General features: G+C 43.5%; 2 protein-coding genes across 13 annotated transcripts; both read right to left on the reverse strand.

The window, feature by feature from the left end:
- Positions 1 to 41,591: 41,591 nt before the first annotated feature.
- Positions 41,592 to 44,493, reverse strand: LOC311150401 (putative E3 ubiquitin-protein ligase DTX3). The gene is made up of 3 exons (XM_084187865.1): positions 43,983 to 44,493; positions 43,273 to 43,490; positions 41,592 to 42,867 (listed from the first exon to the last, which is right to left on the reverse strand). Exons 1-3 carry the CDS (start codon positions 44,319 to 44,321, stop codon positions 42,789 to 42,791), a joined length of 636 nt encoding a protein of 211 aa, XP_084043991.1. The 5' UTR covers positions 44,322 to 44,493; the 3' UTR covers positions 41,592 to 42,788.
- A 263-nt stretch (positions 44,494 to 44,756) lies between these two features.
- Positions 44,757 to 55,977, reverse strand: LOC311150394 (E3 ubiquitin-protein ligase DTX3L-like). Of its 12 annotated transcripts, XM_084187847.1 has the most exons (7): positions 55,617 to 55,960; positions 55,391 to 55,432; positions 53,454 to 53,568; positions 51,955 to 52,612; positions 50,646 to 50,859; positions 47,726 to 47,943; positions 44,757 to 47,400 (listed from the first exon to the last, which is right to left on the reverse strand). In XM_084187847.1, the coding sequence occupies exons 3-7, from the start codon at positions 53,503 to 53,505 to the stop codon at positions 47,325 to 47,327; spliced, it is 1,218 nt and encodes a 405-aa protein (XP_084043973.1). In that variant the 5' UTR covers positions 53,506 to 53,568; positions 55,391 to 55,432; positions 55,617 to 55,960; the 3' UTR covers positions 44,757 to 47,324. The 12 variants fall into 12 exon arrangements, 11 of the variants coding, with proteins under 11 accessions (XP_084043973.1, XP_084043980.1, XP_084043979.1 ...); XM_084187854.1 differs by lacking the exon at positions 55,391 to 55,432 and having other exon boundaries at positions 55,904 to 55,977; XM_084187853.1 differs by lacking the exon at positions 55,391 to 55,432 and having other exon boundaries at positions 55,876 to 55,960.
- Positions 55,978 to 72,089: the final 16,112 nt, after the last annotated feature.

The following is a 72,089-nucleotide window of genomic DNA, read 5'->3' on the forward strand; positions in this document are numbered from 1 at the left end:
AAGCCACTCCTCAGTAAAAGGCACATGACAGCCCGCTTGGAGTTTGCCAAAAGGCACCTAAAGGACTCTCAGACCATGAGAAACAAGATTATCTGGTCTGATGAAACCAAGATAGAACCCTTTGGCCTGAATGCCAAACGTCACGTCTGGAGGAAACCTGGCACCATTCCTACGGTGAAGCATGGTGGTGGCAGCATCATGCTGTGGGGATGTTTTTCAGTGGCAGGGACTGGGAGACTAGTCAGGATCGAGGGAAAGATGAAAGGAGCAAAGTACAGAGAGATCCTTGATGAAAACCTGCTCCAGAGCGCTCAGGACCTCAGACTGGGGCGACGCTTCACCTTCCAACAGGACAACGACCCTAAGCAAACAGTCAAGACAACACAGGAGTGACTTCGGGACATGTCTCTGAATGTCCTTGAGTGGCCCAGCCAAAGCCCGGACTTGAACCTGATCAAACATCTCTGGAGAGACCTGAAAATAGCTGTGCAGCGACGCTCCCCATCCAAACGGATCTGCAGTGAAGAATGGGAGAAACTCCCCAAATACAGGTGTGCCAAGCTTGTAGCGTCATACCAAAGAAGACCAGAGGCTGTAATCGCTGCCAATGGTGCTTCAACAAAGTACTCAGTAAAGTGTCTGAATACTTATGTAAATGTGAATTTCCGTTTCTATAAACTGTTTTTGCTTTGTCATTATGGGGTATTGTGTGTAGATTGATAAGGGAAAATAACAATTTAATCCATTTTAGAATAAGGCTGTAATGTAACAAAATGTGGAAAAAGTCAAGGGGTTTGAATACTTTCTGAATGCACTGTACATCACAACCCAGTGTATTGCATTTGCACTTCAGACATCTCTCGGGTATGAATCTTAGTTCAAAGTCCTCTTCATGTTAGTGTAAAAAACTAAAGTCCATGTACAGTGAGGGAAAAAAGTATTTGATCCCCTGCTGATTTTGTACGTTTGCCCATTGACAAAGACATGATCAGTCTATAATTTTAATGGTAGGTTTATTTGAACAGTGAGAGACAGAATAACAACAACAAAATCCAGAAAAACGCATTTAAAAAATGTTATAAATTGATTTGCATTTTAATGAGGGAAATAAGTATTTGACCCCTCTGCAAAACATGACTTAGTACTTGGTGGCAAAACCCTTGATGGCAATCACAGAAGTCAGACATTTATTGTAGTTGGCCACCAGGTTTGCACACATCTCAAGAGGGATTTTGTCCCACTCCTCTTTACAGATCTTCTCCAAATCATTAAGGTTTCGAGCCTGATGTTTGGCAACTCGAGCCTTCAGCTCCCTCCACAGATATTCTATGGGATTAAGGTCTGGAGACTGGCTAGGCCACTCCAGGACCTTAATGTGCTTCTTCTTGTGCCCCTCCTTTGTTGCCTTGGCCGTGTGTTTTGGGTCATTGTCATGCTGGAATACCCATCCACGACCCATTTTTAATGCCCTGGCTGAGGGAAGGAGGTTCTCACCCAAGATTTGACGGTACATGGCCCCATCCATCGTCCCTTTGATGCGGTGAAGTTGTCCTGTCCCCTTAGCAGAAAACACCCCCAAAGCATAATGTTTCCACCTCCATGTTTGATGGTGGGGCTGGTGTTCTTGGGGTCATAGGCAGCATTCCTCCTCCTCCAAACACGGCGAGTTGAGTTGATGCCAAAGAGCTCGATTTTGGTCTCATCTGACCACAACACTTTCATCCAGTTCTCCTCTGAATCAATTAGATGTTCATTGGCAAACTTCAGACGGCCCTGTATATGTGCTTTCTTGAGCAGGGGGACCTTGCGGGCGCTGCAGGATTTCAGTCCTTCACGGCGTAGTGTGTTACCAATTGTTTTCTTGATGACTATGGTCCCAGCTGCCTTGAGATCATTGACAAGATCCTTCCGTGTAGTTCTGGGCTGATTCCTCACCGTTCTCATGATCATTGTAACCCCACATGGTGAGATCTTGCATGGAGCCCCAGGCCGAGGGAGATTGACAGTTCTTTTGTGTTTCTTCCATTTGCGAATAATCGCACCAACTGTTGTCACCTTCTCACCAAGCTGCTTGGCGATGGCCTTGTAGCCCATTCCAGCCTTGTGTAGGTCTACAATCTTGTCCCTGACATCCTTGGAGAGCTCTTTGGTCTTGGCCATGGTGGAGAGTTTGGAATCTGATTGATTGATTGCTTCTGTGGACAGGTGTCTTTTATACAGGTAACAAACTGAGATTAGGAGCACTCCCTTTAAGAGTGTGCTCATAATATCAGCTCGTTACCTGTATAAAAGACACCTGGGAGCCAGAAATCTTTCTGATTGAGAGGGGGTCAAATACTTATTTCCCTCATTAAAATGCAAATCAATTTATAACATTTTTGACATGCGTTTTTCTGGATTTTTTTGTTGTTATTCTGTCTCTCACTGTTCAAATAAACCTACCATTAAAATTATAGACTGATCATGTCTTTGTCAATGGGCAAACGTACAAAATCAGCAGGGGATCAAATACTTTTTTCCCTCACTGTACATGGACTTTAGTTTTTTACACTAACATGAAGAGGACTTTGAACTAAGATTCATACCCGAGAGATGTCTGAAGTGCAAATGCAATACACTGGGTTGTGATGTACAGTGCATTCAGAAAGTATTCAAACCCCTTGACTTTTTCCACATTTTGTTACATTACAGCCTTGTTCTAAAATGGATTAAATTGTTATTTTCCCTTATCAATCTACACACAATAACCCATAATGACAAAGCAAAAACAGTTTATAGAAACGGAAATAAACATTTACATAAGTATTCAGACACTTTACTCAGTACTTTGTTGAAGCACCTTTGGCAGCGATTACAGCCTCTGGTCTTCTTGGGTATGACGCTACAAGCTTGGCACACCTGTATTTGGGGAGTTTCTCCCATTCTTCACTGCAGATCCGTTTGGATGGGGAGCGTCGCTGCACAGCTATTTTCAGGTCTCTCCAGAGATGTTTGATCAGGTTCAAGTCCGGGCTTTGGCTGGGCCACTCAAGGACATTCAGAGACATGTCCCGAAGTCACTCCTGTGTTGTCTTGACTGTTTGCTTAGGGTCGTTGTCCTGTTGGAAGGTGAAGCGTCGCCCCAGTCTGAGGTCCTGAGCGCTCTGGAGCAGGTTTTCATCAAGGATCTCTCTGTACTTTGCTCCTTTCATCTTTCCCTCGATCCTGACTAGTCTCCCAGTCCCTACCACTGAAAAACATCCCCACAGCATGATGCTGCCACCACCATGCTTCACCGTAGGGATGGTGCCAGGTTTCCTCCAGACGTGACGCTTGGCATTCAGGCCAAAGGGTTCTATCTTCTATCAATTTATAACATTTTTGACATGCGTTTTTCTGGATTTTTTTGTTGTTATTCTGTCTCTCACTGTTCAAATAAACCTACCATTAAAATTATAGACTGATAATTTCTTTGTCAGTGGGCAAACGTACAAAATCAGCAGGGGATCAAATACTTTTTTCCCTCACTGTACATTGTGAAAGCAGAATTACATTTTGATGGTCTACATGTTCATGGTTAAAAAACAAATAATAATAATTGCATTTCAAATAATGAAACTCAGATATATGCTATGCTTTGTTGACTTGTGTGTCCCCCTGGGGGCAGAGGTGCTGGTTCCCCCTTTCGGTCAGTTGGTCCCTCTTCCCACTGATCCCCCTCCAATCCAGACAGGACTTCATGCTGTCTTCCAAACCATTGTGGTAACATTTTTTATTTAAACACCAATGCCTGCTTGTCTTCTGTACTCTATTATTACAGGTTGCATACACTGTGGTATTCTAGTAGGAGAGTGTATGCAAGTGTAGTGCTCTGAATGTAGTTATTTCTGATTAAATGTGTTATCCAACTGCCCCACAGTCCAAAATAATAAGGTTGATATAGTAGTCTATCAAATTAATCAGACCAATTATTTTACTAAATTGAACTTTGATAATATTTAACTGCTTCGCTTATGTAAAATGTTTAAAACTTCTTCCAATACCACAAAAATACTTTTAAAGACTTAAAGCAAGTCCCACAATGTTTCTTCATGGAAAATTACCATCTAGTTATGGAAACTTATTTTAGTCTTTCAAATATAATATTTTGTGTTAAAATATAGATTGGCTGCCACTGCAATGGAAATGTTTTTCAGATAGTCATGTTATGTTTACATTGTTTCTATGGTTACCACTATGTGTGTGACTGACTGATCAAATGCAGTCTGCATGGATAACGTGAAATCATCCTTACCCATTCTGTCTATATTTCAGCCACTTTATTCTTTATATGTAACATTATAGTGAGAGAAGTCAGAGGAATAGGAGAGGGATGCTATGAGGTAGGTGGCGAGTGATAGATAGAAGGATTAAGGGAGAGATTAATGAAGAGAGAGAATAACAGATTAGATGGATAGATAGATTGAGGGATTGAGGGAGGGAGGGAGGGAAGGAAGGGGGGAGGGAGGAATAGACAGAAGGATGGAGGGATGAATCAAGAGAGGGAATGAGCAATGGATTGACGGATGAATAGATAAATTGAGAAAGGGAGAGGAGAAAAGAAAGGCTTGACCAGAACAGATGGGCATTGCCCCGCTCTGAGAGAGCAGCAGATGCCACATAAATGCCCCCAGAACCTCAGTGCCAGCCAGGCCACTAAACAACAGTAAAGAGACAGACAGAGACACAGGGCACACGGGCTCTACAATGCCACTACCCCCTCACACACACACACTCTTGCATGCACGCATGAACACACACACACACACACACACACACACACACACACACACAGAGGTCAGTGAGCCTTAGTGGTTGGGTTGTGTAGTGGATATAGGGTCAATGAGCTCAGTGACCAATCTCTTCAGAGCATATGGCAGTCCTATGCTGAGGCTATAGACTTCTATACCTCATATGGCATGCATGCCAGGTCAAATGAGAAGAGGTCTGAGTAGATGGATATAGGGGGTGATGTCATAATTTTTTCACTCACTGGATTTCATAGCACTCCGCTGTTTCTATTGGTTTCAGTTGGACATTTAAATATTTGTTACATTTCCGCTATTTGCCACAATCTCTGGTTATGAATATTATCAGTCATTACCGAGACATGAAGTCACTCATAAGAACTGTAAAAGTATAGAAATCCGGTATTAATATTCAATTTGAAAATCCAGAAATTGTATCAACTACTGTACTATGACATTAGAAGGTGTCAATAGAGATACATTGCATTTAATTAATGTTCTATTTAATTGTATGGGGGTCTCTGTGTTGGTCTCATAATACAGATGCAAATGCCAACGCTGCCCTGAGCCCCATAAAAACACATGACTCATACAGTACTCTATGGCAGATGCTGTGCTCGTCTCTGTGACTGTGGGCTATGGAGACTGCCCAGAACACCAAAATTGGTCCTGTGAAAGTTCCCAGAACATTCGTTAGGTTGCGGCAAATGTTCTCATAACAGAAAAACTGTCCAGTTGTGCTGATGATTTCTATTAGGTTGAAAAAACATTTGTCTGATGTTGTAAGAACGTTCCCAGAATACATTTTACATGTTATTTAAAAGTTCCCAAAACACTAAAACTGTCCAGTTGTGCTGACATTCAGATAATGTTTGTATCAGGGTGAGCAAAACATTTGTTTGATGTTGCAAGAATGATGACAGAACAGCTGTTCTGAGTTCTTTAAAGGTTCCCAGAACACAAAATCTGTCCAGTTGTGATGACATTCTTACAATGTTTCTATTAGGGTGCACAAAACATTCCTTCAATGTTACCCTATGTCCCAGAATGATACCATTTTGTTTGGAACAGTCCATGGAGGTTTCTTTCATGTGTTAGTGTTATCTTACTGTTGAGGAAGTTGGTTATACAACAATCCATGTAAAAACACATACGGCAATTTATTAGACATGTATTGTAAACATAGTTTTACCGTATTTTGTAGATAGTCACATGCAGGGATCGAACCTGGGAGCTTTGCAGTGTTATCCATGGAATTAATCCACTGTGCCACTGGGATGGGACTAACACAACTATAAAGCTGTTTACACTTTTCTTCTTTTTTTTTTTTTTTTTTTTTTTTTTTTTTTCGGGGGGAAGGATCAGCTTAATATTGCAGATAGATTGTATCTTCTATCTGTTTACACTTTTACTCTGACTTCCAGGTTGTGGTGTTTGTCTTTGCAAAAGAGAGGATAACTACATCTAGAAAAATAAGTATCCTCTATTATTTCTTACTCTACCAATCTAATTTATATACTGAAAGTTGGGATGTTTTTACTTTTATTTTTCCTTCAAACTTGATTTCAGAAATCACTGGCAGATTGCATACACAGTGCCTTCAGAAAGTATTCATACCCCTTGACTTATTCCACATTTTGTTGTGTTACTGGATTAAATATATATTTTTCTCACCCATCTACACACAATCCCCCATATTGACAAAGTGAAAACATGCTTTTAAAAATGTTAGTCAATTTATTGAATATTAAATGCAGAAATATTTCATTTACATAAGTACTGTATTCCCACCCTGAGTCAATACTTTGTAGAAGCACCTTTCGCAGCAATTACAGCTGTGAGTCTTTCTGGATAAGTCTCTAAGAGCTTTCCACACCTGGATTGTGCAACATTTGCCCATTATTATTTTCAAAATTCTCTGTCAAATTGGTTGTTGATCATTGCTAGACAACTATTTTCAGGTCTTGCCATAGATCTTGAAGTAGATTTAAGTCAAAACTGTAACTCAGCCACTCAGGAACATTCAGTGTCTTCTTGGTAAGCAACTCCAGTGTAGATTTGGCCTTGTGTTTTAGGTTAATGTCCTGCTGAAAAGTGAATTCATCTCCCAGTGTCTGGTGGAAAGTAGACTGAAGCAGGTTTTCCTCTAGGAATTTGCCTGTACTTAGCTCCATTCCATGTATTTTTTATCCTGAAAAACTCCTTAATGATTATAAGCATACCCATAACATGATGCAGCCACCACTACGCTTGAAAATATGGAGAGTGGTACTCATTAATGTGTTGTATTGGATTTGCCCCAAATATAACACTTTGTATTCAGAACAAAAAGTGAATTGATTTGCCAAATGTTTTGCAGTATTACTGTAGTGCCTTGTTGCAAACAGGATGCATGTTTTAAAATATTTGTGTTTTGTACAGGCTTCCTTCTTTTCACTCTATCAATTAGGTTAGTATTGTGAAGTAACTACAATGTTGTTGATCCATCCTCAGTTTTCTCCTACCACAGGCATTCAACTATTTTAAAGTCACCACTGGCCTCATGATGAAATCCCTGAGCGGTTTCCTTCCTCTCGAGCAACTGGTGCAGCAACTCTAGTGACTGTGTGTATTGATACACCATCCAAAGTGTAATTAATAACTTCAACATGCTCAAGGGGATATTCAATGTCTGCCTTTTTGTACCCATCTTCTAATAGGTGCCCTTTGCGAGGCATTGGTAAACCTCCCTGGTCTTTGTGGTTGAATCTGTGGTTGAAATTCACTGCTCGACTGAGGAACCTTACAGATTACATTTACATTTTAGTCATTTAGCAGATGCTCTTATCCAGAGCGACTTCCAGTTAGTGAGTGCATACATTTTCATACTGGCCCCCCGTGGGAAACGAACCCACAACCCTGGCGTTGCAAGCGCCATGCTCTACCAACTGAGCTACAGGGGATAATTGTGTGGGGCACAGAGATGAGGTAGTCATTCAAAAATCATGTTAAACACTATTACTGCACACAGAGTGAGTCCCTGCAACTTAAAATGGGACTTGATAAGCACATTTTTGCTCCTGAACTTATTTAGGCTTGCCATAACAAAGGGGTTAAATACTTATTGACTCAAGACATTTCAGCTTATCATTTTTAATTAAGTTGTAAAAATGTCGACTTTTACATTATGGGGTATTGTGTGTAGGCCAGTGACAACAAATCTAAATTGAATCCATTTTAAATTCAGGCTGTAACACAACAAAATGTGGAAAAAGTAAAGGGGTACTTTCTGAAGGCACTGTATGTGCATATCTACTAAGACTTATAGATGGGTTAGCTGACAACGTCTGTGACTTATTGTGATCTTGATGGCCAGATAGCTACCAATAATGACAAGAAACTGCCATGTGGGGAATCGTAAGTGACTCGTTTCAGCTAGTTTCATCTTGTTCTTGATACTATTGAAATGCCTTTTGTTTAAAAGTTTGGCAACTTCATATAATAATGTTACATTACACATCAATATTAGCAGAACATTGCGGCAATGTTTTCAGAACTATTTCCATTATGGTTGAAATATTTTGTCATAATGTCATAACCTTACAGGATAACTTTATAAGCATCTCGCAGGAATGTTTATTGTTTGTTGTTAAAGGTGTTAGTTGTAATATCTCCATCAACATTAGCTGAATATTCCAGGAATGTTTTTTTAGAACAACTTCTATTGCTCCAACATTTTATTGATGAAGTATGTTCAGGGAACGTTATGAGAACCATCATGTCATAATGTCACACTATAACTTTGAGACCATTGTAGGAATATTCCCTGCTTGTTGTTATGGGTGTTTTGAATAACATATCCATCAACATTAGCAGAATGTTCCTGAACCACTATTGCTCCCACATTTTGTTGCGGCAGTGTGTTCTAAGAACATTACTGGAACATTGTGTTATTACATTCCTTGGGAACCTAATAAGAACCTTAGGGGAATGTTCTGGGGTAGTTTTGACAGATGTTGTGAACAACAGTTTAGTGAATGTTAGGAGAACATTCCAAGGATATTTCATTTCAAATATTTTCTAGTGTCATGGAATCAGCCAAGGCTGCCCCTTCTCCTTGCTCGGGCAGGCTTCGGTGTCCTGCACTTGACTTCGTTTCCCGCATACACGTCACCTTGACAGAATCACACACCCCTCATGGAGTCAGCAGGAGCGGCGGTGCCAGCTGGATCAATGGAGGAACGCATTGAACACCAAGCGGCCATGATCCAGGCTCTCGGCACCGCCATGGAACAGGTGGTGAGCACTATTGGGCGATGGGAAAGAAAGGGTCTGCCTACGCCTTCTCCAACGATACCACCACCATCGGTGATGCCCATCGCTTCACCTCCAGGGTCCAGTGGGATTCGGCTCTCGCTCCCGAGGGCTTATGATGGCACAGCGGCCCGGTGTCAGGGTTTCCTGCTCCAGGTTGAACTCTACCTAGCAACCATCCACCCGGTGCCCTCGGGATACGAGAGCGTGTCCGCCCTCATCTCCTGTCTGTCCGGCAAGGCGCTGGAGTGGGCCAATGCCGAGTGGGGGGGAATAGACGCCGCTACTGTCAACTATGCGGAGTTCACCCGCCACTTCAGGGCAGTATTCGATCATCCACCAGAGGGTAAAGCGGCGGGTGAGCGTCTATTCCACCTTAGACAGGGGAGGAGGAGCGCACAGGAGGAGCGCTGGACTTCCGGACGCTGGCTGCCAACGCGGGATGGAATGAGAGGGCCCTCATCGACCACTACAGATGCAGCCTGAGGGAGGACGTGCGTCGGGAATTGGCCTGCAGGGACACCAACCTCAGCTTCGACCAACTGGTGGACATGTCAATTCGCCTGGATACCCTGTTGGCTACCCGCGGACGTCCGGATTCAGGGCCGTCCATTCCATCCCCCAGCACTTCCGAGCCGACCCCTATGGAGCTCGGAGGTGCTGGTGCTAGGGAGACCAGGAGAGAGACCAGGAGGGAGGTCGTCCCCTGCACCAACTGTGGCCGCAGAGGACACACTGCTGGATGGTGCTGGGGAGGGTCTCCTAGGAATCGAGGCGGTAGGCAGCGCACTGATGAGTCATTCCAGGTGAGAAGGCACCCAACTCACCCAGAGCTCTCTGTTGCGCATATGTGTATTAAAGTAGTGTTTCCCGAGGTTTCTCCTCACTCCCAGCATAAGGCGCTAGTAGATTCAGGCGCAGCTGGGAATTTTATCGATCGCCAATTCACCTATAAGTTAGAGATTCCTATTGTACCTGTTGATGTGCCCTTCCCCATCCATGCCCTAGATAGCCGCCCTTTGTGGTCAGGATTGAGTAGGGAGGTCACAGCGCCGCTCAGGATGAAAACGCAGGAGGGTCATGAGGAGATACTACGTTTGTATTTGATTGATTCTCCTGTGTTTCCCGTGGTGTTGGGGCTTCCCTGGTTAACATCTCATGACCCCAACATTTCATGGCAACAGAGGGCTCTCAAGGGATGGTCTGATCAGTGTATCGGGCGGTGTGTAGATGTTTCCGTAGGGGCAACGACGGTGGAAAGCCCGAACCAAGTTCCCACCATGCACATTCCACCTGAGTATGCCGATTTGGCACTCGCCTTCTGTAAAAAGAAGGCGACTCAATTACCACCTCATCGACAGGGGGATTGTGCGATAGACCTCCGAGTAGGCCCTGCGCTTCCGCGTAGTCATGTGTATCCTCTGTCTCAGGAGGAGACGGCGGCTATGGAGACATACATCACCGAATCTCTGAGACAGGGATACATACGGCCGTCCACTTCCCCTGCGTCCTCGAGTTTCTTTTTTGTGAAGAACAAGGATGGGGGTTTACGCCCGTGTATTGATTACCGTGGTCTCAATCAGATCACAATCAAATACAGCTATCCTCTCCCTCTGATTGCTAGTATGACGGAGTCATTACACAGGGCGTGATTCTTCACAAAATTGGATCTCAGGAGCGCGTACAACCTGGTGCGCATTAGGGAGGGAGATGAGTGGAAGACAGCATTCAGTACCACCTCGGGTCACTATGCGTACCTCGTCATGCCATACGGTTTAATGAATGCTCCTTCAGTCTTCCAATCATTTGTGGACAAGATTTTCCGGGACTTGCATGGACAGGGTGTAGTGGTGTATATTGATGACATTCTAATATACTCCGCTACACGAGCCGAGCATGTGTCCCTGGTGCGTCGAGTGCTTGGTAGACTGTTAGAGCATGACCTGTATGTGAAGGCGGAGAAATGTCTGTTCTTCCAGGAGTCCATCTCCTTCCTGGGACATCGGTTGTCCGCGTCAGGGGTGGAGATGGAGATTGACCGCGTTTCTGCCGTGCGTAATTGGCAGACTCCCACCACGGTGAAGGAAGTGCAGCGGTTCTTGGGTTTTGCCAATTACTACCGGAGGTTTATCCGGGGCTTTGGACAGGTAGCAGCTCCCATTACCTCCCTACTAAAGGGGGGTCCGGTGCGTCTGCAGTGGTCGGCTGAGGCGGACAGGGCGTTTAGACATCTGAAGGACCTGTTTACCTCGGCTCCGGTGCTGGCACATCCGGATCCCTCTTTGGTGTTCCAAGTTGAGGTGGATGCGTCCGAGGCTGGGATCGGCGCTGTGCTGTCTCAGCGCTCGGGTACGCCACCAAAACTCCGCCCCTGTGCTTTCTATTCTAAGAAGCTCAGTCCGGCATAGCGCAATTATGACGTGGGGGACAGGGAGCTGTTGGCTGTGATTCAGGCCCTGAAGGTGTGGAGGCATTGGCTTGAGTGGGCTAAACACCCTTTTCTCATTCTGACTGACCATCGTAACCTGGAGTACATCCGAGCAGCGAGGAGGCTGAACCCTCGCCAGGCAAGGTGGTCTATGTTTCTCTCCCGATTTGTATTTAAGCTCACCTATAGACCAGGGTCACAGAACGCTAAGGCAGACGCCCTGTCCCGACTATATTACACAGAGGAGAGGTCCATTGCGCCCACTCCCATACTCCCGGAGTCTTGTCTGGTTGCACCGGTGGTGTGGGAGGTTGATGCAGACATCGAGCGGGCGTTACGTACCGATCCTACTCCCCCACAGTGTCCAGAGGGTCGGAGGTATGTGCCGCTCGAGGTTCGCGATCGATTGATATATTGGGCTCACATGTCACCATCCTGGTATTGGTCGGACAGTGCACTGCCTTAGTGGGAAGTACTGGTGGCCCACTTTAGCTAAGGACGTGAGGGTTTATGTTTCCTCCTGCTCGGTGTGCGCCCAGTGTAAGGCACCTAGACACCTGCCCAGAGAGAAGTTACAACCCCTACCCGTTCCACAACGGCCGTGGTCTCACCTATCGGTGGATTTTGTCATGGACCTTCCCCCTTCCCAGGGGAACACGACGATCTTGGTCGTTGTGGATCGGTTTTCGAAGGCCTGCCGTCTCATTCCTATGCCAGGTCTCCCTACTGCCCTACAAACTGCTGACGCCCTGTTCACACACGTTTTCCGGCACTACGGGGTGCCTGAGGATATACTGTCTGATCGGGGTCCCCAGTTCACCTCTAGAGTCTGGAGGGCGTTTATGGAACGTCTGGGGGTCTCGATTAGCCTTACCTCAGGTTTTCACCCCGAGAGTAACGGGCAGATGGAGAGAGTGAACCAGGATGTGGGTAGGTTTCTGAGGTCCTATTGCCAGGTCCTGGCAGGAGGAGTGGTCAGGATATATTCCCTGGGCAGAGATAGCCCAAAACTCACTCTGCCACTCCTCCACTAACCTTACGCCTTTCCAGTGTGTGCTAGGTTATCAGCCGGTCCTTGCACCTTGGCATCAGAGCCAGATCGAAGCCCCTGCGGTGGACGAGTGGTTTCGGCACTCGGAAGAAACCTGGAACACTGCGCATGTCCATCTGCAGCGGGCTATCAGGCGGCAAAAGGCGAGCGCCGATCGCCACCGCAGTGAGGCTCCGGTGTATACACCGGGAGATCGGGTCTGGCTCTCGACCCGAAACCTGCCCCTTCGCCTGCCCTGCCGGAGGCTGGGTCGGCGGTTTGTGGGGCCATTTAAAGTCCTGAGGAGATTGAACGAGGTATGCTATAGGTTACAACTGCCCATTAATTACCGCATTGACCCCTCGTTCCATGTGTCTCTCCTCAGGCCGGTGGTGGCTGGTCCACTCCAGGAGAATGAGATACGAGAGGCTCCTCCGCCCCCGTTGGACATCGAGGGGGCTCAGGCGTACTCAGTCCGTTCCATCTTGGATTTGAGGCGTCGGGTGGGGGGCCTGCAGTACTCCACGAGGTACGGTCCGGAGGAACGGTGCTGGGTCCCTAGGAGGGACATCCTAGATCCCTCCATGTTGAGGGACTTCCACCGGAGTCATCCGACTCGCCCTGCTCCGCGTCCTCCAGGCCGTCCCCGAGGCCGGGGTCGGTGCACGGCTGGAGCCGCGCATCAAGGGGGGGGGGGGGGGGGGTACTGTCACGGAATCAGCCGAGGCTGCCCCTCCTCCTTGCTCGGGCAGGCTTTGGCGTTCGTCGTCCCCAGAGTACTAGCTGCCACCAATCTATGTTTCAGTGTTTGTCTAGTTTGTCCTGATTGTTTGCACCTGTTTCCCATTATGTTATATTGTATTCCCTTTATAAACCCCTGTCTCTCATTGGTTATTGTGTGTGATTGTTTTCCGTTAGGTCGGTAGTGCTGGTTGTATGCATTATTTGTTCCTCCCTGTTTGGAGGTTTGTTTTGTACTTTCTTTACTGTGTTAAGTAAAGTATGTTCTGCCAGTAGTTCGGTGTCCTGCGCTTGACTTCGTTTCCCGCATACACGTCACCTTGACATCTAGAGAAATTATTTGATCAAAAACTTTGTTTACATCCCTGTTAGCGAGCATTTCTCCTTTTCCTAGATAATCCATCCACCTGACAGGTGTGGCATATCAAGAAGCTGATTAAACAGCATGATCATTACACAGGTGCACCTTGTGCTGGGGACAATAAAAGGCCACTCTAAAATGTGCAGTTTTATCACACAACACAATGCCACAGATGTGCAATTGCCATGCTGACTGTAGGAATGTCTACCAGAGCTGTTGCCAGATAATTTAAGGTTCATTTCGCTACCATAAGCCGCCTCCAACGAAACTTTAGAGAATTTGGAAGTACATCCTGCCGGTCTCACAACCTCAGACCAAGTGTATGGCGTTGTGTGGGCGAGCAGTTTGCTGATGTCAACGTTGTGAACAGAGTGCCCCATGGTGGCGGTGGGGTTATGGTATGGACAGTTATAAGGGCAGCATTCCAGGGTAGGCAACTTTGGGGCTTCACCATGTACCATGTACAGCTGTGTGTCATCTGCATAGCAGTGAAAGTTGACATTGTGTTTCCTAATGACATCACCAAGAGGTAGCATATAATGAAAACAATAGTGGTCCTAAAACAGAACCTTGAGGAACACCGAGACTTACCATTGATTTGTCAGAGGACAAACCATCCACAGAGACGAACTGATATCTTTCTGACAGATAAGATCTAAACCAGGCAAGAACTTGTCCACATAGACCAATTTGGGTTTCCAATCTCACCAAAAGAATGTGGCGATTGATGGTGTCAGAATCGGCAATAAGGTCTAGGAGCACAAGAACAGATACAGAGCCTTGGTCTGACGCCATTAAAAGGTAATTTACCACCTTCACAAGTGCTGTCTCAATACTATGATGTGGTTTAAAACCAGACTGGAGCATTTCGTATACATTATTTGTCTTCAGGAAGGCAGTGAGTTGCTGAGCAAAAGCTTTTTCTAAAATTTGGCGAGAAATGGGAATGGGAGATTCGATATAGGCAGATAGTTTTTCAATTTTACAGGTCAAGGTTTGGCTTTTCAGGAGAGGCTTTAGTACTGCCACTTTTAGTGAGTTTGGTACACATCCAGAGGATAGGGAGCCGTTTATTATGTTCAACACAGGATGGCCAAGCACAGGAAGTAGCTATTTCAGTAGTTAAGCTGGAATAGGGTCCAGTAGGTAGCTGGAAGGTTTAGAGACCATTACTATTTTTGTGAATGTGTCGAGGGATACAGGATTTAAAAAACACGAGTGTCTCCTTTGGTCCGAGGTCCTGGCAGTACCGTGCAGACTCATGACAACTGAGTTTTGGAGAAATACGCCTATTCAGAGGAGTCTGTAATTTGCTTTCTAATGATCATGATCTTTTCGTCGAAGAAGTTCATGAATTCATTACTGCTGAAGTGAAGAACATCATCTCTTGGGGAATGCTGCTTTTTAGTTAGCTTTGCGACAGTATCAAAAATACATTTTGGATTGTTTTTATTCTCCTCAATCAGGTTGGAAAAGTTGGCTGATCAAGCAGCAGTGAGGGCTTTTCGATATTGCACAGTACTGTCTTTCCAAGTTCGTCGGAAGACTTCCAATTTGGTGTAGCGCTATTTCGTTCCAATTTTCTGGAAACTTCTTTCAGGGCTCGGGTATTTTCTGTATACCAGGGAGCTAGTTTCTTGTGACAAATGTTGACAGTGTGACTGAATCTAGGGTATTATGCAAAGTTAAGTTTAGATCCTTGGTTAGGTGGTTAACTGATTTTTGTACTCCGTCATCCTTGGGTAGGTGGAGGGAGTCTGGAAGGGCATCTGGGAATCTTTGCGTTGTCCGAAAATCTATAGTACGGCTCTTGATAATCCTTTGTTGGGTTCTGAGTTAATTATTTGTTGTGATTGCAAACGTAATAAATTTGTGCTCCGATAGTCCAGGATTATGAGGAACAACCTTTAGATCCACAGTATCTATTCCACGGGACAAAACTAGATCCAGGGTCTGATTGTGGCACTGCGTAGGTCCCGAGACATGTTGGACAAATCCCACTGAGTCGATGATTGCTCCGAATGCCTTTTGGAGTGGATCTGTGGACTTCTCCATGTGAATATTGAAGTCACCAAAAATGAGAATATTATCTGCCATGACAACGTCCGATAGGAATTCAGGGAACTCAGTGAGGAACACTGTATACGGCCCAGGAGGCCTGTAAACTGTAGCTATAAAAAGTGATTGAGTAGGCTGCATAGATTTCATGACTAGAACCTCAAGACGAAAATGCAGTCTTTGTTTTTGTAAATGTCATAAATGTTAGCAACTAGCATAACCAGGAGAAGAGACCTCATTGAACACAGTAAATTCATCAGGCTTGAACCATCTTTCAGTCAGGCCAATTACATTTAAGTCGTTTAGCAGATGCTCTTACCCAGAGCGATTTACAGTTGTGAGTGGACATATTTTTGTACTTGTTCACCGTGGGAATCGAACCCACAACCCTGGCGTTGCAAGCACCATGCTCTAACAACTGAGCCACACAGGACTTAAGTTCATGATCAGTGATTAGTTCATTGACTATGACTGCCTTGGAAGTGAGGGCTCTAACATTAAGTAGTCCTATTTTGAGAGGTATTATCACAATCTCTTTCAATAATGACAGGAATGGAGGAGGTCTTTATTTCTGTGAGATTGCGAAGGCGAACACTGCCATGTTAACTTTCGCCAGACACAGACATGGTCTCAATGGGGAAAACTGAGCTGACTACACTGACTCTGCTAGGGGCAGTCTCCACTACACTGGCAGGCTGGCTAACAGCCTGCTGCCTGGCCTGCACCCTATCTCACTGTGGAGCTAGAGTAGTCAGAGCCCTGGCTATGTTGATAGACAAGATGAGAGAACCCCTCCAGCTAGCATGGAGTCCATCACTCCTCAGCAGGCCAGGCTTGGTCCTGTTTGTAGTCCCAGAAAGAGGGCCAGTTATCTACAAATTCTATGTTTTGGGAAGGGCAGAAAACAGTTTTCAACCAGTGATTGAGTTGTGCGAGTCTGCTGCAGAGCTCATCACTCCCCATAACTGGGAGGGGGCCAGAGACAATTACTCAATGCCAACACATCTTTCTAGCTAAAGCATCTACAAGCTGAAGCTATGTTGCACCTGGTGACCTCTGATTGTTTCATCCTAACATTGTTGGTGCCGACATGGATAATATCCCTATACCATCTACACTCACCAGTTTTAGCCTCAGCCAGCATCATCTTCAGATTAGCCTTTACGTCGGTAGCCCTGCCCCCTGGTAAACAATGTATGATCGCTGGAGGATTATTTTTAAGTCTAATATTGTGGGTAATGGAGTCGCCAATGACTAGGGTGTTCAACTTGTCAGCGCTAATGGAGTCAGCGCTTCAGCGGCTCAGACCCTGTAACGGGTGGAGGAGAGACCTGGGAAGGCTCTAAATCTGACTCCTCTGGAAAACTGGTTGAAAGTTTATATCGGCTGAATGAGCGACACTGGTTGAGCATGTGGACAGCAGTTCTTTCCAAAAGCCGTGAGAAAATTGTCCGGCCATCCTTTGCTACACTTAAATTGCCCTTGCCTAATGACTGCGTCTGAAGCCGGGCTTGCAACTCAGCTATCCTCACCATAAGGCGATAGTTCTCCTGTATATTATGAGAACAGTGACTGCAAAGCGAAGGCATAATGTTACTTAGCTTTTTCAGCTGGAGGAAGTCCTGCAGATCCATGCCAGATAAAATGTCAGGGGTGAAAATGTTTAATGAATAAAAGTAGAGTGAGGACAAACCTAAGACTTTGGTAAACTTGTTAAATACAGAGTTTGCTTAAACAGTTATTAAAAGGAAAAAGCGAGAAAGTTTGGCAGGTAGCCAAGTAGGAACAAACAGCACAGCAGCACGGAGACATAACGAAAGTGTGACGGAAGTGATGCATGTAGATCACGCATGTACAGTACCAGTCAAAGGTTTGGACACACCTATTCATTCGTTTTTCTTTATTTTTACTATTTTCCACATTGTAGAATAATAGTGAAGACATCAAAACTATGAAATAACACATATGGAATCATGTAGTAACCACAAAAGTTTTGAACAAATCAAAATATATTTCAGATTTTAGATTCTTCAAAGTAGCCACCATTTTCCTTGATGACAGCTTTGCACACTCTTGGCATTCTCTCAACCAGCTTCATGAGGAATGTTTTTCCAACAGTCTTGAAGGAGTTCCCACATATGCGGAGCACTTGTTGGCTGCTTTTCCTTCACTCTGCGGTCCAACTCATCCCAAACCATCTCAATTGGGTTGAGGTCAGGTGATTGTGGAGGCCAGGTCATCTGATGCAGCACTCCATCACTCTCCTTGGTCAAATAGCCCTTACACAGCCTGGAGGTGTGTTTTGGGTCATTGTCCTGTTGAAAAACAAATGATAGTCCCACTAAGCACAAACCAGATGGGATGGCATATCACTGCAGAATGCTGTGGTAGCCATGCTGGTTAAGTGTGCCTTGAAATCTAAACACATCACAGAGAGTGTCACCAGCAGCAAAGCACCATCACACCTCCTCCATGCTTCACGGTGGGAACAACACATGCAGAGATCATCCGTTCACCTACTCTGCGTCTCACAAAGACACAGCGGTTGGAACACAAAATCTCACATTTGGACTCATCAGACCAAAGGACAGATTTCCACCGATCTAATGTTTCTTGGCCCAAGCAAGTCTCTTCTTCTTATTGGTGTCCTTTAGTAGTTGTTTCTTTGCAGCAATTTGACCATGAAGGCCTGATTCAATAGTTGATGTTGAGATGTGTCTGTTACTTGAACTCTGTGAAGCATTTATTTGGGCTGCAATCTGAGGTGCAGTTAACTCTAATGAATTTATCTTCTGCAGCAGAGGTAACTCTGGGTCTTCCTTTCCTGTGGCTGTCCTCATGAGAGCCAGTTTCATCATAGCACTTGATGGTTTTTGCGAATGCACTTGAAGAAACGTTCAAAGTTCTTGACATATTCCGGATTGACTGACCTTCATGTCTTAAAGTAATGATGGGCTGTCGTTTCTCTTTGCTTATTTGAGCTGTTCTTGCCATAATATGGACATGGTCTTTTACCAAATAGGGCTATCTTCTGTATACCACCCCTACCTTGTCACAACACAACTGATTGGCTCAAATGTATTAAGAAGAAAATAAATTCCACAAATTAACTTTTAAGAAGGCACACCTGTTAATTGAAATGCATTCCAGGTGACTACCTCATGAAGCTGGTTGAGAGAATGCCAAGAGTGTGCAAAGCTGTCATCAAGGCAAAGGGTGGCTACTTTGAAGAATCTCAAATATAAAATATATTTTGATTAGTTTAACACTTTTTTGGTTACTACATGATTCCATATGTGTTATTTCATAGTTTTATTATTCTACAATGTAGAAAATAGTAAAAATAAAGAAAAACCCTTGAATGAATAGGTGTGTCACAACTTTTGACTGGTACTGTAGATCAACGGCGCATGTGGAGGATTCATACAAAGAAATGTGGATGGAGAAGGAAATGCATTGCTTTACAATGAGCAACAGGATGTACCCTTTCCATGCATACTAAATGTTTGCACTTTTGGTGACTTGACCTAGGTTGCATACTCTATGAATATGAACATAGCGCATGATTTATGGCCTTCATGGGGGTGATTCTTATGACATTGTCAGCATTAAGATTTGAGTTCAATTTCCAAAAGACAAGGGCTGTAGCTTTCAAATGATATGTTACTTTCTATTTTCTGACAAACTCGACAAACTCGCAGGACCCTGTAAAGGATACAACTGCTCAGAGTTGATCAGGTTAACAGGATTTTAACAGGATCCTATACCTGGGAAGGTGTCTCGGATGACATCTCCATTAATGTTAGCGGAACGTTCCAGTCATCTTTTCTCAGAACCAATTTCATTTAATCCAGACATGATTGCTGAAGAATGTTTAGGGAACTTTATTGGAATAATCATGTCATAACTTCACACTATAACTTTTTGAGAACATTGTGGGTATATTCCCTGCTTGTTGTTATGGGTGTTTTTAATAACAGTATTATTTTAATTTTTGTACCTTTATTTTACCAGGTAAGTTGACTGAGAACACATTCTGATTTACAGCAACGATGTAGGGAATAGTTACAGGGGAGAGGAGGGGGATGAATAAGACAATTGTTTGGTGGCCATGATGGTATGAGGGCCAGATTGGGAGTTTAAATTCATAGATAAGCACAACTAGTATTGCTTTAGAGCCCTAATAAAACAAGGTAGATTGGTCTTACCGCTGTTCAAATGTACAAAAATGTATCTGAAATGTAGCCATACAAATCAACAACTGTTGTTTTATATAAATGTATAAGAAAGATATGCACCCACTACAACATACAAGTGTATCTGAAATGCAGCCGCAGGCCTACACATCATTTGCACCTACCAAGACGCACAGATCAGCTCGATAGGATGCGCACCACTAGGCTAGATTCTTACAGGCTTCATAACTTAAACTTCAATAATTAGAAATATAGGCAACATTTCAGTCAAATTTGTGACACTACGCAATGAGCATAACCTACAGTAAGCCAAGCCGCCACTTCTCCAGATGCACCATATTTTCTGTATGAGAGTTTCAGAAAAGCAAACTAAATCAAACTAAGTGCATATTCTATATCCGTAGCTGATGTGGAATTTCCTTCATGACAGTAGCCAATTTGAATCTGCCGTGAATAAGAGTAAATCACCATTCAGTGAGCATTACACACACACGCTATAGCAAGAGAGCAGGGAGGGGGCGAAAAAGTAGGCTGTGTCGTTTTCATGGCATTGACATCAATTTTACAGTAGCCTATCACACAACGACAGTGTGTAATGCAAATGAATGATAACAGAGTGAACGTTTGCTTAATTCTTTTAGTTGGCTACACACTGTATTGGTCCTATTCATTTTACATTTACATTTTACTACTGCGACATACAAAAGGTAAAGAAATGTAGGCCTATCCAAAATGCTGACATATACACAACAGTCATTTTGCCACAAGAAAGCAATGTTGAAGAGAAGACTCATGAAGACTGGTAGCCCAAGATGCGCTCATTAAAACAGCTCACACCGTAACCATCGATTCAGGAGCATGGACAGAAGGCTACTGCCAGTCAGCGTGATTAAAGAATGCGCTGACAATTTCAGCACCACCGAAGTGGCCATGGCTCACCTCAGAGCACAACCAATAGGCTACATTGGTCGTTGTTCCCATACTCATAAAATAACGCAAAGCTGTATATCTATCAATAGCAATTAGACCCATCTAACATGCATTGAAGTAAAAAGCAAAGGCCTACATGACATTAAAAAATCTGCCAAACCAATGAATGAATCATTCTGGCATGGCGACCAGGGCCATAAAGGTAGTAGCTTACTATTTAGAAGGGCTGCAGCCTCCACGATGATGTGTTGAACCTCCTGAGAAGTTTCTGATTCCATTCTCCTTCCTAGCAAAAGGTACTTGTCAGGTCCCTCTCAAATGCCAGCTGGACAAGCTGGGCTTTTCGTTGATGTAACATGCTTCGTCTGTGTTCACTGAATACGTTCTTCAGGGTGGAGAAGGAATTTTCGCACATTGCTGTAAATGTCCCAAGTGTTTTAATCCATGTTTCAGTGCCAACAGCACAGTCAGCATTGCTGACAAAGGCCCACGGTATCTTTGAAGAACACTGAGCGGGGCCCATTCGTTGTTGCTGGCTGTGGTTGCGATTTCACTTTGCAAGAATGTACGATCCACAATAAACTCTGCTTCTACTGGTTCAGATTTGGTTAGATCCAACAATGGTTTTACTTTATTCACATTCAAAAGGTTTGGGCTTTCGAGATCCATGGCAAAGAGCTTCCCACAGACTATTTCCTTCACTAAATCGTGATTACATTTCCCCCAGCATAGCATCCAAAGTGCTGAAAAACTGTTGTTTACACTCCCTCTGGTCTCCATCATCATGCTGACCCACTGTGCTTTCAACTACAAACTCTTGCAGAGTTTTACTCATTAGTCTCCGTCGTTTGCTTGGAACTGTAGTGCTCATGCCCTCCTGGCATGCCTCTGGAAGCTTTTCGAATTCAGCATCACATCGCAGTTTCTCAACGCACCCATACGTACTGCGGACAACTTTGACACCGGTGTGCAGATCAGCAGCTTCAGGCTGCAGTAACTTGTTAGGAAGGTCAAGGAGCCCCACCAAGACTCTTACTAGAGCTGGCCCCCCCGGCCAAACTGAGCAATCGTGGGAGAAGGGCCTTGTCAGGGAGGTGACCAAGAACCTGATCGTCACTCTGACAGAGCTCCAGAATTCCTCTGTGGAGATGGGAGAACCTTCCAGAAGGACAACCATCTCTGCAGCACTCCACCAATCAGGCCTTTTGGTAGAGTGGCCAGACGGAAGCCACTCTTCAGTAAAAGACACATGACAGCTTGGAGTTTGCCAAAAGGCACCTAAAGAACTCTCAGACCATGAGAAACAAGATTGAACACTTTGGCCTGAATGCCAAGCGTCACGTCTGGAGGAAACCTGGCACCATCCCTACGGTGAAGCATGGTGGTGGCAGCAGCATGCTGTGGGGATGTTTTTCAGCGGCAGGGACTGGGAGACTAGTCAGGATCGAGGAAAAGATGAACGGAGCAAAATACAGAGAGATCCTTGATGAAAACATGCTCCAGAGCATTCAGGACATCAGACTGGGGTGAAGGTTCACCTTCCAACAGGACAATGACCCTAACCACACAGACAAGGCAACACAGGAGTGGCTTCGGGACAAGTCTGTGAGTATCCTTGAGTGGCCCAGACAGAGCCCGGACTTGAACCCGATCGAACATCTCTGGAAAGACCTGAAATAGCTGTGCAGCGATACCCCCCAACCAACCTGACAGAGCTTGAGAGGAAACAGAGAAGAATGGGAGAAACTCCACAAATATAGGTGTGCCAAGCTTGTAGCGTCATACCCGAGAAGACTCAAGGCTGCAATTGCTGCCAAAGGTACTTCAACAAAGTACTGAGTAAAGGGTCTGAATACTTATGTAAATGTGATATCAGTTTTTCATTTTTAATACATTTCTAAAAACATATTTTTGCTTTGTCATGATGGGGGTAGATTGATGAGGGGGGGGGGGGGACAATTGAATCAATTTTAGAATAAGACTGTAACGTAATAAAATGTGGAAAAAGTCAAAGGGTCTGAATATTTTCTGAATGCACTGTATGTTCCTATTAATCAATGCAGTAAATGTCAACAAGCACACAATAATCGGGTGGCTGAGGTCCTTGATGATCTTCTTGGTCTTCCTGTGACACCGGGTGCTGTAGATGTCCTGAAGGACAGGCAGTGTGCCCCCGATGGTGTGTTGGGCTGACCGCACCACCCTCTGGAGAGCCCTGCGGTTGTGGACGGTGCAATTGCCGTGCAAGGCGGTGACACAGCCCGACAAAATGCTCTCAATAGTGCAGCTGTAGAAGTTTGTGAGGGTCTTAGGGGCCAAGCCAAATTTCTTCAGCCTCCTGAGGTTGAAGAGTCGCTGTTGTACCTTCTTCACCCTACTATCGTGTGAAGGTAACATTTCAGGTCCTCAATGATGTGCACGCAGAGGAACGTGAAGCTTTTGACAATCTCCACTGCGGCCCGTCGATGTGGATGGGGGCGTGCTCTCCATGCTGTCTCCTGTAGTCCATGATCAGTTCCTTCGTTTTGTTGACGTTGAGGGAGAGGTTATTTTCCTGGCACCACTCCACCAGGGCTCTCACCTCCTCACTGTAGGCTGTCTCATCATTGTTGGTGATCAGGCCTACCACTGTTTTGTCGACAGCAAACTTCATGATTGAGTTGGAGACATGCATGGTGACCCAGTCATGGGTGAACAGGGAGTACAGGAGGGGGCTGAGCACACACCCTTGTGAGGCCTCCGTGTTGAGGATCAGCGTGGCAAAGGTGTTGTTGCCTACCTTCACCACCTGGGGTTGGCCCATCAGGAAGTCCAGGACCCAGTTGCACAGGGAGGTTTTCGGACTCAGTGCCCTGAGCTTAGTGATGAGCTTGGAGGGTGCTATGGTGTTGAAGGCTGAGCTGTAGCCGATGAACAGCATTCTTACAGAGGTAATCCTCTTGTCCAGGTGGGAGGGGGCAGTGTGCAGTGCAATGGTGATTGCATCGTCCGTGGATCTGTTGGGGCAGTATGCAAGTTGTAGTGGGTCTAGGGTATGTGACGTGGCTGGCTTTCCCTTTATAATCCGTGATTGTCTGGAGTCCCTGCCACATGCGTCTCATGTCTGAGCTGTTGAATTGCGACTCTGTTTGTCTGTTTGTACACTGCCATGTTTCCAGTCACCTTGCTGTGGTTAAATGTGGTGGTTCACACTTTCAGTTTTGAGCGAATGCTACCATCTATCCACTGTTTCTGGTTTGAATAAGTTATAATCGTCAGAGTAGGAACAATATCCCCTATGCACTTCCTGATGAACCCTGTCACTGAGTCAGTGAATACGTCAATATTATTCCCAGAGGCGGCCCGGAACATTTCCCAGTCCGCGTGATCAAAACCATTTTGAAGCATAGTGTCCGACTGGTCAGACCAACTTTGAACAGTCCTTACCACAGGTGCTTCCTGCTTAAGTTTCTTCCAATAGGTGAGGAGGAGCAGGATGGGGGCGTGGTCAGATTTCCCGATGGGAGGGCGGGGGAGGGCCTTGTAGCCATCCCGGAAGGGACAGTAGCAATGGTCAAGTATTTTCTCGCCACGAGTAGCAAAAGAGATGTGTTGATAGAATTTTGGGAGAGTTTCCCTCAGATTTCCTTTATTAAAGCCCCCAGCAACAATAAATGCGCCCTCAGGATATGTGGTTTCTAGTTTGCACAAAGTCCATTGTAGTTCCTTGAGAGCCGTTGCGATGTTGGCTTGTGGGGGAACATGAGTGGCGCAGTGGTCTAAGGCACTGCATCTCAGTGCTAACTGTGCCACTAGAGATCCTGGTTCGAATCCAGGCTCTGTCGCAGCCGGCCGCGACCGGGAGACTCATGGGCGGCGCACAATTGGCCCAGCGTCGTCCAGGGTAGGGGAGGGAATGGCCGGCAGGGATGTAGCTCAGTTGATAGAGCATGTCGTTTGCAACGCCAGGGTTGTGGGTTCGATTCCCACGGGGGGCCAGTATAAAAAAAAAAAAAAAAAAAGATGTATTCACTAACTGTAAGTCGCTCTGGATAAGAGCGTCTGCTAAATGACTAAAAATGTAAAAATATACAGCAGTGACCTTAACCAAATCAAATTATCTCAGGATGTAATGCGGTGGGCATTTGATGGTGAGGTATTCCAGATCGGGAGAACAAAAGGACTTGAGTTTCTGTATGTTACCTCAATCACACCATGAATTGTTAATCATGAGACATTCTCCTCCACCTCTTTGTTCCTGTCCATGCGATGAACGGAGAACACTGCTGGTTGTATGGATGGAGACAATATATCCGGAGAGAGCCAAGATTCCGTAAAACAGAGTATGTTACAATCCCTTATGTCTCTCTGGAAGTAGATCCTTGCCCTGAGCTCATCTATTTTATTGTTCAGGGACTGAACTTTAGTGAGTTATATACTCGGAAGCGGTGGGTGGTATGCCTGCCTCCTGAGTCTGACTAGGACTCCACTTCTCCTCCCTCTTCTCCGGCAGCAATGCTTTGGAGTATCATCCAGGATAAATTGGGCCGCCTCGGGCAGTTCAAACAAAGGATCCAGGTCTGGAAAGTGGAATTTCTATCTGGTGAGTGACCACCAATCTAATATCCAAAATATATTTTCGGCTGTAGGTAATAGTACTAGAAACATTCTGAGCAAATAATGTATGAAATAACAACAAAAACTAAATACAGCAAAGTTGGCTAAGCGCTAGAAACAGGACGACCATGTCTGTCGGTGCCATCTCATTACTGATACATTGTGTTATTACATTACCTGGAAACCTAATGAGAACGTTTGGGGAATGTTCTGTAGTGGTTTTTACAGAGGTTGTCCACAACATTTTAGTTAACGCTAGGAGAACATTCCAAGGATATTTCATTTAAAACATTTTCTGGAAGAAGAAAAAACATTTTGTTATCAAAAACATTCTTTGAATGTTTTTAGGATGTTATCATCATAATGTTAGATACAACCCTAAATAGAGCTTAATGGGAATCTTAGGTAATGTTCTGAGAATGTTCCCGGTTTGCTGGGTGGGGTTTGGAGAGGCGCTGTTGTATAGTGTTTTAGAGAGAGTGGGTTTGGGGCTGTTGAGGCTGTATACCAAGCACTCAGATGTTATTTTGAAGGAAAGGATCGCCCTCTAGTGAGGTAGAAGGAAAATGGCATGGAGGTGTGGATTCTGTCATACCCAAGGACATTCTGTACATTGAAACAATTAATTAACATATTTTATTGACTGCTCTATGAACAGTCATAAAACTGAGATGAATTAGGAGGTATATAAGTGAACATTTACACATTAATATTATATAATAATATTATATACATATCCATATATACAGTACCAGTCAAAGGTTTGGACACACCTACTCATTCAAGGGTTTTTCTTTATTTTTACATTGTAGAATAATAGTGAAGACATCAAAACTATGAAATAACACATATGGAATCATGTAGTAACCAACAAAAGGGTTAAACTAATCAAAATATATTTTATATTTGAGATTCTTCAAATAGCCACCATTTGCCTTGATGACAGCATTGCACACTCTTGGCATTCTCTCAACCAGCTTCACCTGGAATGCTTTTCCAACAGTCTTGAAGGAGTTCCCACATATGCTGAGCACTAGTTGGCTGCTTTTCCTTCACTCTGCTGTCCGACTCATCCCAAACCATCTCAATTGGGTGGTGGTCGGGGGATTGTGGAGGCCAGGTCATCTGATGCAGCACTCCATCACTCTCCTTCTTGGTAAAATAGCCCTTACACAGCCTGGAGATGTGTTGGGTCATTGTCCTGTTGAAAAACAAATGATAGTCCCACTGAACCCAAACCCGATGGGATGTGGTATTGCTGCAGAATGCTGTGGTAGCCATGCTGGTTAAGTGTGCCTTGAATTCTGAATACATCACAGACAGTGTCACCAGCAAAGCACCCCACACCATAACACCTCCTCCTCCATGCTTTACGGTGGGAACTACACATGTGGAGATCATCCGTTCACCCACACCGCGTCTCACAAAGAAACAGCGGTAGGAACCAAAAATCTCCTATTTGGACTCCAGACAAAAGGACAAACATCCACTGGTCTAATGTCCATTGCTCGTGTTTCTTGGCCCAAGCAGGTCTCTTCTTATTATTGGTGTCCTTTAGTAGTGGTTTCTTTGCAGCAATTCAACCATGAAGGCCTGATTCACACAGTCCCCTCTGAACAGTTGATGTTGAGATGTGTCTTCTACTTGAACTCTTTGAAGCATTTATTTAGGCTGCAATTTCTGAGGCTGGTAACTCTAATGAACTTATCCTCTGCAGCAGAGGATGGGTCTTCCATTCCTGTGGCGGTCCGCATGAGAGCCAGTTTCATCATAGCGCGTGATGGCTTTTGCAACTGCACTTGAAGAAACTTTCAAAGTTCTTTACATTTTCAGTATTGACTGACCTTCATGTCTTATAGTAATGATGGACTGTCGTTTCTCTTTGCTTATTTGAGCTGTTCTTGCCATAATATGGACTTGGTCTTTTACCAAATAGGGCTATCTTCTGTATACCCCCTTACCTTGTCACAACACAACTGATTGGCTCAAACGCATTAAGAAGGAAATAATGACCACAAATTTACTTTTAAGGAGGCACACCTGTTAATTGAAATTAATTCTAGGTGACTACCTAATGAAGCAGGTTGAGAGAATGCCAAGAGTGTGCAAAGCTGTCATCAAGGCAAAGGGTGGCTATTTGAATAATCTCAAATATACTTATTTGGTTACTACATGATTCCATGTGTAATTTCATAGTTTTGATGTCTTCACTATTATTCTACAATGTAGAAAATAGTAAAAATAAAGAAAAAGCCTGGAATGAGTAGGTGTGTCAAAACTTTTGACTGGTACTATATATATATATATATATATATACAGTGGGGGAAAAAAGTATTTAGTCAGCCACCAATTGTGCAAGTTCTCCCACTTAAAAAGATGAGAGAGGCCTGTAATTTTCATCATAGGTACACGTCAACTATGACAGACAAATTGAGAATTTTTTTCCCAGAAAATCACATTGTAGGATTTTTAATGAATTTATTTGCAAATTATGGTGGAAAATAAGTATTTGGTCACCTACAAACAAGCAAGATTTCTGGCTCTCACAGACCTGTAACTTCTTCTTTAAGAGGCTCCTCTGTCCTCCACTCGTTACCTGTATTAATGGCACCTGTTTGAACTTGTTATCAGTATAAAAGACACATGTCCACAACCTCAAACAGTCACACTCCAAACTCCACTATGGCCAAGACCAAAGAGCTGTCAAAGGACACCAGAAACAAAATTGTACACCTGCACCAGGCTGGGAAGACTGAATCTGCAATAGGTAAGCAGCTTGGTTTGAAGAAATCAACTGTGGGAGCAATTATTAGGAAATGGAAGACATACAAGACCACTGATAATTTCCCTCGATCTGGGTCTCCACGGAAGATCCTTCCCCGTGGGGTCAAAATGATCACAAGAACGGTGAGCAAAAATCCCAGAACCACACGGGGGGACCTAGTGAATGACCTGCAGAGAGCTGGGACCAAAGTAACAAAGCCTACCATCAGTAACACACTACGCCGCCAGGGACTCAAATCCTGCAGTGCCAGACGTGTCCCCCTGCTTAAGCCAGTACATGTCCAGGCCCATCTGAAGTTTGCTAGAGTGCATTTAGATGATCCAGAAGAGGATTGGGAGAATGTCATATGGCCAGATGAAACCAAAATATAACGTTTTGGTAAAAACTCAACTCGTCGTGTTTGGAGGACAAAGAATGCTGAGTTGCATCCAAAGAACACCATACCTACTGTGAAGCATGGGGGTGGAAACATCATGCTTTGGGGCTGTTTTTCTGCAAAGGGACCAGGGCGACTGATCCGTGTAAAGGAAAGAATGAATGGGGCCATGTATCATGAGATTTTGAGTGAAAACCTCCTTCCATCAGCAAGGCATTGAAGATGAAACGTGGCTGGGTCTTTCAGCATGACAATGATCCCAAACACACCGCCCGGGCAACGAAGGAGTGGCTTCGTAAGAAGCATTTCAAGGTCCTGGAGTGGCCTAGCCAGTCTCCAGATCTCAACCCCATAGAAAATCTTTGGAGGGAGTTGAAAGTCTGTGTTGCCCAGCGACAGCCCCAAAACATCACTGCTCTAGAGGAGATCTGCATGGAGGAATGGGCCAAAATACCAGCAACAGATTGTGAAAACCTTGTGAAGACTTACAGAAAACGTTTGACCTGTGTCATTGCCAACAAAGGGTATATAACAAAGTATTGAGAAACTTTTGTTATTGACCAAATACTTATTTTCCACCATAATTTGCAAATAAATTCATTAAATTTTTTTTTCTCATTTTGTCTGTCACAGTTGACGTGTACCTATGATGAAAATTACAGGCCTCTCTCATCTTTTTAAGTGGGAGAACTTGCACAATTGGTGGCTGACTAAATACTTTTTTTCCCCACTGTATACATGTATATATACACACTACCGTTCAAAAGTTTGGGGTCCTTGTTCTCGAAAGAAAAGCAATTTTTTTGTCCATTAAAATAACATCAAATTGATCAGAAATACAGTGTAGACATTGTTAATGTTGTAAATGGCTATTGTAGCTAGAAACAGCTGATTTTTTATGGAATATCTACATAGGCGTACAGAGGCCCATTATCAGCATCCATCAGTCCTGTGTTCCAATGGCACGTTGTGTTTGCTAATCCAAGTTGATCATTTTAAAAGGCTAATTGATAATTAGAAAAGCCTTTTGCAATTATGTTAGCACAGCTGAAAACTGTTGTGCTGATTAAAGAAGCAATAAAATGGGCCTTCTTGAGACATTGGTGGTCTGCTTGATACATGTTGGTGTTACAGACTCAGTCAGGGACATGTTGAAAATGTTGGTGAAGACACTTGCCAGTTGGTCAGCACATGCTCGGAGTACATGTCCTGGTAATCCGTCTGGCCCTGCGGCCTTGTGAATGTTGACCTGCTTAAAAGTCTTACTCACATCGGCTACGGAGAGCGTGATCACATAGTCATCCGGAACAGCTGGTGCTCTCATGCATGCTTCAGTGTTGCTTGCCTCGAAGCGAGCATAGAAGTGGTTTAGCTCGTCTGGTAGGCTTGTGTCACTGGGCAGCTCGCGACTGTGCTTCTCTTTTTAGTCTGTAATAGTTTTCAAGCCCTGCCACATCCGACGAGAGTCAGAGACGGTGTAGTACGATTCAATCTTAGTCCTGTATTGACTCTTTGCCTGTTTGATGGTTCGTCGGCGGGCATAGCGGGATTTCTTATAAGTGTCCGGGTTAGAGTCCCGCTCCTTGAAAGCGGCAGCTCTACCCTTTAGCTCAGTGCGGATGTTGCCTGTAATCCATGGCTTCTGGTTGGGGTACGTACGGTCACTGTGGGGACGACGTCATCGATGCACTTATTGATGAAGCCAGTGACTGATGTGGTGTACTCCTCAATGCTATCTGAAGAATCCCGGAACATGTTCCAGTCTGTGCTAGCAAAACAGCCCTGTAGCTTAGCATCTGCATCATCTGACCAATTTTTTATTAACCGAGTCACTGGTGCTTCCTGCTTTAGTTTTTGCATAGAGTTATGGTTAGATTTGCCAAATGGAGGGCGAGGGAGAGCTTTGTATGCATCTCTGTGTGTGGAGTAAAGGTGGTTTGGAGTTTTTTTTCTTCTGGTTGCACATTTAACATGCTGGTAGAAATGAGGTAGAATGGATTTAAGTTTCCCTACATTAAAGTCCCCGGCCACTAGGAGCGCTGCCTCTGGATGAGCGTTTTCCTGTTTAGTTATGGCCTTATACACTAAAATAACACATCCTAGATCTGAATGAATGAAATAATCTTATGAAATACTTTTTTCTTTACATAGTTGAATGTGCTGACAACAATATCACACAAAAATTATCAATGGAAATCAAATTTATCAACCCATGGAGGTCTGGATTTGGAGTCACACTCAAAATTAAAGTGGAAAACCACACTACAGGCTGATCCAACGTTGATGTAATGTCCTTAAAACAAGTCAAAATGAGGCTCAGTAGTGTGTGTGGCCTCCACGTGCCTGTATGACCTCCCTACAACGCCTGGGCATGCTCCTGATGAGGTGGCGGATGGTCGAGACATGATGTCCCAGATGTGCTCAATTGGATTCAGGTCTGGGGAACGGGCGGGCCAGTCCATAGCATCAATGCCTTCCTCTTGCAGGAACTGCTGACACACTCCAGCCACATGAGGTCTAGCATTGTCTTGCATTAGGAGGAACCCAGGGCCAACCGCACCAGCATATGGTCTCACAAGGGGTCTGAGGATCTCATCTCGGTACCTAATGGCAGTCAGGCTACCTCTGGCGAGCACATGGAGGGCTGTGCAGCCCCCCAAAGAAATGCCACCCCACACCATGACTGACCCACCGCCAAACCGGTCATGCTGGAGGATGTTGCAGGCAGCAGAACATTCTCCACGGCGTCTCCAGACTCTGTCACGTCTGTCACATGTGCTCAGTGTGAACCTGCTTTCATCTGTGAAGAGCACAGGGCGCCAGTGGCGAATTTGCCAATCTTGGTGTTCTCTGGCAAATGCCAAATGTCCTGCACGGTGTTGGGCTGTAAGCACAACCCCCACCTGTGGACGTCGGGCCCTCATACCACTCTCATGGAGTCTGTTTCTGACCGTTTGAGCAGACACATGCATTTTTGTGGCCTGCTGGAGGTCATTTTGCATGGCTCTGGCAGTGCTCCTCCTGCTTCTCCTTGCACAAAGGCGGAGGTAGCGGTCCTGCTGCTGGGTTGTTGCCCTCCTACGGCCTCCTCCACGTCTCCTGATGTACTGGCCTGTCTCCTGGTAGCGCCTCCATGCTCTGGACACTATGCTGACAGACCCAGCAAACCTTCTTGCCACAGCTCGCATTGATGTGCCATCCTGGATGAGCTGCACTACCTGAGCCACTTGTGTGGGTTGTAGACTCCGTCTCATGCTACCACTAGAGTGAAAGCACCGCCAGCATTCAAAAGTGAACAAAACATCAGCCAGGAAGCATAGGAACTGAGAAGTGGTCTGTGGTCACCACCTGCAGAACCACTCCTTTATTGGGGGTGTCTTGCTAATTGCCTATAATTTCCACCTGTTGTCTATTCCATTTGCACAACAGCTTGTGAAATGTATTGTCAATCAGTGTTGCTTCCTAAGTGGACAGTTTGATTTCACAGAAGTGTGATTAACTTGGAGTTACATTGTGTTGTTTAAGTGTTCCCTTTATTATTTTGAGCAGTGTATATATATTTACATTTTAGTCATTTAGCAGACGCTCTTATCCAGAGCGACTTACAGTTAGTGAGTGCATACATTTTTCATACTGGCCCCCCGTGGGAATCGAACCCACAACCCTGGCATTGCAAGCGCCATGCTCTACCAACTGAGCTAGAGTTGTTCAGTATATATATACTGAACAAAAATATAAACGCAACATGCAACAATTTCAACGATTTTACTGATTTACAGTTCATATAAGGAAATCGGTCAATTTAAATAAATTCATTAGGCCCTAATCTATGGATTTCACATGATTGGGCAGGGGCGCAGCCATGGGTGGGCCCACTTGGGAGCCAGGCCCACACACTGGGGAGCCAGGCCCAGCCAATCAGAATGAGTTTTTCCACTACAAATGGGCTTTAACACAGACAGAAATACTCCTCAGTTTCATCAGCTGTCCGGGTGGCTGGTCTCAGATGAACCCGCAGGTGAAGTAGGTGTTCTTAATGTTTTGTACATATGTATATATAGAGAGAGAGTTTCTCCCATTCTTCTCTGCAGATCCTCTCAAGCTCTGTCAGGTCGGATGGGGAGCGTTGCTGCCCAGCTATTTTCAGGTCTCTGCAGAGATGTTAGATCGGGTTCAAGTCCAGGCTCTGGCTGGGCCACTCAAGGACATTCAGAGACTTGTCCCGAAGCCACTCCTGCGTTGTCTTGGCTGTGGTGTACTTAGGGTCGTTGTCCTGTTGGTAGGTGAACCTTCGCCCCAGTCTGAGGTCCTGAGTGATCTGGAGCAGGTTTTCATCAAGGATCTCTCCGTTCATCTTTCCCTCGATCCTGACTAGTCTCCCAGTCCCTGCCGCTGAAAAACATCCCCACAGCATGCTGCTGGTGCCACCACCATGCTTCGCCGTAGGGATGGTGCCAGGTTTCCTCCAAACGTGACGCTTGGCATTCAGGCCAAAGAGTTCAATCTTGGTTTCATCTGAACAGAGAATCTTGTTTCTCATGGTCTGAGAGTCTTTTAGGTGCCTTTTGGCAAACTCCAAGTGGGCTGCCATGTGAATTTTACTGAGGAGTGAATTCCGTCTGGCCACTCTACCATAAAGGCCTGATTGGTGGAGTGCTGCAGAGATGGTTGTCCTTCTGGAAGGTTCTCCCACAGTGGTGATTTTAGCATGTAAATCTTGGTGGGGCAAACAAACAAAAAAATGTGGGATGCATGCCAGCAAAGCCACTACACACCACAACACTAAACAATACATTAATTGCACTATAACGGTGACAAACGGTGCCCACAAACTATTAGGACCTACATAAACCTGGTCCAACACCTTACCACTGCTACACCTCACTATCAGAGGAGCCTTGTCTGGCAGCGAAAACAATTTTTTCAGCCTCATTTACTGCCTTTATAAAAAACATAGTGGATATGGCTGACTTGCTTAAACAAATTTAGTTTCTACTGACAATTGAGATGTACAAACTATGGCATAAGGGGATGACAAGCGGATAAGAGGCAATCCGTAATTTCGATTAAGACATTAACGAGCGAGCTAGGACGGACGTAGTCAATTTAACTATTTGTTCAGCACTTTTGAAATGTACAGTGACAGAATTCAGATCATGGGCCGTTCTTACAGTGTTCTCTCTGTACACCAAGTCAGAACCGTAAGATAAATAAAGGGGGCATGTAAGCAAACAATGAAAGCTCTTAAAATATTCGATGATGACATTTCTCAAAAACAGGTTATGTGCACCACCAAGTCAGAACAGTAGGCGAAATTAGACCAAATTATTAGGGTGAGGCGCATGGGCTACAAACAGCTTACTACACAACATAGACTTAGTATTAATTTCTTAGCTACAGTATACATATCTCCCTGGCATATTACATCATCTATGCAGCAGCATAAAATACATTTTTGGACTCACCTTGTTATGCTATGCTCACTTGAAAAGGAAGGTGGCATGGCGGTCCGTGGAAAATGTTTGTCATCAAACTTTGTCATCAAAGTCTGGCATTCTCTGGGTTTATGGTGCTTTCAAGACAACTGGGAACTGTAAAAAAAAAACAAGGTCGAATCATGAAGACGTCAGTGATCTTCAGGTCGTAGCTCTAGAAAGAGGCCCGAGTTCCGGATTAACAATTCCGAGTTGGATGGCCGTTCAAAACGTATTTTCACAGTCGGAGCTCGTTTCTCCAGAGTTCCCAGTTGTCTTGAACTCACTGAAGTCAGATTTCCCAGTTAACAGTTGTTTTGAAGGCGGCACAAATCATGCTTCATTGACAGCATGGCCAATGTTGAATGTTTATCATTTTAAGCTTGGAAAAGAGACCCTTAATCCCAGACTTGGAACCACACAGCCACTCCACTGAATAGCAGGCTAGTGATTGCTTTGCAATGCTTACAGTTAGCCACTGATTCCTACCAAATCACTCATTGTTGAATTTGCGATTTCCAACTTGTTGTGTAATGTTTATGTCCAATGGCCGATGAGCACCGATACGTTTTATCTATAATTTCTCTTCATTATTTATCTTCATATGACAAGGATTAAAAAGGATTTGCCAGTAGATTGTCGACTTGATTCATGATGATGACTGCTAGCTAAGATTTTGAAGGTATGATGTTGACATGATCAGTCCAATCAAAGCTACTGTAGATATAACGTGATTTGACGTCATTTTATCTGTGGCCAATGATCTTGAGCCTTCATGGATGGGCACTTCTAATGTAACTCTATGGCAGCACCCAAGGGGCTTGAATTTCCAAGCTCTACCCTTAGACTTGGTGGTGGTGACATACTGTCCCCATGAGTGACAGAACACTGAGCCAATCACGGCGCAACTAAAGAACATTACCAACAACTACGCTCCGTATTTTCCGCTGGCTGCCCCACCACCACAGAAAGCACTGAGCTAGGCTGAAACACATGCATTTTGGAGCTGCCTTACTCAATAAAGAGACCATATTTGTATGCGGCTTTATTAACTCAATGATATATATTTTTTAACTTTACATTTAAGTCATTTAGCAGACGCTCTTATCCAGAGCGACTTACAGTTTAGTGAGTGCATACATTTTCATTCTGGCCCCCCGTGGGAATCGAACCCGCAATCCTGGCGTTGAAAACGACATGCTCTACCAACTGAGCTACACGGGACTACTTTGTCTGCAAACTGATATGTGACACGTATTAATGCCAAAATAACATGCAAAACAATCAAGCCACATTTTATTGTTTGCTAAAATGATGGTCGCCACTGTTCTCCCATCTCCACAGAGGATCTCTGGAGCTCTGTCAGAGTGACCATCGGGTTCTTGGCTACCTCCCTGACCAAGGCCCTTCTCCCCGATTGCTCAGTTTGGCCGGGCTGCCAACTCTAGGAAGAGTCTTGGTGGTTCCAAACTTCTTCCATTTAAGAAAAAAAAACATTATTCACATACAGTAAGCTTTTCAGCGTTACTGATAGTTACAAATAAAATATTTCGGCACCGATTAATGGTAAAAAAAAAAAGTATGAGTAATAAAATAAGAAACACTTAAACTAAAAGTGTAACAACCATGTTTGATAATGCATTTAGCACATGTTCTTGGGGACCTTCAATGCTGCAGAAATGTTTTGGTACCCTTCCCCAGATCTGTGCCTAGACACAATCCTGTCTCAGAGCTCTACGGACAATTCCTTCGACCTCATGGCTTGGTTTTTGCTCTGACATGCACTGTCAACTGTGGGACCTTATATACAGTGCCTTGCAAAAGTATTCATCCCCCTTGGCATTTTTCCTATTTTGTTGCATTACAACCTGTAATTAAAATTGATTTTTATTTGGATTTCATGTAATGGACATACACAAAATAGTCCAAATTGGTGAAGTGAAATTAAAAGAATAACATGTTTCAAAAAATTCTAAAGAATAAATAACGGAAAAGTGGTGAGTGCATATGTATTCACCCCCTTTGCTATGGAGCCCCTAAATAAGATCTGGTGCAACCAATTACCTCCAGAAGTCACATAATTAGTTAGATAAAGTCCACCTGTGTGCAATCTAAGTGTCACATGATCTGTCACATGATCTCAGTATATATACACTTGTTCTGAAAGGCCCCAGAGTCTGCAACACCACTAAGCAAGGGGCACCACCAAACACGTGGCACCATGAAGACCAATGAGCTCTCCAAACAGGTCAGGGACAAAGTTGTGGAGATGTACAGATCAGGGTTGGGTTATAGAAAATTTAAACAACCCACGGAGCACCATTAAATCCATAATTAAAAAATGGAAAGAATATTGCACCACAATAAACCTGCCAAGAGAGGGCCGCCCACCAAAACTCACGGACCAGGGCATTAATCAGAGAGGCAACAAAGTGACCAAAGATAACCCTGAAGGAGCTGCAAAGCTCCACAGCAGAGATTGGAGTATCTGTCCATAGGACCACTTTAAGCCATACACTCCACAGAGCTGGGCTTTATGGAAGAGTGGCCAGAAAAAAGTCATTGCTTAAAGAAAAAAATAAGCAAACACGTTTGGTGTTCACCAAAAGGCATGTGGGAGACTCCCCAAACATATGGAAGAAGGTACTCTGGTCAGATGAGACTAAAATTGAGCTTTTTGGCCATCAAGGAAAACGCTATGTCTGGCGCAAACCCAACACCTCTCATCACCCCAAGAACACCATCCCCACAGTGAAGCATGGTGGTGGCAGCATCATGCTGTGGGGATGGTTTTCAGCGGCAGGGATTGGGAAACTGGTCAGAATTGAAGGAATGATGGATGGCGCTAAATACAGGGAAATACTTGAGGGAAACCTGTTTCAGTCTTCCAGAGATTTGAGACTGGGACGGAGGTTCACCTTCCAGCAGGACAATGACCCTAAGCATACTGCTAAAGCAACACTTGAGTGGTTTAAGGGGAAACATTTAAATGTCTTGGAATGGCCTAGTCAAAGCCCAGACCTCAATCCAATTGAGAATCTGTGGTATGACTTAAAGATTGCTGTACACCAATGGAACCCATCCAACTTGAAGGAGCTGGAGCAGTTTTGCTTTGAAGAATGCGCAAAAATCCCAGTGGCTAGATGTGCCAAGCTTATAGAGACATACCCCAAGAGACTTGCAGCTGTAATTGCTGCAAAAGGTGGCTCTACAAAGTATTGACTTTGTGGGGTTGAATAGTTATGCACGCTGAAGTTTTCTGGGTTTTTTTTGGTCTTATCTCTTGTTTGTTTCAAAAAAAAAAAAAATGTGCATCTTCGAAGTGGTAGGCATGTTGTGTAAATCAAATGATACAAACCCATTTTAATTCCAGGTTGTAAGGCAACAAAGTAGGAAAAATTCCAAGGGGGGTGAATACTTTCGCAAGCCACTGTAGACAGGTATGTGCCTTTCCAAATCATGTCCAATCAATGTAATTTACCACAGGTGGACTCCAATCAAGTTGTAGAATAATCTCAAGGATGATCAATGATGCACCTGAGCTCAATTTCAAGTCTCATAGAAAAGGGTCTGAATACTTATGTAAATAAGGTATTTCTGTTTTTTTAAATTTGTAAAAACCTGTTTTCACTTTGTCATTATGGGGTATTGTGTGTAGATTGATGAGGATTTGTTTTTATTACATCCATTTTAGAATAAGGCTGCAACTTAACAAAATGTGGAAAAAGTCAAGGGGTCGGAATACTTTCTGAATGCACTGTATATTTTTTAAATAATATAAATGTTCTCTTAGCTCTCTGATACAATAAAGACGGAGGATAAATGGATCAAATGCTTTTTTTCTGCCACATAATCAGCTGAGAAAAATACACAGTTTGAAACAAATAAAGAACCTGCAACATAATATTGAGAACACAACTTTCAGGCATTGAGTCAAAAGTATTTCATAAACCATCTCAAAGCTATGCTACCATATACAGTCGTGGTCAAAAGTTTTGAGAATGACACAAGTATTGGTCTTCACAAAGTTCGCTGCTTCAGTGTTATGAGATATTTTTGTCAGATGTTACTATGGTGTACTGAAGTATAATTAAAGGTGTTCCATAAGTGTCAAAGGCTTTTATTGACAATTATATTAAGTTGATGCCAAGAGTCAATATTTGCAGTGTTGACCCTTCTTTTTCAAGACCTCTGCAATCCGCCCTGGCATGCTGTCAATTAACTTCTGGGCCACATCCTGACTGGTGGCAGCCCATTCTTGCATAATCAATGCTTGGAGTTTGTCAGAATTTGTGGGTTTTTGTTTGTCCACCCGCCTCTTGAGGATCGACCACAAGTTCTCAATGGGATTAAGGTCTGGGGAGTTTCCTGGCTGTGGACCCAAAATGTCGATGTTTTGTTCCCAGAGCCACTTAGTTATCACATTTGCCTTATGGCAAGGTGCTCCATCATGCTGGAAAAGGCATTGGTTGTCACCAAACTGTTATTGGATGGTTGGGAGAAGTTTCTCTTGGAGGATGTGTTGGTACCATTCTTTATTCATGGCTGTGTGCTTAGGCAAAATTGTGAGTGAGCCCACTCCCTTGGCTGAGAAGCAACCCCACACATGAATGGTCTCAGGATGCTTTACTGTTGGCATGACACAGGACTGATAGTAGCGCTCATCTTGTCTTCTCCGGACAAGGTGTTTTCTGGATGCCCCAAACAATCGGAAAGGGGATTCAGAGAAAATGACTTTACCCCAGTCCTCAGCAGTCCAATCCCTGTACCTTTCGCAGAATATCAGTCTGTCCTTGATGTTTTTCCTGGAGAGAAGTGGCTTCTTTGCTGCCCTACTTGACACCAGGCCATCCTCCAAAAGTATTTGCCTCACTGTGCGTGCAGTTGCACTCTCACCTGCCTGCTGCCATTCCTGAGCAAGCTCTGCACTGGTGGTGCCCCGATCCCGCAGCTGAATCAACTTTAGGAGACGGTCCTGGCGCTTGCTGAACTTTCTTGGGCGCCCTTCTTCACAACAATTGAACCTCTCTCCTTGAAGTTCTTGATGATCCGATAAATGGTTGATTTAGGTGCAATCTTACTGGCAGCAATATCCTTGCTTGTGAAGCACTTTTTGTGCAAAGAAATGATGACGGCACGTGTTTCCTTGCAGGTAACCATGGTTAACAGAGGAAGAACAATGATTTCAAGCACCCCCCTCCTTTAAAAGCTTCCAGTCTGTTATTCTAACTCAATCAGCATGACAGAGTGATCTCCAGCCTTGTCCTCGTCAACACTCTCTCCTGAGTGGCGCAGTGGTCTAAGGCACTGCATCGCAGTCCTCGCTGTGCCACTAGAGATCCTGGTTCGAATCCAGGCTCTGTCGCAGCCGGCCGCGACCAGGAGACTCATGGGCGGCGCACAATTGGCCCAGCGTCGTCCAGGGTAGGGGAGGGAATGGCCGGCAGGGATGTAGCTCAGTTGATAGAGCATGGCGTTTGCAACGTCAGGGTTGTGGGTTCGATTCCCACGGGGGGCCAGTATGAAAAAAATATAAAATATGTATTCACTAACTGTAAGTCGCTCTGGATAAGAGCGTCTGCTAAATGACTAAAAATGTTTTAAAAAATGTTAACGAGAGAATCACTGACATGATGGCAGCTGGTCCTTTTGTGGCAGGGCTGAAATGCAGTGGAAATGTTTTTTGGGGATTAAGTTCATTTTCATGGCAAAGAGGGACTTTACAATGAATTGAAATTCATCTAATCACTCTTCATGACATTCTGGAATATATGTACAGTGGGGAAAAAAAGTATTTAGTCAGCCACCAATTGTGCAAGTTCTCCCACTTAAAAAGATGAGAGAGGCCTGTAATTTTCATCATAGGTACACGTCAACTATGACAGACAAATTGAGCTTTTTTTTCCAGAAAATCACATTGTAGGATTTTTAATGAATTTATTTGCATATTATGGTGGAAAATATGTATTTGGTCACCTACAAACAAGCCAGATTTCTGGCTCTCGCAGACCTGTAACTTCTTCTTTAAGAGGCTCCTCTGTACTCCACTCATTACCTGTATTAATGGCACCTGTTTGAACTTGTTATCAGTATAAAAGACACCTGTCCACAACCTCAAACAGTCACACTCCAAACTCCACTATGGCCAAGACCAAAGAGCTGTCAAAGGACACCAGAAACAAAATTGTAGACCTGCACCAGGCTGGGAAGACTGAATCTGCAATAGGTAAGCAGCTTGGTTTGAAGAAATCAACTGTGGGAGCAATTATTAGGAAATGGAAGACATACAAGACCACTGATAATCTCCCTCGATCTGGGGCTCCACGCAAGATCTCACCCCGTGGGGTCAAAATGATCACAAGAACGGTGAGCAAAAATCCCAGAACCACATGGGGGGACCTAGTGAATGACCTGCAGAGAGCTGGGACCAAAGTAACAAAGCCTACCATCAGTAACACACTACGCCGCCAGGGACTCAAATCCTGCAGTGCCAGACGTGTCCCCCTGCTTAAGCCAGTACATGTCCAGGCCCATCTGAAGTTTGCTGGAGTGCATTTGGATGATCCAGAAGAGGATTGGGAGAATGTCATATGGTCAGATGAAACCAAAATAGAACTTTTTGGTAAAAACTCAACTCGTCGTGTTTGGAGGACAAAGAATGCTGAGTTGCATCCAAAGAACACCATACCTACTGTGAAGCATGGGGGTGGAAACATCATGCTTTGGGGCTGTTTTTCTGCAAAGGGACCAGGACGACTGATCCGTGTAAAGGAAAGAATGAATGGGGCCATGTATCGTGAGATTTTGAGTGAAAACCTCCTTCCATCAGCAAGGGCATTGAAGATGAAACGTGGCTGGGTCTTTCAGCATGACAATGATCCCAAACACACCGCCCGGGCAATGAAGGAGTGGCTTCGTAAGAAGCATTTCAAGGTCCTGGAGTGGCCTAGCCAGTCTCCAGATCTCAACCCCATAGAAAATCTTTGGAGGGAGTTGAAAGTCCGTGTTGCCCAGCGACAGCCCCAAAACATCACCGCTCTAGAGGAGATCTAAATGGAGGAATGGGCCAAAATACCAGCAACAGTGTGTGAAAACCTTGTGAAGACTTACAGAAAACGTTTGACCTGTGTCATTGCCAACATAGGGTATATAACAAAGTATTGAGAAACTTTTGTTATTGACCAAATACTTATTTTCCACCATAATTTGCAAATAAATTCATTAAAAATCCTACAATGTGATTTTCTGGAGAAAAAAATTCTCATTTTGTCAGTCATAGTTGACGTGTACGTATGATGAAAATTACAGGCCTCTCTCATCTTTTTAAGTGGGAGAACTTGCACAATTGGTGGCTGACTAAATACTTTTTTTCCCCACTGTAAATTGCCATCATCAAAACTGAGGCAGCAGACTTTGTGAAAATTAGTATTTGTGTCATTCTCAAAACTTTTGACCACGACTGTGCCCTCCGTAATTATCAGCACATTGAAGGATCTTTTCTTATTTTAGCTGTATACTTGAAAAGTTTGGATTTGAAATCAAACAATGACTATGAGGTTAAAGTGCAGACTACAGCTTTAATTTGAGTTCATTTTCATCCATATTGGGTGAACCGTCTAGAAATTACAGCACTTTTTGTACACAGTCCCCCCATTTTGGGACAAATTCACTTATATGTGTATTAAAGTAATACAAAATGTAGTATTTGGTCCCATATTCCTAGCACGCAATGACTACATCAAGCTTGTGACACTACAAATTTGTTGGATGCATTTGCTCTTTGTTTTGGTTGTGTTTCAGATTATTTTGTGTCCAATAGAAATTAATAGTAAATAATGCATTGTGTCATTTTGAAGTCACTTTTTGAAGTTTCTAAACACTTCTATATGAATGTGGTAATGCTACCATGATCATGGATGATCCTGAATGAATCATGAATAATTATGAGTGAGAAAGTTACAGATGCACAAATATCATACCCCCCCCCCCCAAAAAAAAAAATAACCTCCCCTGTTATTGTAATGGTGAGAGGATATGATAGCATGTCTTGGGGGTATGATATTTGTGCGTCTGTTACCAGCCTCTTTGGGAATCGTTGGCTACAATCATAACCGCTCAGTGTTGGGGAGTACTGAACATGTAGTTGAACTAGTAATTTAACTACATTTTACAGTAGCTTAGTGGTAGTTGAACTTAATTAAAATCTAGGTAGTGTTTTCAGGAGTTAATTACTTTTTTTCCCATGAAGAGGTGTAGCTAACTACTGGAACTACACACTGCTTTTTTTGCAAAAATAAAAAAAAATATGGGCGAAGTAGGCAATAATTTTCTTTATTTTCTGGCATCAGATTTGCCTAATTCTCAGTTTTTGTGTTTAATAGGCCAAATTACACATTATGTTAACATATGAACCGTAAAGTGATCTAGTCTTGCAATTTGTAGTCTATGACATTTCAGATATACATATGATCATTTTTCACAAAGTAGTTTTGATGTAGTGTACTACTTTTTCAAAGTAACTTTAATTAAGGAAACTATATTTTTCTTAAGGGTAGCTTAACTTCTAGTGTGAATTGGTAGCTTGGTAAATTATATTTTCAGAGTAGCTTCCCCAACACTGTAACTGCTCTTCTCGTCTTGTGTTTGATTCCAGAGTGTGAAAATATGCATAGAATTTCAACTAATAGCATTGAATGTCCGTTCTATTCCATTCTAGTAATTCTAATTCAACGGTTCCATGAAGTTCAAGTGGAATCAGCTATCCTCTGTCACTCCCTTCAGACGAAGCTCCTCCTGGACCCTGGAGAGGTAGCCCGGGTCTGGATACCCAAAACTAACAAAGAGAAAAGAGAGAGACACAACAGCTTCAGTGTCACATTGATCTACCATTTCAAAAACATGCCAATGTTTGAACGCTCTCGAATTTCAATAACACTGTTATAACACTGTCAATCACTGATATGGGTCTTCATCAACCATAGAGATGTTACAATGAAACTTCGAGAGCATTCAAACAGTGTGTGAGTATTCTTATTCTATTTCCTCAGACTAGGATAGATGGGCCTACTTACATTTACATTTTAGTCATTTAGCAGACGCTCCTATCCAGAGCGACTTACAGTTAGTGAGTGCATACATTTCTTTTTCATACTGGTCCCCCGTGGGAAACGAACCCACAACCCTGGCGTTGCAAACGCCATGCTCTACCAACTGAGCTACACGGGAGCACAGTACTTACAACTGTGGTCCTCCCCCAATGTTGGTCTTGTGGTGTATGTCGTTCCATGTGATGGAGTTGTTGAGGCCGGTGGTGGCTGATGTCCCGATGGTGAAGATGAGCCTCCTGTGGAAGGCTGTCTGGAGCAGCCTCAGTACTTTCTCTCCCTCCTCACAGGCTGGCAGAAAGGCTGTCCTGGACGTGCTGGAGTACTTCTCACCCGGGTTCGGATGCTCAGGCTGGAGGGATGTGGAGAGAAAGAGGAATATCAATCAATCAACTGTGTCAATAAAACCCTTTTCCACAGTGGCAAGGAAAAACTCCCTAAAAGGAACCTGACTCAAAAGTGGAGCGGAGTCTTCTCCTCTGGCTGTAGGCCTAATCATGTTATTTCAAATAACTGACTGGTGGTGGTAAGATGAAGCCTACTACTTATAATTAGGGACTCATGGAGGATCAAACTCAACCTTAGGTGATAAAGAAGTCAGCAGCTAATCTGTCTGGCATGACATCACCAGCAGGGCTGTAATGCCAAAGCAATTCATCAATACTTCCATATAAGGGCTTTCAAGAACAATATGATGAATCTGCCTACTCTCCGACTATACATATCGCCCTTTCATCTTCAAGTCAATAGTGGCACAATGTCGATTGACACTTTCAATTCTGTGATAAAATATATGCCCATCTGCGTCACATATAAAGTAAATATAGGCTACAATAAATCTCACCCCTTGTACTCCGGCTGTAAAGTGATAATCAATCGCGATATGTCCATTCCCCTCCTCATAGCCAGGTAAACACTGCCAGTTGCGTCTCACTGTCATGATCCCGTCCCGGGGCTGCGTTCCTTCGTAGGTCCCGTGAAAAGTATTACATACCGGACATGCGGGCTTAATTTGGAAAACCGAGTCAATACAACTTGAACAGAATGAGTGAGAACATCTTAAAGTTCTCTTTTTCTGAAAACAGTCCATGCATATTATGCAATAGTCCTCCTCGTCGCCGCGTCTCTGCTCTGTTGCAGAAGTACATCTATCGCCTATGTTGGAGAATCGAGATGATGTCATTATAGATTAAGTGTTTGAGGACATTTTGTACATAGCTAATCTATAGCAGAAACAGGAAAACGCAATGTCATCTGACAAACTCCAGCCTGAGCTGAACTATACTTTTCAGGAAGAGGGCTATGTTGACAGAAAGAGTAGAGCCTCCCACATCTAGTCATTACCATACGTCACTGGTTGCTAATGTTCAGCAGACGCTACAATGTACCTAACTGTAAAGGCTACAGTAACATCCCACTTCAATAGTTTGCATTGACGTGTGAACCAAGGCATCGGATATCTTCATGAGGGTTGAGATGTGTTACATCCACAAATAAAATAGTCTTGCTATAATATCGCATAAATGTGAAAAACGTGATCATAAATGTCAGATTTGTTCTATGTGATGCTATTTACATAATATTAAATCAGTAATAAACAATGAATACCACCACCATAAACAGAACATAACCTTTTATTCAAGTATTAAAATGTAAACCACACTATTTTTGAATATCAACAGACTCATAAAATAGGAATCAACACAATTAGAAAAGCAAAACTAACTTTTCACAATCAATTTGCAATACAATCCTTTTCAGTATTTATTCCCCTGCCGGTACCCCAACCCCCAGTTCACTTACATAGTTTACTGCATATAAATATTTGCATGGTACCTTGATTTAAAGTACTATTCCTGTTTCCCAAAGATATTTGAGTTGGTCCCTAAACGAAAAATACAGACTACGTCCCAAATGGCACCCTATATAGTGCACTACTTTTGACCACATTATTCCCTATATAGTTCACAAGTTTTGCCATCATAAATAGGGTGCCATTTGGGTTGTAGCCAAGGGATATTTAATTAATGTATGGTCCGAGTAAATTCTTTCACATCATCTGACTGCAGACAAATTAATAAAAAGAGGTTAACACAGACTAGACTATCTATATGCATATTCTTCTCATCAAAAAGTTACTTTTTGAAATCACACACATAGCTTGTTCATATGAGAGTGAGGCTACGTTTTTGGACTACTTCGACTGTTTATAACAGAAAGGTTACATCAAATACACAGTTTCTATATTCTCAAAAACTGTAGGAAGGCAGAGAAAGCACAAACGTAATGCTGCTGCATCTGACCCTCCAAATAACACATTTCATACAGTCCACTAAAGAATTGCTTATCATTCATTAGTATCAACATGCTACATTTTCTTCAAACTTGTATAGAAGAAAGGCACGCTAACATTGAGATAAATGTATCAAAACAAGGTGTAAATGTAAATATACCTAAATACATCACTGACAATACACCTATAAGGGACTGCAGTACTCTCCTTAACATTTTGATATTACAGGTACTTATTGTTAATCCTAGATTATGTCTTAAGAAGACAAATGTGAATTACAGCAGATAAATAATCATAAATAATGAGGTATCTATGAGACAATCATCAAACAACGTCTCCTGGTCAGACAGGGCACCCTATTCCCGACAGTACACTACTTTCAACCAGTCCTATGGGTCCTATATAGTGCACTACTTTTGACCAGAGCCCTATGGGCCCCTATTGGCACTCGTGCACTATATAGGGAATAGAGTGCCATTTCAGACACAGCCAGGGGCAGGGGCATAGGTAATTATTACAGAGCCCTAATCTGCCTTTGATTTGGTTTAAGTGGTTCGACATCTTGCCCTTCTCATTTGACATCATCATGTAAATCTGGTCATTAGAAAATGAGGACCACTGACTGACTGGACATCAAACTGAACCTAACTCAAGCAGTTCAAAACCTGGTCCCATATTCATAAAGCGTCTCAGAGTACGAGTGCTGACCTAGGATCAGGGTCCCTCTTTTATTCTAATGATTTAAAAAGGCCACACTGATCCTAGACCAGCACAAATAGAAAACATTCTTCCTACGTAAGTAAAAACGAGAAGAAATCAAAGGAGAGGAAGATCAAAAGGGAAATGAAGGGCTCTAAGCAAATTGACATCAACTTACAGCTACCAGGCTATTAGCTTCAGGGCTGTTAACGACTAACACCTGCCCGATTTGCTCAGAGCACTATTCCATATACCAGTCTTCCCTGAAAAGGAAGCAGAGAACCATGATCATTCTAATGTTATGCAGAGAACAACCAGCCATCCACTGAACTGAACAACTGACTGACTGACTCCCTTTGTCAAAGTGCCTGTGAGTGCTTTAGATTGCAACGTCTTTTAGAGAAATTAACTTATTTAGAAGCAGACAGAGCTATTCTGCCTGCCACCTACTATCTCGGATACGGTCTTTATACGAACTGTAAGTAACAGCTTATCACAGAAGAAGAAAAAAAAGAATTATTCTACGAACGTACTGGAAAGACCACAAATAATGTGCGCTTGCAACAGGTAAATAAAGAACATGTGTGCCCCAGCATGGAAATAAACATCAACATATCAGACATCATAGACTTCTCTTTAAACTTATATTTCAAAATAATATTGAAGTAGTAAGTACTTGAAATTTATTAAGCACTATATGATAACTGCTCCGATGAGTTCAGCCAAAAACTGTCCTGCTATTCTCAACAAAAGTGAAAGGTAGAGGATTGTGTCACACAGAGAATGCACTGCTCTCACTTGTGTTTTCTTGCACACAAAGTCCTGCTGGATTGAGCAGAACTCAGAAGATACATACCTAACGTAGGAACAAGGGTGAATCCTAAATTCCACTTAAGACACATTTTCACTTCCAATTAAGTCGAATGGTCTCCCATTGACATCAGTGCATGATTAAGTGAAAATTCAACTTAAGTGGAAGTTAGGATTTGAACCATAAAGAGGTCTTGGAGAGATATGGGGGCCTCCACTCTTGTGGCTGCTGTGGAGCCGGACCCTGTCACACCTCTCGTATCCATCCGCTGCCCTGCTGGGTCTAGGTCCTGGAGCCTGCAACCACCAGCAGCGGGACAGGATAGCTAGAGGTTCCTAGATTTCCTAGTGTTCCTAGAATGGAACATTCTAGAATCTGGACGGTCAGTCTGCAGTGATGCCTTTCTCTCGGAGTTCCTCAGTCACTCTCACCAGGTAAGTGGGGTCTGGGTAGCCAAAGCTGTCAGGGGAAATTCAAGAAAAACACCATTAGCATGTCATTGAGAATTGTAATCGCAGGAACAGCTAGAGTGCCTTCAGAAATCATAATTTAACCTCTCACCACATGCTCAAAACACGGATAGCTTTCTTTTTCTGTCACATCTCATAAGACTAAAGCCATGTGATTCTATGTGACTTGTATGTGTGTAATACATATAAATAAATAAATACCTTGTGAGCGTTCATAGATAGCTTTTTTAAACAAATGTAAACATTGCTTTGTCACATCTCACAAACATACTAAAATCTCCATTAGCCTTCAGTAAATACAGGCATTTCCATACCAGCGTGGTCCGCCCCATATGGAGGTCTTGTGGTGGATGTCGTTCCAGGTAATGACATTATGCATTCCCGTGGTCATGGAGGTCCCTATAGTGAAGATGAGGCGCTGCTCGAAGGCCCGGCGGAGCAGGCCCAGGACCCGGTTCCCCTCTGGGGTGTCTGGAAGGTACGCCACGCGGTCCGTACCCGGGTAGCTTACACCAGGGTTAGGGTGCTCCGGCTTCAGGACCCAGGCAGAATTCAGAGGAATGTTAGAAAAGAACAGGAACAATATGATATACATTGAGGGAAAAAAGTATTTGATCCCCTGCTGATTTTGTACGTTTGCCCACTGACAAAGAAATTATCAGTCTATAATTTTAATGGTAGGTTTATTTGAACAGTGAGAGACAGAATAACAAAAAAATCCAGAAAAACACATGTCAAAAATGTTATAAATTGAAAGATCAGAAAGATTTCTGGCTCCAAGGTGTCTTTTATACAGGTAACGAGCTGAGATTAGGAGCCCACTCTTAAAAGGGAGTGCTCCTAATCTCAGCTTGTTACCTGTATAAAAGACTCCTGTCCACAGAAGCAATCAATCAAGATTCCAAACTCTCCACCATGGCCAAAACCAAAGAGCTCTCCAAGGATGTCAGGGACAAGATTGTAGACCTACACAAGGCTGGAATGGGCTTCAAGACCATCGCCAAGCAGTTTGGTGAGAAGGTGTCAACAGTTGGTGCGATTATTCGCAAATGGAAGAAACACAAAATAACTGTCATTCTCCCTCGGCCTGGGGCTCCATGCAAGATCTCACCTCGTGGAGTTGCAATGATCATGAGAACGGTGAGGAATCAGCCCAGAACTACACGGGAGGATCTTGTCAATGATCTCAAGGCAGCTGGGACCATAGTCACCAAGAAAACAATTGGTAACACACTACGCCGTGAAGGACTGAAATCCTGCAGCGCCCGCAATGTCCCCTCGCTCAAGAAAGCACATATACAGACCTGTCTGAAGTTTGCCATTGAACATCTGAATGATTCAGAGAACTGGGTGAAAGTGTTGTGGTCAGATGAGACCAAAATGGAGCTCTTTGGCATCAACTCAACTCTTTGGCATCAACTGCTATGGGGACAGGACAACTTCACCGCATCAAAGGGACGATGGACGGGGCCATGTACCGTCAAATCTTGGGTGAGAACCTCCTTCCCTCAGCACATTAAGGTCCTGGAGTGGCCTAGCCAGTCTCCAGACCTTAATACCATAGAACATCTGTGGAGGGAGCTGAAGGTTCGAGTTGCCAAACATCAGCATCGAAACCTTAATGACTTGGAGAAGATCTGCAAAGAGGAGTGGAAAAAAATCCCTCCTGAGATGTGTGCAAACCTGGTGGCCAACTACAAGAAACGTCTGACCTCTGTGATTGCCAACAAGGGTTTTGCCACCAAGTACTAAGTCATGTTTTGCAGAAGGGTCAAATACTTATTTCCCTCATTAAAATGCATTTGACATTTTTCTGGATTTTTTTGTTGTTATTCTGTCTCTCACTGTTCAAATAAACCTACCATTAAAATTATAGACTGATCATGTCGTTGTCAGTGGGCAAACGTACAAAATCAGCAGGGGATCAAATACTTTTTTTTTTTCTTCACCGGCATAACGAATGAGACACCAAAATATTCTGGACACTCCTCGCAAACACCTTTTTTCCAGCACTTGGGCCGTTGTCGCGTCGCATGCGCCATCAGAACAGCTGTTCATCACTTCACTCACATTCGGAAAATTCCTTCCTGGATCAGATGATGGTGTGAAAATATCACGGCATTACTAAATCAGCTGGACAACAAATGTGCATCCAACAAGTATTATGCATAATTATTGAAGAAGCACGTTAAATGACAGTATTGATTTAGGTTTTAAGTATCACGATAAGGTGACTATTTAGGTTAGAAGCATTTGATTTTGCAATGCATACATTATTTTGGATTTGTGTGCCCATGAAAACTGTTTTCACCCCGTAACATAAGGAGACGCTAAATGTTATGTAGGCACACTGCATTTGAGATCTCTATACCAACAACTGCCCAACAGCTAGATCCAGGAATCTTACAGGGTTCAAATTCAATGTCTAGTTAAACTGATTAATGCTTAATATATGATATAACGTCAACTTACACTGCCATAAATTCTAGGACAGTAAAGTTGTTTTATGTCACACAATTTTGGAGAAATACATCAAGAGGGTTAAACATCAACTTGTGAATTGTATTGACTATGATCCCCCCTTATATCTTAATGTAATGACATGAATACAATAGGCAGATTATTATCAATGACTTATCAACAGCCGTAACAAGTCCAGTGCAGGAAATCCTCACTGGTACCGTAGTATATAGAAATACCCTCATATACGGTTGTTTACTCACTGTGTATGTATATACTATATTCGACATATCTCATCATAATATGCCTATTACTGTACATACCATTTTCTTTTCCAAATTATATACCGTCTATGCACACCACATATTTATATTCTGGATTCTCACACATGCTCACTCTAATATATCTACTTGGATTGTGATTTCTTGTTTAGATTTTTTAAATTATTTGTTTTGTATTTGAGACATTCTAATGCACTGTTGGAGCTAGTAACACTGCATCTGCCATAACACCTGCAAATCTGTGTATGCGACCAATAAACTTCAATTTGAAGGGTGGTTTGTGAGTCCATGAAGTATTCATCAGTAATAAAAATGTTATATAAAACGGAATACTACTAAAGAGATAAGTTAGCAATGTAAATGCTGCGTCAGAGACAGCAAAGCCCTGGAAGTGGACTAGAACAAAACTTCTTACTAGTTCCCATTTCTGTACATACACCTCCTTGTGGTTTTTCTCATAAACGTGTTTCTTTTGTCATATATACACACTCACCGCCTGTAGACCAGGTGGGAAGCTGTAGATGATGCAGATACACCCGTAGCCCTCATGTCCCGGCAACTCGAGATCTGGGTCCCTCTCCACCATCATACTCCCAGTAGCCGGCTGATTGCCTATGAGCTGGCCGTACACCAGACGACACACCGGACACGCTCTCTTCACCTTGAAGGCCTGGTCCAGACATGTACGGCAGAATGCGTGGCCACACCTTGGGATGGAGTGAGAGAGAGAGATTTTACTTACAATTTTGAAAACATTACATACACTACATGGCCAAGAGTATGTGGACACCTGCTCGTCGAACATCTCATTCTAAAATCATTGGCATTAATATGGAGTTGGTCCCCCCTTTGCTGCTATAATAGCCTCCACTCTTCTGGGAAGGCTTTTCACTAGATGTTGGAACATTGCTGCAGGGACTTGCTTCCATTCAGCCACAAGAGCATTAGTGAGGTCGTGCGATTAGGCCTGGCTCGCAGGCGGCGTTCCAATTCATCCCAAAGATGTTTGATGGGATTGAGGTCAGGTCTCTGTGCAGGCCAGTCAAGTTCTTCCAGTCAAGATCTTGCTTTGTGCATGGGGGCATTGTCATGCTGAAACAGGAAAGGGCCTTCCTCAAATTGTTGCCACAAAGTTGGAAACACAGAATCGTTAAGATTTCCCATCACTGGAACGAAGGGACCTAGCCCGAACCATGAAAAACAGCTCCAGACCATTATTCCTCCTCCACCAAACTTTACAGTTGGCACTATGCATTCGGGCAGGTAGCAATTTCCTGGCATCCAATGCCATAAGACTGCTAAATGTCTACACGGACTGAGTTGACCTTAGTGTTTAATTCTTATTTTTGCACGGTCTCTATGCACACTCACAGGGCCCTACACACTCTGATACTCCAACCCACATACAAACACTCACTCCTTCATTTGCTCACACACACATATGCACATACATTTATACTGACTCTACACACACCCACTCACATCAAATATGCTGCTGCTACTGTTTATCATATATCCTGATGCCTAGTCACCTTAGCCCAATAAATATCTACCTCTATCGATCCAGTATCCCTGCGCATTGTAAATATGGTACTGGAACTGACCCTGTATATAGTATGCTTACTTACTTTATTGTGTTCTTCTTATTTCTTATTTCTGTAGCTTGTGTGTTTTTGTTCTACCTTGTTATTTGTAGTATTACATTGTTATTGATTACAGCATTGTTGGGGTTAGAGCTTGCAAGAAAGGAATTTCACTGTACTTGTGCATGTGACATTAAAACTTGAAATACGTAGCTATACCTCTCCAGTGTCGTCCTCTCCACCATGTCGCCCATGCAGATGGAACATGAGGTGTGGTCGTCTGCTTCACTGTGGGAGTGGCTATGAGAGGATGCCATCATACTGCACTTGACTTCCATGTTGTCCTGCTTCCTCTGTCCTGATGCATCGTGGGACATGCAGTTCATAGAGTTGGAGAGGACCACACAGGCCTCATCCTCCGCAGGCTTCCTATACCTCTGTTGCTGCCTCTGAGAGCGTCTGGGCTGGGGAGGCTGAGGTGGTAGCAGGCTCCCCTCTCCATCCCCCTCCAGGACCCCCACCCCAACACAGGGCAGCACAGACCTCTTCCACTTAGGACCCGTCTCCTGTTTGCTCATCTCTTTCCGGGCGCAGCGGCATAAGTCTATGAAGGACTTAAGGGTCTCATTGGAGATCGGTCCCCCCTCCATCATCCCAGGTCCTCCCCCAGAACGGGAGCCCTCTACGGGGCGTAGCCGCACTGCGCAGCAGCCTCCCCGCTCCCCTCTGCGGATGATGCCGGCGATGAGGCCCTGCTTGTCCTGGAAGTCTATGAGCCAGGGCCGGCCGGCGGCGGCCAAGTAGTCCCACACTGCCTGGGACACAAGCACCTCGTCGCTACCCTGCCCCGCGCGCACACTCATTTCATCCAATGAAACTACATAGGGAAACACAAGAGAGAAACCATTAGACACCAGTGGTGGTCGGTGACGTTTAAGATGAGGGAGGACGATTATTGTTTTATGTGAGCATGGCCTTATTTCTATTACATCATATTGGATGACTGTCATTCATATTCCATTCACCCAGCTCAATGTAACATCGATAGGTTTAACCTACTACATGATACTTCAACTGTCCCTATACCCATCATGAGGCTGCTACAACCTAGCCTATGAATGAAAGTCTATAACGTAGGTGCACAGGTCCAGAGAACATTTTGAGCAATCAAGCTGACAGACAGTGACATTCAATACCGCCTTGCAGACTCTTGCCTGCATCTAGCTGATCTAGGGTGTAATCATTAGTTCAACAGTTGCAAACGAGAGTTTCTATTGGACAAATTCAGGTATGTTTATTCAAGTTCTGTTCAGTTTGCTTCCGTTTAAGAAACGGTTTAACAGAATCGGTGGAATGAATCACGCACAAAAACAGTTCACTTTCATAGCAGCCACATACAAACAGCATGATCATTTTGCTCGTATAATTATTTCTCGCATGAACGCGCTCTCCTCCATTTCCCTTCGCTTGTGGACTTCAGTGCACAACACATCAGCTGTCTGTGACCAGGCAAAAAAAAATGTTCCAAGCCAAACCTTCATAACATAACCGCTACACACAGCCTACATCGTCGTCACCATATTAGCTAATGTCATAGTCAACATAGCTACCAGAACTAACGCATTAGTAAACCCGCTACAATCATGCAGTCAGCAAGCAGTTTAGCAGTTACAACGGCGGGCCCCGGTGGCAATAAATTAATAAAACCAAACGCTTACCTTGACTTGGAAGAGTTCCAGTGTTGGATAGCCATAGCCAGACAGCTAACATAGCATCCCCCTCTGTTTGAGCCGGGTGTTTGTGTAGGCTAACCTATCTCGCTGCATTCGCTAGCTAAGTGAAAAAAATAAGAAATATAGCTCTCTCTCATTCATCTTTTAAGAAATGTATTTGTTCAAAACTGTTAAACTATTGTCTTTCTCTCTCTTTGAGACAAGTACTCACCACATTTTATGCACTGCAGTGCTAGCTAGCTGTAGCTTATGCTTTTAGAACTAGATTTAAACTCTGATCCTTTGACTGGGTAGACAACATGTCTGTTCATGCTGCAAGAACTCTGATAGGTTGGAGGACGTCCTCCGGAAGTTGTCATAATTACTGTGCAAGTCTATGGAAGGGGTTGAGAACCATGAGCCTCCTACGTTTTGTATTGAAGTCAATGTACCCAGAGGAGGACGGAAACTAGCTGTCCTCTGGCTACACCAGGGTGCTACCATACAGAGTGCTGTTGAAGCTACTGTAGACCATTGCAAAACAGTGTGTTTTAATACATTATTTGGTGAAATGTGAATATATTTAGTATAGTTTTATCTAAAAAGTATAACTTTTTTAATGTTTCACTGAGGAGGATGGTCCTCCCCTTCCTTCTCGGAGGAGCCTCCACTGTTAGACACATATTCAAGCCATAAAAGGAAAATATATCATTCTAATCGTATTACACCGGAATGAAACTGTACTGTAAACAGTCACAAGACAGGGAGAGAGTCTGTCACATAATGCAGTGATTGCAATTGTTTACATTTGCATCATATGCCATTTATCCAAAGTGACTTGCATACATTTTTAAGTATGGTTGGCCCCGGGAATCGAACCCATAATCCTGGCTTTGCACGAGCCACTCTACTAACTGAGCCATACAGGACTAACAGTTTCTAATGTGTTTCATCCTCTCGTTTCAGGCAATCCCAATACACTCTGATCTGTATAAAAGTGTTTGAAAATCTGAGCTAAAATGAAACTGCACAGGAGACACAGAGGACAGATCGAGAGAGACTGTCATACAGACACCTCATAATCAATAGTGGCTTGTGTTGAAGGCAAGAACATGTCAAGTGAAATACTGACCTTAATAGGCAACATCAGAAATAACCTTTAAAATGGACATAAATAGGGAGTTTGGCTAATCTCATTCTGAAATGACTCCAATTTCAGTTAATAAAACTTGAAATGAACATAATGTAATTGACTCCTTCCTTAATCTTTACCTAAATCTGAACCATACCAGTGTAACAATGCAGTATGAGTTTACTAGCCTACCATGACAATCATGACAAAGTAATGAGATATGAGAACACCACGACTAGACTATATAGTTTCCATTCAGTGCTCTTATGGACTGTTACAACAACAAAAAAGCATACAGCCAGGTTAAAACATTGAATTGTGGATGTTCTTTGAACTATAAACCGATAAAATCACTTATTTCTGCTGGTACATCGTTGCTACTCGGCCTACCGGTATGTTGCGTAAGGCAACGAGAGCTCGCGCGAAATGATTCGGGAAAGCAAGGTGTATGCACTGCGACGCAATACAGACAGAACGTTCGAATATCGCTAGTCGCAAACCACTACAAAGTAACAACTGTGAAACATGTTTGTTGGAGCGAGTGCTATCATTCCGCTTGAGCTCATATGTTTGGTGTCAGGGTCGCAGGAGGCAGGACACGTCAAAGCTACAACAGGCTGGCTTGCAGTAGCTATCGCGGCACTGCTGAAAGGGGACGTATCAGCTGTTCTGAAATGCAGACTGAGTAAACAAAGGAAACTGCGCCTAGCTCAATCCGATCTTCTATCAATATGTTTGGCTGTGAGCAACATTTGACCTCTGACAGTCATATGAAACAATTATAAATAAATATTATTTATTTGATAGTTACCTTGCGATCCCATATATTCCCTTCAATCGAGAAAATATCCCCCTGTTGAACGTGAGAAGAAAAACTGAAGTAGTAAAAATTGTGACACACGTCAGATTACTAGACAAACATTTGCTGACATTCGAGTTGCGCAGCGAGGAACCCAAGTAATTTGTTCAAATTCCAAAGTGGAACGTCCATAATCCTTTTACTAAATTAGAATGCGGTATTGGGTGAATTGTCTCACCTTTTGCCGTAGCTGTCGGATGGGGTTTAGATTACGGAACTAGCTGAAACATATTCAACTGGACGAGGCCTGAAAATCGTGTGCTGCAGTGGATATGTCGATAACACGTATTTTGTAGTCAAGACATATTTGCTATCCATTTTAATCTATCCGTAACGTTAGCTAACAATTAATCGAGTCCCCTTCTCGATACTCGAGTTTGTCTTCCTCTTTCCACGTCCTTGAGACACAGTCTACTACAAAATCAACCCCTACTTACACTATATACGTTCTGAACTTCCACATACCACATTAGCTATTTCATTATTGTGACAACCGCGTACTTTCAAGCCATGTCTCAGCCTTTCAAGTCCATGTCCAACAGTTTAATGAGGAGAGACAAACGTAAGCAGGAAGTTCGTCATAGAACCCTCTGTGATTGGTTAAAAATTGTTGGCAAGGATTTGGGGAGACTCAATCACCTTCTTGAGCAATCCACAGACACACTTCTATGCACAAATATGTTTAGCGCATGCATTACTTTAGTGAAACGACCTATTTAACCATGTTCCCAACCTTTTACCTCACATGCAACTATGCAAATCTACTGCCTTTAGGAACCCTAACATGTAATCCATATATATACACATACACAAAGCTGCGGAAAAAATTAAGAGACCACTGCAAAATTATCACTTTCTCTGGTTTTACTATTTATAGGTATGTGTTTCGGTAAAAATAACTTTTTTGTTTTATTCTATAAACTACTGACAACATTTATCCCAAATTTCAAATATTGTCATTTAGCGCATTTATTTGCAGAAAATGACAACTGGTCAAAATAACAAAAAAGATGCAGTGTTGTCAGACCTCGAATAATGCAAAGAAAATAAGTTAATGTTCATTTTTAAACAACACTAATGTTCTAACTAAGGAAGAGTTCAGAAATCAATATTTTGTGGAATAACCCTGATTTTCAATCACAGCTTTCATGCGTCTTGGCATGCTCTCCACCAGTCTTTCACATTGATGTTGGGTGACTTTATGCCACTCCTGGCGCAAAACTTCAAGCAGCTCGGCTTTGTTTGATGGCTTGTGACCATCCATCTTCCTCTTGATCACATTCCAGAAGTATTCAATGGGGTTCAGGTCTGGAGATTGGGCTGGCCATGACAGGGTCTTGATCTGGTGGTCTTCCATCCACACCTTGATTGACCTGGCTGTGTGGCATGGCACATTGTCCTGCTGGAAAAACCAATCCTCAGAGCTGGGCAACAATGTCAGAGCAAAAGGAAGCACGTTTTCTTCCCGGACAACCTTGTACGTGGCTTGATTCATGCATCCTTCATAAAGACAAATCTGCCCGATTCCAGCCTTGCTGAAGCACCCCCAGATCATCACCGATCCTCCACGAAATGTCACTGTGGGTGTGAGACACTGTGGCTTGTAGGCCTCTCCAGGTCTCAGTCTAACCATTAGACGACCAGGTGTTGGGCAAAGCTGAAAATTGGACTCATCAGAGAAGATTACCTTACTCCAATCCTCTACGGTCCAATCCTTATGGTCTTTTGCAAACCTCAGCCTGGCTCTTCTTTGCTTCTCATTGATGAAGGGCTTTTTTCTAGCTTTGCACGACTTCAGCCCTGCCCCTAGGAGCCTGTTTCGAACCGTCCTCGCCGTGCACTTCACCCCAGCTGCCGTTTGCCATTCTGTTTGAAGGTCACTTGATGTCATCCTACGGTTGTTGAGTGACATTCGAATGAGCTGGCGGTCATCCCGGTCAGTAGAGAGTCGTTTTTTCACCCTCTGCCAGTCTGTAGCTTTGTTGTCCCCAATGTCTGCTGCTTGACCTTGTTCTTATGAACCGCCGTCTTTGAAATTTTAAGGATGGAAGCAACCTGACGCTCACTGTATCCCTCTGCCAGTAAAGCCAGAATTGAACCCTTCTTTTCCTCACTCAAAACTTTCCTTTTCAACTCTTTTGGCATGGTCAATAGTTATTTTTTGATTAATATTACTTTTGAGGTACTATTAGCACTGTTTTTGCCATCCAGCTGGTCCTATTGCAAGAGGATAGTGATGACCACAGCAGTGGTTTTTATACTTTTCCTCATTAAATAAGATTTGTTTCAGGTGATCACCTAATCAGTACCTAATTCAGTAGAATGAGGTGTGCCTGTGTTGGAATTCAACAGACACTGGAATGGAATGGCTGTCATACATGAAGAGATGCTGATTTAAGAAAAATGTGCAGTGGTCTCTTAATTTTTTCCACAGCTGTATATATAAATATATATAATTTATATATACTACCAGTCAAAAGTTTGGACACACCTACTCATTCAAGGGTTTGTCTTTATTTTTACTATTTTCTACATTGTAGAAAAATAGTGAAGACATCAAAACTATTAAATGACACATATGGAATCATGTAGTAACCAAAAAAGTGTTTAAAAAAAACAAATATATTTTATATTTGAGATTCTTCAAAATAGCCATCCTTTGCCTTGATGACAGCTTTGCGCACTTTTGGCATTCTCTCAACCAGCTTCACCTGGAATGCTTTTCCAACAGTCTTGAAGGAGTTCCCACATATGCTGAGCACTTGTTGGCTGCTTTTCCTTCACTCTGCTGTCCGACTCATCCCAAACCATCTCAATTGGGTTGAGGTTGGGGGATTGTGGAGGCCAGGTCATCTGATGCAGCACTCCATCACTCTCCTTCTTGGTAAAATAGCCCTTACACAGCCTGGAGGTGTGTTGGGTCATTGTCCTGTTGAAAAACAAATAATAGTCCCACTAAGCCCAAACCAGATGGGATGGCGTATTGCTGCAGAATGCTGTGGTAGCCATGCTGGTTAAGTGTGCCTTGAATTCTAAATAAATCACAGACAGTGTCACCAGCAAAGCACCCCCACACCATAACACATCCTCCTCATGCTTTACGGTGGTAACTACACATGCGGAGATAATCTGTCCGTCTCACAAAGACACAGTGGTTTGAACCAAAAATCTCCAATTTGGACTCCAGACCAACTCTGGGTCTTCCATTGCTGTGGCCGTCCTCATGAGAGCCAGTTTCATCATAGCGCTTGATGGTTTTTGCGACTGCACTTGAAAAAACTTTAAAAGTTCTTGAAATGTTCCGCATTGACTGACCATCACGTCTTAAAGTAATGATGGACTGTCGTTTCTCTTTGCTTATTTGAGCTGTTCTTGCCATAATATGGACTTGGTCTTTTACCAAATAGGGCTATATTCTGTATACCCCCCCTACCTTGTCACAACACAACTGATTGGCTGAAACGCATTAAGAAGGAAAGAAATTCCACAAATTAACTTTCAAGAAGGCACACATCTAAATTGAAATGCATTCCAGGTGACTACCTCATGAAGCTGGTTGAGAGGATGCCTAGACTGTGCCAAGCTGTCATCAAGGCAAAGGGTGGCTACTTTGAAGAATCTCAAATACTAAAATATATTTTGATTTGTTTAACACTTTTTTTGGTTACTCCATGATTCCATGTGTTATTTCATAGTTTTGATGTCTTCACTATTATTTTACAATGTAGAAAATAGTAAAAATAAAGAAAAAGCCTGGAATGAGTAGGTGTGTCCACATTTTTGACTGGTACTGTATATAATAAATTAGAGCCACTATATTTTCCCATTGGTCACAAATGTCACCGCTAAAATATTTTCAAATCACAAGCATCATGGATTCATTGTATTGAAAATGAAGGCACATACTCAAACTAGACCCTTTAAACATTATATTTACAAAGAAAATATTTTAAAATGTCAACAATGTATTTGTTTTTTATGCTGTTGAATGCAGACTTCTGGTGCCAAACTCTTCTGTAAAAGTACACCTTGGACATTTATGCTTATAGTCTTGTGACCATTTTGAGAAATCATATGAAATATATCTGAATCACACTAGACACCTTAATAATCAAAGACACCTTAATATACAAAAGTAGAAAAAATACAAAAGTAGAAAAAATAAAACAAGGAATAAATACACAATGAGTAACGATAACTTGGCTATATACACTCAGGGTACCAGTACCGAGTCGATGTGCAGGGGTACAAGGTAAAGTTAGCCTAATTGAGGTAGATGTACATATAGGTAGGTTTACATGTTGCTTTATGAGTGCATTTCACACTACTTTTGGATTATACTTGGATTTTAAGGCTCGTATGAATGTCCTGCTTAATATAATGTTTGTGTCATCATTGCAAATTAACAACATTATACTTAAAAAACTACTTCAACAGTAAAATTGCTCTTTGGCTAGCTTTTGCTACCACCTGTCAATGAGCATTAGCATTCTAGCGGACAACTGCTGCATCCAAAATAGTTATTTTGCAAAGATCACAACCAAATATATTCTTAGCGACTGTTAAAGCAATAATCTAAACATAATTGTAAGCGTATGAGAACCCCCCAAAAGTTATTTTGTTTAGAAGTAATAAAAAAATAAATCTGGCCTTTGTTCAATGGGCGCAGATGGTAATGGTTTACTGCAGGCAAAAATCGCGAGCAACGTCAGTGTGTTGTGTACAGAAAAGGGGCCTATTGCCGCGTTTATATTCTAGTCGGAAGTAAGAAACTCGGAAATGTCAGACTTGTTAACTGGTTGTAGTTACATACGTGCCACGTTCAACCTGTTAGCAAGTCGGACATTTCCGAGTTTTCTAATTCCGACTGGTATGTAAACCCGGCATAAACTGCACAATCCGGAAGTTGAGTCAAGACAGTAATATGTTGCAGCCAGGCATTCTGGTACCTGTAGTTCTATTACAACCATCTTGGATCTAGACCTAGCTATTACAGTAAGTAGCGATTTCTCGTGCCAATCTATCGACATCTAACTACTTGTGTGCAATAATATGTGTTAGTTATCGTAAAAAGGTATTATTTAGTTTGATATTACTGAAGGATTGATATTTCATGGTTATCCCCGAATAGTTTCGGTAGCAAGCTAATTTAGCTAGCTAACGTTAGCGACGCCTGTTTCCGTTCTCGAAACGAACGTAGTCAGCTACCGTTATGTGTTTCTCTTAACTAGTGTCCAAATATTTGTAAGAACATTTGTACATAATACAAAAGGTTAAACATTCCGAAGGGATGGACACTTACTGAAATGTGCAACAAGAGTGTGAAAATAGTGTTTAACGTACTTTTGCAAGCTAGTACGATAGATGGCAAGCAAACAAGTCAGTTGGTTAGCTAACAGTAACTAGCTAACAAAAACCAGCAACGACGTTTGCGCCATGCCTTGTAATGCATTAAGTAATTCTAGGTTGAAATCCAACCAGTTGTAACATTTCATTGAGAATACTGTCATTCACATGTACACATTTTAACACCCTTAGTCCTTACCCCTGAAAGAGGTTTTGCTTTTGAATGACTCTGGCTTCCCCACCTGTGCAAATACTAGATAATTAGTTAAGTGATTATGCGCAAGAAGCTGGTGTTTGTTGCCGGATATATTGGCATGGGTGTTGTTACCGTGCCAATATCCAACAAACACCGGCTTCGAGGGCATTATCACTTTTATACAACGGGTTACCAACATATTCAAATAATGATTGACATATTTTCATGAAAAACTTTATAGGGAACCCGATATGCCTGGTGGCATCACCGGAGGAATATCTATCGAAACGCCCTTGCATTTTATCTCCACCCAAGGAGAGGCGAGTGTATCGGGACTGGATCTGGTACACGTCAGAGCCGATGGGCGTGAACTATCTGGCAGTACCTCTACCCAAGATCTGCAGGGCAGAAACTGGCTAATGCTGGTTTAGAAGCTAGGGAGATTATGTCAGTGAGTGGGCATCGGTGCGAAGGCTCGCTCCATAGCTACTGGCGTCCCTCACTGACAGACAGAACACGCTGGAGCAACATCCTGGCCAAAAACAAAGAGAACACTGCAGCACCATCAACACCCAAAAGGCTGAAGCAAGGCATCAGAAGTAGTAGCACAGACTCTGACAGATATTTCAACCAATGCACCATCCAGGGGAATGTATGTATGTCAGCTGTGGTGGATAACAAAGAGAATGTATGGTTTCATTTATTAAAATCAGCTCAAATGAATGTCATGGATTGTCTTTCTTTTGTCTGAACAGTGTCCTGACAAGAGAGCACATTTTCTCTGCCAGGCAAAGTCACGCATCATAACCTGATAGTTATGGATGTATCCAAATAAATGTCAATAGAAAACAGCTTAAACAAATGCAAATGCAACTACTTTGCTGGCTGTTATTCTGGCTGAACTTTTTGACGTAACTGTAAATTAGCCGTAGTTGGCTAGCTAGCAAATGATAAGAACGTTGCCAGCCAGTATGGCAATGGAACATTTAGAACGAACGACTGGGTCGCCAATATAATATTTACCAAACGTTGAAACGTGGCCGGGGCGTTCCTCATTCCAAAAGCCATTACCGTGTACTGGCAGAAACTGTCAGGGGTTACAAAAGCAGACACCTCAGAGGCACGAGTGGTTAAAGGCACCTGCCAATAACCTTTTAACAAGTCAAGCTTAGTAACATACGCAGCCGATCCAATGGTGTCTATACAGTCGTCCATGCGAGGTAAAGGGAATGAGTCAGGTATAGTAACATTTCACTTTTCTATAGTCAGTGCAAAACCTTTGAGTCCCGTCAGGCTTTGGAATCAGCAGACAGGGGGAACTCCAAGGACTGCCACTGGGGATTGCCATCTCATTTTCCACTAAATAAGTTACCTCTTTCTTCATCACTCCCCTCTTGGTTGAATTCACACGATAAGGGTGCTGTTTGATTGGAGCAGCATCACCTACATTTATATCATGTTTCAACACATTTGTACGACTGGGAACATCCTTAAAGAGACACGGAAAATCAGTGATTAATAATTCAATATCAGCCCTATCATCTCCGAATTACACAAACGAGCACACTGCTCAGGAGTATTCCGCATCACCAAACCGTCCTCATCATTTATGCTGACTCCTGGGTGAGTAACCATGCTCACAGAAGCAACAGAGGACACAACAGGATTTTCACTGGTAATGGGAGATTCGATACCACCTCTAACATGATAGGCTTTAATCATGTTAATGTGACATACCCGAAATGGGCGTCTACGGTCTGGCATTTTGATAACATAATCAGTATCACTGAGTTTTCGCTCCACCACATATGGGCCAGAGAAACTGGAAGAGAGACACGAGCCGGGTACCGGCAACAACACCAAGACTTGGTCACCTGGTTGAAAAGAACGAGACACAGTGTTTACATCAAAATGACGTTTCATTTTCTTTTGTGTGGAAGACAGATTTTCTCTGGCTACAGCACATGCATTATGCAACCACTCCCGGACTTGACTAACATAGTCTAGTACATTAGTAGAGGACCCAACTGAATCAGCCATAATTTGTTCTTTCAGTACCTTTAGAGGCCCTCTCACTGTGTGACCAAAGATTAGCTCAGCTGGGCTAAACCCAAGAGACTCTTGTATGGTCTCCCGAATAGCAAACAGCACGTACGGCACCCCCTCATCCCAATCTTTTTCTGTGTCCATACAATATTTACGCAACATGGCTTTTAGCGTCTGATGCCAACGTTCCAGCACACCCTGACTCTCCGGGTGGTAAACGCTAGACATCTGATGGGACACTGAAAAGGACTTCAACACACTTCCAAACAATCTTGATGTAAAATTAGTGCCTTGATCCGTCTGTACGATTTTTGGAAATCCAAAGGTGGAGAAATACTTAATCAGCGCCTTCAAAATTGCCTTACTTGTGATTTTACGCATAGGAATCGCCTCTGGTACCTTGTAGCAGTGCACATTATTGTTAACAAGAATTGATTTACCCGACTTAGTCCTGGGTAATGGACCAACACAATCGATTATTACTTTCTCAAATGGCTCTCCCATGACCGGAATCAGGCAGATTGGAGCCGGGGAAATTACCTGGTTAGGCTTCCCCACCACTTGGCACGTACTACATGTACGGCAATAGCGAGCCACATCCCGTTTCATTCCCGGCCAGAAGAAATGACGGAGGATTCGATCGTAGGTTTTAGTCACCCCTAGATGACCGGACCAAGGAATATCATGAGCTAGGGACAACACCTTCGTCTGAAACGTGGCAGGAACTACAATCTGGAAAACGGAACTCCAATCATTTTCCAGGTCAGCCCGGGGAGTCCATTTTCTCATCAAAAGACCGTTCTCGAGGAAATACATCACACCTTTCTTTTTTGCCTCACTCAAAGGTAATATGGAGGAAAAACATTTGGCCAAACCCACATCCTCTTTCTGGGCAGCTATTAGCTTCTCCCGAGTAACTGGCAACCGTAAACAGTCCACCGAGGAAGTAACTGGCAACCTTAAACAGTCCATCGAGGAAGTAACTGGCAACCTTAAATAGTCCACCAAGGAAGACATTGTGTGGGGATTTATTATTCTCATAATTGATGGGATGACTAACTTAGAAAGAATGCATTAATGATTAAAGCATAAAAGGTCTGGACTGTGCTGATGTGGGTTGTTTCACCTGGCAAGCTGTGATTAATGTGAGGAGCTGTTTTAGGGGGTAAGATAAGATAAGAATTTGTGTCTCCAAATACTAGACTACACTGCTTCTTTGTGATCTGTGAACCGTCCTTGGATGTAGGAATGGTGTCTAGGGGAGCTGGCTCTTCTCACCATGACAGGTTGTTATGATAAGAACTTATGCCTGGCAACAGTGTGCAATGGTGGAGCGCCAAGGGGCTGGGACCAGCCGGTGCGCCAACGGATTGGCTGAGTAAGTCTAAACCACGCTCAGTCTCTACTCTGATAGGCCCAGCAGAGAGCGGGAACTAAAAACTGTCCGAGTATTTGAAGAAGAACCTGTAACAATGGATTAGTTCTCTGAATGCCCTGCGTGGTACTTCAGTAGACCCGTATATACGAACCTCATATTTACCATTGAAGGCTTTGCATTAATTAAAATACTAGTCTATTTAGAAGACGTGTATTGACCTCTTTTGTTCCTAATACCAGATTTGAATTGACGCAACTTGACAATTTGTCACGATCGTCTAAGGAGGAGGACCAAGGCGCAGCATTGAATGCGAACATTTTATTTAATAGAATGAACACACGAACAAAACAACAAAACGAAAACGTGACGTCCCTGGTTACAAACACGAACCAACACGGAACAAGAAACCACAAATAATGAATGCCTAACGGCTACCTAAGTATGACTCCCAATCAGAGACAACGAGCTACAGCCGTCTCTGATTGGGAGCCACCCTGGCCAACATAGATATACAACAACTAGAACATAAACAAATGAAAACTCACACCCTGGCTCAACATACTAGAGTCCCCAGAGCCAGGGCGTGACAGTACCCCCCCCTAAAGGCGCGGACTCCGACCGCGCCAACCAAAAACAACAGGGGAGGGACCGGGTGGGCACTCCGCCTCGGTGGCGGATCCGGCTCCAGACATGACCCCCACTCCTTCTCTAACCCCCCAAAGTACCCCTGGTCCGGTCTGGCCCTGCTGACCAGAGCTGAACTGAACACTGGTGGAGCGGATTGCTCTAGCTCCGGCGTGACGCAGCACCTGACCGGTGCCGGACCAGCCACCGGTGGAACAGGCACGGGCCGTGCCGGACTGACGACGCACACCACTGGCTTGGTGTGGGGAGCAGGAGCGGGCCGAGCCGGGCTGACGAAACGCACCAATGACTTGGTGCGGGGAGCAGGAGCGGGCCGGACCGGGCTGACGAAGCGCACCACTGACTTGGTGCGGGGAGCAGGAACGGGCCGTGCCGGGCTGACGAAGCGCACCACTGACTTGGTGCGGGGAGCAGGAACGGGCCGAGCCGGGCTGACGAAGCGCACCACTGACTTGGTGCGGGGAGCAGGAACGGGCCGAGCCGGGCTGACGAAGCGCACCACTGACTTGGTGCGGGGAGCAGGAACGGGCCGAGCCGGGCTGACGAAGCGCACCACTGACTTGGTGCGGGGAGCAGGAACGGGCCGAGCCGGGCTGACGAAGCGCACCACTGACTTGGTGCGGGGAGCAGGAACGGGCCGAGCCGGGCTGACGAAGCGCACCACTGACTTGGTGCGGGGAGCAGGAACGGGCCGAGCCGGGCAGACGAAGCGCACCACTGACTTGGTGCGGGGAGCAGGAACAGGCCGGGCCGTACTGGGGACACACACCACTGGTCCTACGCAGGGATCTGGAATGGGCCGGACCGGACTGGTAACACACCCCAGTACCTCTCGCCGTGCCTCTACACCTTCCTCCCCCTCTTCAACCAGTGGCCCCCGTAACCTGGCGGCCTCCTCTGCCAATCCGCTGGGCCGCTCTGCCGCGGTCTCCTGCTGGCCCGTCGTCCACGGCGTTAGCCCCCCCCCAAAAAAATTCTGCCCGTTTCTCCTACCCGTGGACCAGGTCTCCATGTCCCTCGCCAGCCTTTCGCCCTTCTGCCACAATGTCAAGCCCTTCTCTTCCTCACTCGGCTTGACCCAGTCGAGGAGGCGAAGGAGATCTGTTAGGGATCTCCCTGGCGATGGCTCCTGGACACGCTGCTTGGTCAAATCAAGGTGGTTTCTTCTGTCACGATCGTCTAAGGAGGAGGACCAAGGCGCAGCGTTGAATGCGAACATTTTATTTAATAGAATGAACACACGAACAAAACAACAAAACGAAAACGTGACGTCCCTGGTTACAAACACGAACCAACACGGAACAAGAAACCACAAATAATGAATGCCTAACGGCTACCTAAGTATGACTCCCAATCAGAGACAACGAGCTACAGCCGTCTCTGATTGGGAGCCACCCTGGCCAACATAGATATACAACAACTAGAACATAAACAAATGAAAACTCACACCCTGGCTCAACATACTAGAGTCCCCAGAGCCAGGGCGTGACACAATTGGTGACTTCTGACGTGATCTGGTAAAGGGACTTCGCTGGGTATTGTCCGACCCATTTGGTCATCTCTGTCATTGGACGGTGTGTTTCACAAAGAGTCCGGACTACTAAAAAAGGTAAGCAGACACCTATTGTTATATAACTAAAGTTCTGCACATTGGCTTTATCCAAATTAATTTTGTCAAACACCTGTTTGATGTAAGTGAACTAAATTATGAAACTATTATGAGTAGATAAGCACAATATTGTGACATGCAAACCTTTGGTGAATGTGATGTTAAACCATGGTACCAGAGAGTATTTGTGCTACCGGCAAGGTCCGTAACTGTGGGGTACGGCTAGGTTCAGGAGACAATACTGACATCTATCGGCAAGGCCCGTAACTGCGAGAATATGGCTAGGTTCGGAGATACAGGGAATAATTGACTTAAGAAATTGCTATCGGCAAGGTTCGTAACTACGTGGATACAGCTAGGTTCGAAGAATTACACCGGCAAGGTCCGTAACTGCGAGGATACGGCTAGGTTCGGGAAATTTTAGATAAATACTAGCGACTGGCAAGGTCCGTAACTTCGAGGGTACGGCTAGGTTCAGCAGAGTATTTTGAAGATAGTAGAGGAGGCTGTGTGCCCAAATAGAAGAGGCTGTGTGCCCAAATAGATTGTGTGTGGAGTGTAAGTGTGTCATTTATGACTGTGTGACATATTTGACTGTGTGATAGGATTATGACTGTGTATTGTGAGTGAGTGCGATAACTGTGTACTATTTTTGCTGTGTGATAACTGTATACTACGTTTAACTGTGTACCATTTTTGGCTGTGAATAAAAATAATATTTTAAAACAGTAAATAATGAGAATTACAATTAGGAAATAAAGTTTAAATTGTGCAAACGTTAACAAAAGACACCCATAGGAGGTACTATAAAAAGTTAGACAGTGTGAGTGTTGTCGTATGCATGAGAGTGTGAATGATAAACCTGTATACCTTGATAGAAAACTAATTGGGAATCAAATACGTCTGTGGCTGTCCAAACTGTATAATTTGGGGATAACTGTTGGGTTTGTGGTTGCTTAAACCATATAACCCGTTAATAACAATTAGGAACATAAAGCTAAAGTGATGAATTGTGTGACTGAACTGAAACGTTTGAGCTGATATGATTGAACTGTGGCGTTTGGTGTTAGACATAGCATAATACTGGTTTTAGGTGCTTGGGTTGAGGCTTTTTGGTTGATTATTTGATGTAACGTTTGATGTTTGACCCTGCAAAATACTGGTTAAACAATTAGACTGAAATAATTCGGTTTATCGTTTAAATATAAACGTGCACCAACTTTAACTAATTAGGTGGGAATGATTTGATTTAAATAAATAGACTAAAGTACCTTAATTAACGGCAGAATATTGAAAACACTAAAACAAGAAACACAGCTCCTCAAAAGAGCCTACTCCCAGAGGACACGGAAGGTAGAGTTGCGAGGGGAGGGGCTGGAGACAGCGAAAGTGTGGCTTTTGGAGCCATGATAGACTGGGAGTTGGCTGGGAACACCACGGGTCGATTGTTTGAGAGGTACCTATAAATTTATAACGATATATACGTATGGGCTTGCTCACCCGAACGTAGACGTACATCATGGGTGAGAAAGTAGAGAATATTTACATTTGTATTTTTGGTAATTTGGCAGACGCTCTTGTCCAGAGCGACTTATGGGAGCAATTGGTGTTGAGTGACTTGCTCAAGGGCACATCAGCAGATTTTTCGCCTGGTCGGCTAGGGGATTGGAACCGGCGACCTCTCGGTTGTTGGCGCGGCGCTATTGGTCACTAAGCTGCCTGCTGCCCCATATGAGTTTAAGGTTGTGGCGTTGTTTGATCATGTGATAAGGTTTAATGGGTAATCGGACCATAACTAATGTGGTTATGGAAGTAATGTATCAAAAGTGGAGAGCCAATAGGAGGCTCCACTGAACTATTATGGTTTATTTGGCATTTCGGTGGCATGAGGCGAAGTCTGTGTGTATGAGTGTGGGTGGTGACCGGATGCTACTGAGTATTTAGTTTGGTAATGTTGAATGGACTATTTGTAGCGTGTTTTGGGGTTAAATAGAAAGACTCACTTATTCAATAGAGAATGGGTGAAGGGAGAGATAGCATTACTTTGTGTTGCTGAATGAGGTGAAAGCTAGTGTGACTTTCATTTGGTGACGTCACTTGCTCTATGAACTGGAAGTAGTTACTTTGAGAGCATCGCAGATGGTGTGGAGTGCCTGGCGATGTATGTAGAGGGTTCCTGGTTCGAAAACAGGTAGGGACAGTGAGTAAAGCTTTCGCAGTGGGGCTATATACCTAGATTACTATGTGGATTGAGAAATGTGAAAGGTTGAATTAGATAGCTTAAATAGAAGTATTCTAGAAAGGTCTATGAAAATATGTTATAAGGTCGCCATGCGCTTTCCCCGAAGGAGCAAGGGGAGAGGTGAGAGAGAGAGTTCAAATGTTAGGAACATCATTAAATGTATGCTTATCAACGATAGCAAGTATTTGTTTTATTAATTAGGGCATAATCAGAGAGAACAGTTAAATAAATTGAATAGCGAACTGAAATGGGTTAGCGGGAAAATATAAATTGTTGGTACATTTTAGAACGATAATTTATTTTGGTTACGGGGATACAAGTGGCATTGGCTGTTGTGCTGGGGGAATAGCGCCAGCCTGTGGTGGGTTCTGGAATTGTTACATAAAACAAACTTATATTTTAAACTAAAGTAATGGAGTAGGCTACAATTATAACATTATCAGAAAAAAGGCACAATTTAATGTGAAATAGTTATTACAATTATTATGGATAGTTATTACAGTTATTATCATTGATCCAGTAATGATATAAGGATAGTAGAGGAAAGGCAGGGGATTAAATCTCATTTAGGGAAGTTATATTAGGGAGAAAATACCATTAACTGAGGGAACATTTGATGTAACCGTGATATAGGGCGGCAGGTAGCTTAGTGGTTAAGAGCACAGTGCCAGTAACCGAAAGGTCGCTGGTTCTAATCCCCGAGCCGACTAGGTGAAAAATCTGTCGATGTGCCCTTGAGCAAGGCACTTAACCCTAATTGCTCCTGTAAGTCGCTCTGGATAAGAGCGTCTGCTAAATGACACTAAAAAATTAAAATTGTATTGGCTAAAAACTCAAATATGACATTTACAGGGGGGACAGGAACAATAGAAGGGGAGACAGATTTTCCTAGGGGGTTGAACAAATAATTGATAATGGATCATTTGAGATGAAATCACATGTAGTAGATTTAGGGTAATCATTGTATACTCGAGGAATTTTGAGTGGTTTTATGGATTAATTATGAGGAATTAGATTGATACAAACAATTATTGATGGGTTAAGACTGGGGATATCTGTATCATGTTTTGTGTGTACTACCATCTTTAGATTATAACCAGGAGAAAGAGATTAGCTCATCTCAGTTAGGCAGTATTTAGGTCATAAAAGTGAGCTACCAAATTAAGTGAGGCCTGGCTATTTGTGGTTGTTGTTTTTCAAATTGGGTTTTTCAAACAAAAACAACACACCTAGTATGATGTTTATAAAGCCTTGTTGTTTCAATTTTGGGGGGTTTTCAGCAGGTCAAGGGTGATAGGTCTTAGAGGAGCACACACAGTGAATTTTATGGAGTTTTTTAGGTTTTGGCTGAGTTTGGGGTATATATGATTTCTTATGAGAATGAATTGATAATAACTGTAGGACTTAATGAACACTTGGGATAACTAACATTTATGAAATATTTAGAATTAATATTTAGAATAATGGTAATGTTTGGTATACTATGGGATGGAACAGTTCGTTGAATAATTTCAATTGCCTCTGAACTCTTTTTTAACCTTCTGGTGTTAATTAATCATCCACACTAGTAAATTCTAAAGGCATGAGAGGAGGACTTTAAGATAGTTTATTTTACTAAGTTGAGGGTAATTTATAGTACTGTGAAAAGTGTGAAGAAGATTATAATTTGGTAATAATATATATGATTTAAACCATAAAATAACAGAAGAGAGAGTGGAGGGATGGCAATTGGATAATGAATTACCAATATTACCTAAGTGATTGTTTAGGTAGGTGGTAATATTGACACATGGGCAAATCATGTGTCAAAAGGGGAGTGATAGGATTAAATAATAAATATATACGAAGGAGAGGACAAAATACTTTAAAAAAAAAAAAACAACAATAGAAATTGAGAGCTGAACATGTATGTGTGAAGATAGTTTATTAACCACACCCGTATGTCAGAGGTTTTGTGCCCCACAGGTGAACTAAAGGAGAAGGTGAGCATCCAGTCCCTAAAAGAAGAAAAACTGGAAGCAGGCCTGTTGGGAAGGGCCCTATCAAGTCCTATTAGATCCACCTGGGTGCATGTCACACACTGCAAAAAGGTAAACCCAGTTACACCTGATGAACAAACACACAGTTAGGAGAAAGAACCGATCACCACTAGGGCTCGGGGGTTGGCTCCTTAACGAAGATTCCCTTACCCTGTCTGATCATCCCTGTGTGAGTTCGATAGAAGGTAAAAGCAATGGGTTGGCCTCTGGCGTCTGACATGTTCTCAGGGCGAGGGTGGGGATTCACAGGTCTAGGTAGCTGTCTGATTGTGGGGGCCATATTCCTAACACACTCAAACCCTCCTGATCAGCCAGAAGTAGTAGTTAACCTAACACAATTTGATAAAATAATACCTGAGCACAGTCTACGAAGGCATAGGAGACAGCTAGACGTAGGGAAAGGGGAAGTACTAGGGACTTTAGGGAAGGACATCACCATATGTATGTCACCATGTACATCCTGGGACTATGTAGTTGCTCATACCAAGCGGGGGGGGGGGGGGGGGATATGTCAATCTCCATACACAGTTTAGGGACAGGTGTAGTATTGTGAAAGTAGGGAATTACCAGAAATGGCAGTGCGACCCATATAAGGGTAGGTACTGTCTGAAAGTCTGAATTATGCTAAAACAGGTTACAGACCTGAACAAGTGAGATATCCTCTTCAACTGGGGCACCCTATAGAGTAAACCTCTCTGAGGGAGGTAGTGAGACCGGGGCTGTGGTAAAGATAGTGCAAACTATAGACCTGAAGAAAGTAGGACAGGTGGAGACGGGGTGTAGAAATCTTGACCTGTGGTTGGAATGGATTTAGTATACGGCAAGAACTATGTCTAAAGAGGACTGTTATGCCTGTGGGACAGCCAAACCAAGGTTAACAACTACTCCGTTCCCCTTGACAGGCTTTAACTCTCTGTCAGGTTTATCCTCCATGCAAGCCACCTGGGAATGTGGTGAAAGAGTGTTGTAGTAACTTGCACTATCTGTATCCCCCGATAACAAAGTCACCCCGACCTAGGTTGCCTCCGTTTGAAGTCTCAGGGGATTCTAATTGTTTTTCTAGGACTAGTAAGATAGGATACAGGGTAGGGCATCTTAGCTCCTGCTCTCACACAGAGAATATCACAACTAAAGAGACCATGACTAATCT

This window comes from Coregonus lavaretus (genome assembly GCF_964263955.1).
Source record: "Coregonus lavaretus genome assembly, chromosome: 22".
Taxonomy (NCBI): Eukaryota; Metazoa; Chordata; class Actinopteri; order Salmoniformes; family Salmonidae; genus Coregonus; species Coregonus lavaretus.

What these genes read in the sequence shown, in the direction of transcription:
- LOC311150401 (XM_084187865.1), bottom strand. Translation starts at nt 44,321, where the DNA reads ATGACATCATCTCGATTCTCCAACATAGGCGATAGATGTACTTCTGCA. An exon ending in TTACAGCCGGAGTACAAGGG is followed by an intron (nt 43,491 to 43,982) that starts GTGAGATTTATT and finishes ACATCCCTCCAG; the next exon opens with CCTGAGCATCCGAACCCGGG. An exon ending in ATTGGGGGAGGACCACAGTT is followed by an intron (nt 42,868 to 43,272) that starts GTAAGTACTGTG and finishes TCTCTTTGTTAG; the next exon opens with TTTTGGGTATCCAGACCCGG.
- LOC311150394 (XM_084187854.1), bottom strand. Translation starts at nt 53,505, where the DNA reads ATGTTAGCTGTCTGGCTATGGCTATCCAACACTGGAACTCTTCCAAGT. An exon ending in TCCCACCTGGTCTACAGGCG is followed by an intron (nt 47,944 to 50,645) that starts GTGAGTGTGTAT and finishes TGGGTCCTGAAG; the next exon opens with CCGGAGCACCCTAACCCTGG. An exon ending in ATATGGGGCGGACCACGCTG is followed by an intron (nt 47,401 to 47,725) that starts GTATGGAAATGC and finishes TTCCCCTGACAG; the next exon opens with CTTTGGCTACCCAGACCCCA.